The sequence below is a fragment of the Chenopodium quinoa genome, unplaced genomic scaffold, assembly GCF_001683475.1.
Source record: "Chenopodium quinoa cultivar QQ74 unplaced genomic scaffold, ASM168347v1, whole genome shotgun sequence".
Classification (NCBI taxonomy): Eukaryota; Viridiplantae; Streptophyta; class Magnoliopsida; order Caryophyllales; family Amaranthaceae; genus Chenopodium; species Chenopodium quinoa.
In genome coordinates, this window is record NW_018744167.1 from 1,236,704 (window position 1) to 1,297,651 (window position 60,948).

The window sequence follows — 60,948 nt, forward strand, 5'->3', positions numbered from 1 at the left end:
CTTTTCTTGAAAGTAATGTATGCATGATGCATGTCCTTAGGCTAGGAGGCTAAGGACAATTACATCATGTGACACGATAGATGAACGAACTTAGGTCATGGAGCTAAGCATCATATATGGTGTAAAGAAACGATCTTGAACGTCACTTAGGTTTAGAAGCTAAGCACGTATACAGATGAACTGATTATTGCATAATGAACGTTGCCTAGGTCAAGGAGCTAAGCACGATATTCTTTGTATGATTAAAAATCATTGATACATAAATTTTTCTCAGCACACTATGCGATGCATGAAACAATGAATATTGCTCAGGTCAGGAAGCTAAGCAAGTATACAATGTTTCTTCTAATGAATGTTGTCTTTTAATATGATGAAACATGCACAGTGGGGAAACAAGATTTCATGATAAAGGGTTCCTAAAGAGAAGGATGATATGGATATGGATGTGTGAGTGAAGTGTGTGAATGTGATACTAAGGCTGGCTGCAAGGGTTATGGCGATGGAAAGAGATGTGAGAAGAGTCAAAGATGATGACTCTTTAGGCTAGGTAGGCTAAATGATGTAGGTTCAGCCCCCAAGTCTTGCTCTAAATGGGTAGGGGTAAGTGTTGGATATTCTTTGACTCGATCATGCATGGATATGAATATTGAATATGGCCGCACCTCGATGTTAGGTTGCCTACGTATCCGTTAGGAATAAGGCCGAACGTAGCTCTAATCAAACTTTGCACAAGTGTATGTACACCTCAAAGAGGTCTTTCAAGGATTGTAATGTGGTTAATTTGATGAATTAAGGAAGAAAGAGGTAAAAGGCTCAAGACCCGAGAGAAGCCCCCGAGATGTGTAATTGTGAATTTGAAAATTTTGAATTTTGCAATTTTATTTTCAACACATTTTTTTTGCTTTGAACTTTTTTTTTTCTTTTCATTCTTTTGAGTCAATGTAGGCAATCTCTGATTATGCGGTCCATCACTCACTTAGCATTCATGTTTCTCAGGCACGGTACCGAGCACTCGATGAGAGACGCAATTTGAGACGTGTTCGTATCAAAGACATTGGAACACTTGCCTTTAGACATTGTTTTATTGTTGCTTTGCTGCTTTCTTTTTTTTTTAACTTGCTTTTTAAATGTTATACAATTACACATCTTCCAATCCCAGGGTTAAGGGAATGTGGATTGAAGAAATGAAGGCCAAACGTTAGACGAGGCTCAAAATGGTTGATGAAGAAATGGAATGTGATTGAACGGTTAACAGAGAATGACATGGTTGCAAAGGTGCCTCAAGTCATTGGTGTACCTTGGGTTTAGTTGGGTAATTGATTTTTTTTTATTGAGAATGAATGAATGAATGAAAAATTCTATGATCGAGATGTAAAGGAAAATTGCTCATTTTATTAATGGAAAAGGTGAACGAAACACATGAAACATATAAAAAAATTCAAAGGGGAAAACCTATGCTAGACATGAATGGGGGAATGGAGAAGAATGATAAAGAAAGAAATCATGAAATCTTGCACGAAGGATCTGTGTGCCTTGTATTCATTAATTCTTGCCGCCTGGAGGGACAGGAAGTTTGTTTGCATCCATCAAGTCTTGAATGACGTCCTTCAAATTCCAACATTGCTCCGTAGTGTGGCCCCTTCCTTGATGGTACTTGCAATAGGCATTGGGATTCCATTTGGCGCTCCTTTCTTCAGGTTTTGGCTCTGGAAATGGTCCAATAGGTGTGATCAAGCCTTGACCGTAAAAGCGATCAAAGGCCGCATCATAAGTCATTCCTAAATGAGTGTAAGTTCTTTTCTTCTTGGGCAATGGAGCATCAAGAGCTAACACTTCATTGATATCAACCTGGCTTATATTGTTGGTAGTATTTTCGTGCTTAGAAGACGAAGAAGAAGGATGGTCGTTCTTCTTGTTTTTCCAAGTGTTATTATTGTTACTACCAGCAGTCTTTATTAGCTCATCCTCGATATTGATGCCGATGTCGTATATAGCTTCGAAAGTGTTCAGTGGAAGAAATTTGAGATGTTCCCTATATTTATGAGTCAGATTTTGAATAAAGAGGCGAACCATCTCTCTTTCTTTGGGAGGATCTACCAAGAGTGAAGCTGTTTCCCTCCACCTGTTCAGGTAAGCAGTGAAGCCTTCATTCTCTTTCTGTTTGAGAATGGAGAGTTCACGTTCAGAAGTTTTAGTTTGAATGTTACACTTGTAACGATTCATGAAACTGTCGGTGACATCTTGCCAAGTCGCAGTATGCTTCGCATCTAAGAAATAAAACCATTGTTGGCAAGCATGTTCTAAGGAGAGAGGGAACACCGTAGGGAAGAGTGTTACGTCCAATCCCTTAAGAGTCATGGTTGCAGAGAACGCCTTCAAATGGAATATTAGATTGTCAGTAGGCTTGAACTTTGGAATATCAGCAGTGGAGAACTTTTCATGGAGTCTGTCCTTCACATCCAAAGGAGTGGGAGGCCGTTCCACATAAGTGAAATCCTCATAAATCTTACTCATTTGTTCCTTCAGTTTGTCAAGGGTGGAAACAGTGACCTTGTTTTGTTCCATGGTAGTGACACTAGTGGTAAGGGTTTTCATCATGGAAGACAGTGCCTCGATGGATTTGTTGATGTTCTCAATATCTTCTTTAGTGGCCATTGTAAGGTGATGAGTAATGGAGATGGCAAAGTTCTCTTTGAACGCCTATTAGATCTGAGAGATTGTTGCGGTAATGACTCGAACCGTATTAATCTATCCCTGTTCCTTAACAAAGTACTGTGAAATATAATAATTCACTTAATTGTTTGACTCATTGCTCAATATAGGAAAGGAAGGGAAAAAAATAGACATTTGAAAACAGGTGAGAAAACTCCACTCATTTTTTTATTATGACGAAAAAAGGGTGCATGAACCTAATATACGATCATAAACGACCTGGTGCACGACTCGAGTCGAAACATGAAGAAAGTGTGTGGACTATACTTGACTCGTGAGTGACTAAGTGATGTTATAAGACTCGTGGTATGATCGCATGGCTAGTCATGTGAACAATAACCAAAATGACTGACGCGAGGACCAAATTAACACTGAAGACTTGACTGACGCGGTTTTTTTTTTTTTTGGAAAATCCACCGTGTCACGGTGGAAATTTCCGTGACACGGTGAACTTTCCCGTGCCACGGTAAACATTCCCGTGCCACGGTGGACTGTGCCGTGACACGATGGTCAGTCCCGTGTCGTGGCAACCCTTTCCCCTCTTTTTTTTTTTTTTTTAGAAATCCACCGTGTCACGGTGGAAAGTTACCGTGACACGGTAGAGTTTCCCGTGGCGCGGCAGACCCTTCTTTTTTTTTCTGCAGGTCCACCGCACCACGGTGGACTGTGCCGTGACACGGTGGTCAGTCCCGTGTCGCGGCAACCCTTCCCCCTTTTTTTTCTAATTACTAAGTGAGTACGGTCCATTAGCAATCGTTAGTCATAAAATAATCCACCATAGACAAAGATAAATCGTTAAGGTTAGGATCAAAACGACCAAACCTAAAACATGTAGGCACAATGATGCAAAGAATAGTTCGCAACCTAAGGTCAAGTTCTATGTTCGACTATGGTTAAGTTTATTTGGTGTCAATAGGGTACCATGGTTAAGAGTTTGGATGCGTTAGCAAGGCAGCCTCCCTTGAGGGTGTATGCCAAAGGGCGGCTCCGCGAGTTCGTGATGAAATCGAACTCGACTCCATGGTTTGGGTGGATTTAATAACTCGGATGAACCCTTATTGCCATGAGCGTTTTTGGGTTGATAGAGCTTAAATCCCCCGGGGCTAAGGCGTATGTAGAACACATACGTTTTTTCAGAAAAATCGAAGGAAGTTGACTGTGAGAAGAGAAAATAAGCCACCAGACTGATTTTAGGACTGCCGTGACACGACAAAAATTCCCGTGCCATGGTACTGTGCACCGTCAGACGGTGCACTGTACCGTAACACGGCATATTTTGCCGTGGCACGGCAGTCAGAAGATCTGACTTGTGCCCTGTTTTCCTTCGTGCGCAACCAAGTTATTCAATTTTTCCTACGGGACAGACCTAAATGCGACATTAAAACGTCTATGCATATGCAAAAATGCCAAATTAATCACAGGAATATTTTTTCAAGAATCTTTCAAGTCTCATCCACTCGTCTTAATTAAATACCGATCACTCAAATCGATAAATAACCAAGAATCCTCCCCAGTGGAATCTCCAAATTGTAAGCGTCGCTCGAAGTGCGCCTACGTTAAAAGCATGTGTGAATATGCTTGGCACTCATTGGAAGTGGGAATTGACATATACGATAAGGGACACGATTAGGGACAAGGAAAGTAGGGAGCCGCCAACAAGTTTTTAAGGAACCTGTAAACCGTTCACGGATCATAAAAGGCAACCATGAATAAGGGACAACGAAGGCAACAACGACTGACCCGTGAAGGTTACACCCCATTCATAATCCATGAGATTACTAACTCCATATGGTTCGGAACCACAAAAGGAGGATCGGAGATGATGGTACGAAGTGAGTCATGGAGTCACATTCGCCCGTATTAGCCTCTACTCGATTCTTATAGTGAAAAGTGATTCCTGCGATCTCAAAGGCATACAAACAAAATATTCAATTTGCTCCAAACTATTATTAGGCTAAATTGGTTTAATATTAATGCAACATATTATTCTAAAATATTGTGATCACTTGATTAAACAACAAGATTAAAAGGAAGCTAAACCGGTTGTCCAAATTATCATATTAGGCGCGATTTTTAATTACATATTCCCTTTAAAAATGCAATGTGGTGATCATAATAATAATAGAATCAACATTAATATTGGAAGCAATTTGACAATAATAATATTAGTCAAACCAAATATAAAATAACCCTAATCATGATACTAGCAATAAGAAAATAAAATAAGAGTAATTAAATTAATTAATTACTCACATTCTGCACATTCCTTTAAATTACTACATCATGAATAAATTGTTATTAACTTCAATTAAAATATAAATCAAATAGAAATTAAATTAAATTAAATCGAAAATAGAGTTGATTTGGTCCAAACCCTCAGTTAATTCAACCTATTACGTCTTGGTTAAAGTATAGAACTTCAGGTATTGTATGGACTCTTTGGAGTGCTTAAAGGAAGAGATAGTGAAAGAATAGGGAGGCTAGTGTTTAGGCTAAAGAGGGAGAAGAGAATTATTTTGTGATCATCTCGTTGATCCTTGGAAAAGGGGTTATAAGACCTCTATTTATAGGGAAAAAAAGGGTCGAAGAATCAAAATCAAGAAAAGATCGAGTTCGAATCGGATTAAAACTCTTGCGATAGACAACACTTTTTGCGGTTTTTGTTTTTATCATATCTTTTGATCCAGAAATCGGAATACGATGAATAAGATATTTTTGGAAAGATATTGAAGTCTACTTTATAAAACAATTAAAATCAGATTAAAATATTTTGTATAATAAAAGATATGGACGAAATAGTGAGACGGTGTCAGTTTTGGATTGAGTTTGACATTTTATTCATATCTTTTTCGTTATAGCTCGGAATTAATATTATAATATATCATTGGAAAGATAATTTCAAGGGCTATCCAACCATATAAAATTTGGATAAAAACTATAGTACACGAAAATAATATTTTTCTATCTTTGAACGTCTTTTAATTCGGATATAAATAGGATTTTCAAAAAAAAAGGAGTTTTATTCAATTTCAAACTATTTAATCTTATCTTTCCAAAAAGGATAATTAAGATCTTTTAGAAACTTATAGAAGCTTCTAATTAATCCTAATTGGTTTAGGATTGGGATTAAATCATTTGGACCCTCCACATGATCATTGGATCGTAGGTAAGGTGGGCTTAGGTTCGGTTTGGGCTCGGTTTAATATTTTGGCCATAACTTATTCGTTATAACTCGGATTTGGGCTTAAAATATATCGTTGGAAAGCTCTTTTCCAGACCCATCCAACTATTTAATCATTGGACCCATATTATGGACCAAAGTAAAATGGATCAAACGTTTTTATAAAAAGGACACGAAATGAATGATTTTAAAGGACACGAAATGAATTATTTTGGGTTTAAAGGCACGAAAAGAGGAAAATAAGTTATGGTTTGGGGAAATGGGCTAGGAATAGGGTTGGTTTATGAAATGGAAATATGGATTTAAGCACTCCAAAAATTAAATACTCAACCCGACCAATAATGGCAGTGAAAGGTTGTTCATCATCGGGTTTGGTTTTGGGGAGACATTTTTAGGTGTCTACAGTTATCGCAACAAATAAGGATAGCTTCAAGCGAGGATATCTTCGTCAGCGTTCCCTAGCTTACGGAGAGTTGTCACAAACAATTGAGGGTGATTTCAAGCGAAGTTGCCTTCGATCGTGTTCCATGGCTTGCGGAAGAAGGTCACGAAATGTTAGAAGGTCGTTTCAAGCGAAGCGATCTTCGATGGGGTTCTCTAGCTTGCAGAAGTATATCATGGCGGAATTAGAGGCAGTTACAAGCGTAGCAGTCTTCAGGCGGTATTCTCTAGCTTGTAGGAGGTCGTCAAAAATTACAGAAATACAAGAATACAGCAGAAAATCGGTTACCTTCAGAGACGTGTGCTCGACGGTGCCAGATACGCGTTTCTTAACTCTTTTATCTGTTTAACTAACGCTAGTTTGAAGGTATCGGCGTTACAAGAGTGATTTAGGATCGCAGAACGTTCTGAATAATTCTCCGTCCTTATCGATACTTTGACTTTTGTTTTCAAATCTTGCGTTTCATTAAACTCATTCAAAGTGGGGGCTTATGTAGACACCCATTTGTGTCTCCCCATAACCAAACTCGATTATGAGTACCTTTCACGTCGAATCATAATCGAATGAAGTGAAAGTGTGGAAAGTCTAGTGTTGCGGATAGTTTTAATTTCTTTTCTCTTCTCTCTATTTTTGAAAACTTATTTAAGAAAATAGCCAATCCAGTTTGGTTGGTCCATGATATGGGTACAATATTAGTGTAGTTGGATGGGGTTTGAAAATACCTTTCCAACGATATATTATAAGCCCAATTCCGATGAATAATGAGGAAGTTATGGCCAAAATACTGAACTGGGCCCGGTTTGAACGTTATATGCGGCCCAATGATCTAGAGGAGGGCCTAGTATGGATTTATCATTCCTAATTCAATTAGCATTGATAAATTGAATTTTGTTGACTTTTTAGAGTTTTAATCAGAATAATACAATGTTTTTGAGGAAAATACGATTATATCCTCCTGTACGGTTAAATTTCATCAGATTTTAGAAAACACGTCTGTAGACACCCATTTTTGTCTCCCCTAAACCAAACCCGGTGATGAGTACTTTTCACGTCAAATCATAATCGAATGAAGTGAAAGTGTGGAAAGTCTAGTGTTGCGGATAGTTTTAATTTCTTTTCTCTTCTCTCTGTTTTTGAAAACTTATTTTTAAGAAAATAGCCAATCCAGTTTGGTTGGTCCATGATATGGGTCCAATAGTAGTATAGTTGGATGGGGCTTGACAAGACCTTTCCAACGATATATTAAGCCCAATTCCGATGAATATTGAGGAAGTTATGGCCAATTTACTAAACTGGGCCCGGTTTGAGCTTTATATGCGGCCCAATGATCTAGGGGAGGGCCTAATATGATTTATCATTTTTAATGTAATTAGGAACGGTTTTGGTCTTCTAGAATCTTCTAGAAGGTTCTTTTCATTCCTAATTCAATTAGCATTGATAAATTGAATTTTGTTGACTTTTCAGAGTTTTAATCAAAATCAAATAGCATTTTCGAGGAAATTATATGATTTTATCCTCCAGTATGGCAAACTTATCTGATTTTTGAAAACGCGTTAAAATCAGGCTTGGCGCCTAACCCCAGGCCTTGGCGCCTGGAACCAGGCCTGGCGCCTGGCGCTAGTGTTGGTGCCTGGCGCCAGCTAGCCAAGGGTGGCGCCAGCTCTGTTTTCTGTGCGTCAGACTCTGTTTTGTTTAATTTATATTTTTGGCTGATTTCTCTATAAATTACGTATTAAAAACTCCGTTTTGGACAACCAAATTTCATCGATTCTTATTTTTAAAAACCAGTTTTCAATTCTCTCTTATTCTCTTAATTCTCACCAACTCTCATCAAGATTTTCTTGATTATTCTCTCTCTCTCTCTCTCTCTCTCTCTTTTCTAAACTTTGTTTTCACATACAAAATTCCGCATTCACAAGATCTAGATACACCTAGCCATATTCGAAGATGCCTTCGCCCTAGACGTGAAAGGTTTTATTTCTGAGGGTTTGGTCCCAAATCTCTATTTCAATTATTTAATTTAGTTGTTTTTACTAACGTGTGTATTTTGTTATTAGAAAGAGGTACGAGGCATCAAAGTAAGTGCTTTAATGATTTTATTGATATTATGATGTAGAAATCATGTTTATATTGTTATTATGATATTCCTAGTATCATGTTTAGGGTAATTATAATATCAAATATATTAAATATGATTCCTGCGATGCTTCCTATGTTCTTCCTAATATTCATGATTGTTAGTATCATGTTAGAGCTAAAAATTTGATTTTAATTGCTTAGTGACATGCTAGGGTTTGTTATTAATCTTGTTAGTATCATGGCTAGGATCTTGCTATTATTATTATGCTTTAATATTAACATGAACATGATTATGATTATAATTGTTATAATTTATGATGATTATGATTATTATTATTATTATTATTATTATTATTATTATTATTATTATTATTATTATTATCTCAAAAACAAAATCATACAACCTACAATAAATTAGTGGGAAGCCGAGATACAATCTGGGCCCCCACTCCTTTAGCTATAGCAAATCCTACCCTAGTGAAGATATGAACTGCAGCACGAGCCCCAATGTCTTGCGTCGACGAGAACCTCTGAATCCGCTTCAGTAACGCAACAGCCTCCTTCTCTAATTCCCCAAGAGAAGAAAAGGAGAAGGGAATGAAACCATATCCAATCACCTGACATCGAGCTACATACTTAACCCGCTTCCGAAGAGCAGCATCAGGCACAACGCGCCCAGGAATAAAGTCAGATAGCCCCGACTGTGTCAAAGGAGAAGACCCTGTCAAATCAACATAGACATCGCGACCACGATCCCATGAATAAAGTAACACATCCGCAGGTCTGAGGGCCTCGTCGTTCCCTCCAGCCAACCCAATGTCAACCTCCTTTCTCGCCGAAATCCCAGAACGATAGCAAACATCAACAAGGGTATCCCGAACGACATTATGCCGATGTTTAATACCCACAATACCAGCACAAGACACCGCGTGATCACCGAAAATATCTCCAGCAAAAACCCTCGAACAAGCAGAGCACGACGTCGAGACAGAGAATAAAGGAACACCCAACCGATAAGACAACACACATCGATAAGTCTTAGCGTTCATCGTCTGACCCAACCCCGAAATAGGAACCGCCCGAAGCCAAGCTGAGGTATTATTATTATTATTATTATTATTATTATTATTATTATTATTATTATTATTATTTTATTATTATTATTATTATTATTATTATTATTTTGGTGATGATTATTTATGATCATGATTGATTATGTTGCTTGATGCTTATTTATTATTTATTGCTTAATCACACCTTTTATGCATGTTTAAAGGGAATTTGTACTTGTAATCACACTTAATAAGATAATTAATAATCTTGTTAGGGTTAATTATGATTGCATTAAATTCAACCAACATAGATAAACAGGTTTAGGGTTAATCCTATTGATTGCATGTTAATTAAGAAGCGCACATGAATACGATCAGAATAAAGTAGCGGCCTAATATTAGGGCAGGTTCAATCTCTTTCAGGTTGGATTTTTACCTTCATCCCCGAACCCTTCTTTGGTTCAAGACCTTATGGAGTTGACGATCTCTTGGATCGTTAAGGGGTGTAACCTTCACCCTATGAACGGTTTACAAGTTCCTAAAACTTGTTGGCGACTCTTTTACTCTATCTTCTTCCCTTTTGGACGCCACGGTACTTTAGTGTATGATCACAGTGGGGTTCAAGCTAGTGGGATTAAAGCTTGAAATTATTCCCTACAACGTCAAAAACTTGATTAGCGCCTAACTCCAGCATTAGCGCCTGGCGCTAACTCCCTTTTTTCGCGTCAGAACATTGGTTCGATTTTCTATCTTATTGGCTGATTTTCTCTATAAATAGCCTCTTAAAATTCTGTTTTCAATCATCAATTCTCATCAATTCTTATTCTTTCTAATTCTCATCAACTTCCATCAAGAATTTCTTAATTCTCTCTCTTTTACAAAACCAACCATTTTTACAAACACAATTCCTCATACATTAGCACTAGACATACCTAGCATTGTTCGAAGTTGCCTTCGCCCTAGACGTGAAAGGTTTTAATTTCTGAGGGTTTGGTCCCAAATCTCTCTTTCAATTAATTAATTTAATTGTTTTGATTTATTATTTTCCTTGAAGTTACTAACGTGTGTATTTTGTTATTAGAAAGAGGTACGAGGCATCCAAGTAAGTGTTTTAATGGTTTTTATTGTTATTATGATGTAGAAATCATGCTTAGATTGTTATTATGATTCCTAGTGTTATGTTAGGGCGTTTTGATCTTCCTAGTATCATGTCTAGGGTAACTTTAATATCAAGTATGATTAAAAGTATTATGCCTTTTATGTTCTTCCTAATATCATGTTAGTAACATGTTAGGGCTATATATTTGATCTTTGATGTTTAGTGACATGTTAGGGTTTGTTATTAATCTTGTTAGTATCATGCCTAGGATCTTGCTATTATTTTGCTTTAACATTATTATGATTATTTTTATGATTTATAATTATAATTGTTATTATTATTATTATTATTATTATTATTATTATTATTATTATTATTATTATTATTATTATGTTGCTTGATGATATTTATTGTTATTTCTTGATCACACCTTTTATGCATGTTTAAAGGGAATTGGTACTTGTAATCACGCTTAATAAGATAATTAATAATCTTGTTTAAGGTTAATTTTATTATATTTCAAGTGATCGCCAATAATAGATTTATTTGTGCATTAATATTCAACCAACATAGATAAATAGGTTTAGGGTAAACCTAATGATTGTATGTTAGTCAGAAAGCGCACATAAATACGATCAGAATAAAGTAGAGGCCTGTTGTTAGGGCAGGTTTAATCTCTTTTAGGTTGGATTTGTACCTTCATCCCCGAACTACCAGTCATGGTTCAAGACCTATTGGAGTTAACGATCTCTTGGATCGTTAAGGGGTGTAACCTTCACCCTGTGAACGGTTTACAAGTTCCTAAAACTTGTTGGCGACTCTTTTGCTCTATCTTCTTTCCCTTTGGACGCCACCATGCTTAAGTGTATGATCACAGTGGGGTTCAAGCTAGGGTTAATGCTTGAAATATTCCCTATAGTTCCCTACTTCTTTTGCCGTCAGAGAAGACAGTCTCAATGTCCGAATGGTACCAAGAACCATTCGTCCTATATCTCCTTGTCGTCTACTTTGTTCTGGCCATCATGTCCTGTAGAGGCACATACATTTTCGGATTTGGAGATGTACTTAAAGGAAAGTTCTCGAACAAGCATTCGACACTCCTAGTTCTAGAATTAGCCGTCCCCGGTGACCGGCTGATCGCTAATCTAGGCCGTGCCGGTTGCGTTTAGGAAACCATTTTTGATAAAGAAAAATGCAAAGAAATAAGTAAAGAAGGGATCAGGCGGTTACCTTAGAAGAAGGTAACTAGAGTCGTCGGTGTTGGGCGTCTGGTTGAGCAGGCGAACTAAGGGGGCCGACTATCGGATGCTGTGGAAGTCAAAGTCTTTGCAAGTCAAGTTCAAAAATTCTCACAAAGATTCACGCATATGTGAATGCAAGGGAGGTCAACACCTCTATTTATAGAGGGGGTAAAATGTTTAGAGTAAAACCTTAGAACAAGTGAACAGTAAAAAGTAACTTTTAATCCACTCGTAGCCTGACACCTGTCACTTTAAGCCAAGCACGTGACCCCTATGAGGGGAAAATGTTTTGGGTATTTTATACCTGGACAAGTGGCCCAATCGGAACCTGACATGTGTCACTGGAAGGGGTACCGCCTTGGACCTTCTAGTTGGTGACACGTGTCAGGTAAATACAAGCCCTAATCTGAGGTATTTGATTAATCCAAGTGGACCAACGAGAGAGCGATGTGTGTTGCCCTGATAGGCGCCCAAATGGCTTCTGTGGATGAGCGACACGTGTCACTCAGATACCGCCTATGAAATGGCGGCCTTCAAGGCCCAAACTTTGAGGGCGTCGTAAAAACAGCGTGCCCTAATTCCTAGGTCATCAAACCCTAGGGAGGGCACACTTTCCAAGGACCCTATAAATAGGGACATTCCCCTCATTTATGGGGACAAGGTTACATTAATTATTGCATTTATTACTGAGTTTTCGTTCTCAAGAAACAGACAGCACCCGAGCTTGGAATCCGAGCAGATAACTTAATTTCCGCACGTTTTACTCCGAACCCTATACTAACTTAATCTTCGGAGGCGGACCACCGACCATCCGGCGGTCCGTTTGTTTTGCAGGTACAGGTGACCTTGTGAATCCAGTCTTGAGCTGTAACTCTCCCAAGGGACTCAAAAAACCCCAAAACAGCTCCCTTTGTCCATAAATAACAGACACAAACAAACTTTACACATAGGCTGATGCACTAGTTTAAATTTATACAATTATACATAAGTAAATATTAATGCAAATTATATATAAACTTTTCTTTTCAATATATATATATATATATATATATATATATATATATATATATATATATATATTTATAAACTTTATATCAATTAATACCGAACTATCTAACAACATATTTTATGATAATATATGTTGTTAATATATTACTCCCCTTGATTCATAACAATCACAACACTTTGATCAATACATATGCCAATGTTCAACATGCAAATACACACACTTTATCAGTATTTCATGAAAAGTGAACTTAAAATGATATAATACACTTAAAATTGGTCATGAGCTTTAAAAAAAGAATTAGTATAATTTTCACCATAAAAATTTCATTTATAGTGTGATAATGGCACGATAAAGTCGTATCACCTAGTCAAAAATAATTCCTAAGTCCTCTAACTATGCAGATAGGGAATAAGGGTCGAACCACAGGGAAACAAATCAATTTATTCCTAATTAAATTAAATAATCTAAAATATTAAGTAACCAAATTATAAATATGAAAATTATTAAACTACGAAGATTAAAGTTTTAAAAGAAAATCAAATAATAAAAGCCTAGGGTATAGGTTCACCAATAAATAATATTCCATGGTAAAACAAATTAATCAATCATCAATGCATTAATTAATCAGATCATAAAGGGCTTTCTCTACGTATTACAATCACAGAATTAATCTACCAGTTTAAAATCGCATCTTTCGAACCTTGACTTAACCAATTTATAAATTAACATGCTATTGAAACTAAGCCTAAACATCAACTCATACAATTAAACCAGGCCTAATCTAATTGCATAGCATTAAATCAATCAATAGGAAATTAATAAAGTATTGACAATCAACAATAATAAATTACCCCTTCATATTATTTATGGATCCCCACAACCTTAGAAAATAATATACTTGCACATAATTAAATCTAAACTATTCAAAGCAATTAAGCAAAACATGATGAACAAAAGCAAATAAATTACTGAAACAAAAAGGGAAGAAATTGTTACCAAAGTTAACGGAAATGATGAATTGAATTAAACCAAGAGTTATAGAGAGAGAAACAAGAGAGAAGTTTAAGCTTAAGAGAAGATTAAACTAATAATATAGAGAGATAATTGTATTGAAACCACTAAAACGTATTTATACAAAACACGCTCCAAGACACGCGTCCGATCGGGAACCAGCTTGCCCGATCGGGCCCATTTTTTTCGATTCCCAATCAAATAAATCCAATCACTCATCCTCCCTAACAAATACAGCAAACCACAAGAGCATATAGAATTCAAGACTAGTGCTCACGCATTCAACTCTCATTTATATGGCGGATATAAAATGTATCCGATCGCTCTCCATCCCAACCCCATTATGTGAACAAAGCCCTCCTAACTCACAACACTAGTCTGTTTGAATGACATGCACTCAACCTAAATAGTCGACTCGAAATATGTCAAATCATCCTTCGCATTGATAAACAACTAATTTCACATTCACACAACTCTATGCACAAAGGTCGGAAGGTCTTTAAAGCTTGTAATGTAAAGCTAGGGTAGAGGGTAGGATAAATTTGGAAAAATGTGAGAGAAAAGCTATGCTTAAGGGAGCCAAAATCCTAATAAAACCAAGTCCAAAAAACAATAATGACCAACCATCTCCAACAAAACTCAACTCCACCAAAAATTCACCAAACAATAATCTAATAATATCAAACAGTCCCGATACTTACAATTTCACTCATAAAATTATAATAAGGTAAAACTTTAGTGAATAACAAACCTTGAATTTTTTTTGATTTTTTTTAAAATTTTTTATTTTGAAACCTTTTTCTTTTCTTGAGCAACCTTCAGTTAGAACACTTGAACAGTGAAATATTTTTTTTCTTTTCTTGGAAGTTCTTTTTTTTTCTTTAACTTTTTTTTTCGCTATCATGCTTTATTTTTTTCTCCAATAATTTCAACTTCCAAAACCATAAAAAAACACAATCAAGAATTGTAGACACCTAAAAATGTCTCCCCAAAACCAAACCCGATGATAAATAACTTTTCACCGCCTCTATTGGTCAGGTTTAGTATTTAATCCCGAGAGTGCTTAAAAAATCATATTTTATTAAATTCATACCTTTGAAAGGTCCATGGATTAGTCTTGATGTTTGGTAAAAGCATAGTTTTAATTTTAGCCCAAGCTTATTAATTAATTTTAAGCCCAAACCTTTATATTTTACTATTTTATTATTTATTTTTGGCCCAAACATTTTATTTATTTTTATTTTTTTATTTTCTTATTTTAGCCCGAATAATAAAAGTCAGAAAAAAGCCCGAAATTATCAATCGGCACTTAAAAAGCCGAAAGAAATTAGGGTTAAAAATGAATTTAGACGGAAAAATGGACTGGATGTGACCGTGTCACGGTACAGTCTGACCGTGTCACAGGAACCGTTCCCGTCTGACGGTGGGACTTCCCGTGACACGGGACGTTCCGTGTCCTTTTCTGAAAATTTCCTGCGTCACTCCAAAATTGTACAGTGTCACGGGAAAGTGTACCGTCTGACAGTACAGTCTGACACGGTACAGTCTGACCGTGTCACAGGATACTTTTTTAGGGTTTTTATCATTTTAGGGTTCCGTGTGCTCCCTCAGCACATTTTCCCTATAAATACCCCCTCATTTCTGATGAACGAGGCACCGAGTAATTCTATTATTTTATTTTCTCTCTTCTATGTTTTAGCCTAAACACTAGCCTACCCTTTTCACTTCAAAATTCCTTCTTCAAGCACTCAAAGGTGTCCATATTTTACTCGAGGTTTTGTCCTTAAACCAAGGCGTGAAAGGTAGAACTGTTTGAGGGTTTGGCCCCAAAATCATTTTTATTTAATTTAATTTAATTTAGTTATTGTTTTATTATTTCCTTGAAGTTACTAACTCGTTTATTATTTTGTAATTTCAAGCAAACAGATTCAAAGTAAGGATCATGCTCTTTTTATTATTATTATTATTATTATTATTATTATTATTATTATTATTATTATTATTATTTTTTCTAACGATTTTTATGTTGTTGGAATTGTGATTAATTTGGTTTTAATATTAATGTTTATTCTATTATTGATCACCGTATTGCATGTTAAAGGGAATATGTAATTGAAAATCACGCCTAATAAGATAATTTGGACAACCGGTTTAGGATCCTTTTTAATCTTGTTATTAATTGAAGTGATCACAATATTTTAGAATTATGTGTTGCATTAATATTCAACCAATTTAGTTAAATAATAGTTTGGAGCGAATTGAATTATTGTTTGTATGCCTTTGAGATCACAGGAACACTTTTCACTATAAGAATCGAGTAGAGGCCAATACGGGCGAATGTGACTCCATGACTCACTTCGTACCATCATCCCCGATCCTCCTTTCGTGGTTCCGAACCATATGGAGTTAGTAATCTCATGGATTATGAATGAGGTGTAACCTTCACGGGTCAATCGTTGTTTCCTTCGTTGTCCCTTTATCGTGGTTGCCTTTTATGATCCGTGAACGGTTTACAAGTTCCTTAAAAACTTGTTGGCGACTCCCTACTTTCCTTGTCCCTAATCATTGTCCCTAATCGTATATGTCAATTCCCACTTCCTAAGAGTGCCAAGCATATTCACCACATGCTTTTATGTAGGCGCACTTCGAACGACGCCTACAATTTGGCGACTCCACTGGGGAGGATTCTTGATTATTTATCGATTTGAGTGATCGGTATTTAATTAAGATGAGTGGATGAGACTTGAAAGATTCTTGAAAAATATTCCTGTGATTTAATTGGCATTGTCACATATGCATATGCATTTTAGCTTACCTATTTTGCAACAATAGTACGTATTCTACGTATGTGGCTAGCCCGGGGAATTTATGCTCTATCAACCCGAAAATGCTCATGACAATAAGGGTTCATCCGAGTTTTTAAATCCACCCAAACCATGGAGTCGAGTTCGATTTCATCACGAACTCGCGGAGCCGCCCGTTGGCATACACCCTCAAGGGAGGCTGCCTTGCTAACGCGTCCAAACTCTTAACCATGGTACCCTTTGACACCCAAAAGCTTGACCATAGTCGAACATAGAACTTGACTTTAGGTTGCGAACTTCATTGCATCATTCGTGACAATGTGATTATATGTGCATTTTTTGACTTTTTATTTATTTGTTTTTTTATCAAACCCTTTTTTTTATTATTAGAGTCGAGCCATAGATTTTATTTTTTTTAATTTTTGAGTCAACCCGGATTTTTATTCCCGTATACTGCACAAGAGTCAACTTGTTTTGGTCATATCTAGAGTTCTAGAAAGAGTTATGTGTCGTACCACCTATGGATCTGTAGCCCCGAGTTTTATATTTCATTTGAAATTTGTTTCGTCCCAATCAAAGTCACAGATCAAAAGTTATAACCGATATACTACAGCCTGTCCAGTTTAGGTGTCTTTTTAGCGTCAACTTTTATTTATTTTATTTTATTTTATTTTATTTTATTTTATTTTCATGTCAAGATAGTCTTAGCCAAGTCCTTTAATCCGTGTCAAATCGTATAACATAGGATTATAGATTTTTTTTATTTTTTTAATTTTTTTTTATACCCATGAGTCAGAACTCTTCTAGAATTCTAGTCCTCTTCCTAGTTTCTTGTGATCAATTTTTATGCTAACCTTAACATGTGTTCTTCGTCTTTGATTGTGGTTGATCTTATTTATGAATAACGATTGCCAATGGACCATTTTCACCTAGTAAATAGCATAAACATTAAAATTTGACAAAATTAATCAAGTTAGTTTGTCTTTTAGTCTTCCGTGCTATTTGGTCATTGGGTCATTTGTTTTTCACAACGTCTTCATGTCTAGCCATGCGATCATACCACGAGTCTTAATAAAATCATCTAATCACACATGTTGAGTCATTGCACACACTTTGTCTTCGAGTAATGCACTATATTGTTTATGATCGTATATTAGGACCATGCATGCGTCGTTTTCCATCGTAATAGGAATGAGTGGAGTTTTCCCATCAGATTTCAAAATTGTTTCTTACACTCTACCTTTCCAATCTGAGTATTGAGTCTAAAATCACTAGGCAATAGTTGGAAGAATAAGGGGAACGTCACTCCTTCCTTCTTTCCTTCCAATCAAAGCATCAACAACAAGAAACTTTTTTTTTTACCAGACAGCAAGAAGTTACTCATAAACAGCCATGAAGACAATGCACGATGCATGCTTCTCACCAAGATTTCATGTTTTCTTCTTCTTTGGTTTCAAACCCTTCCCCCTAAAAAGTCTAGCATAGGTTCTCCTTATCCATGTGTCTATATGTCACATTTCTTACCTTCTTCATAAATGAGCATCTCTTTCTTACATTCGATCATGTGATAAAAATTAAAAAAAAATCATCAATTGCCGAACTAAACACAAGGTACACCAATGATTTGAGGCACCTTTGCAACCCTGTCATTCCCCATTAACCACTCAATCACATATCCATTTCTTCATCAACCACTTTGAGCCTCGTCTAACGTTTGGCCTTCATTTCTTCAACCCACATTCACTGAACCCTGGGATTTGAAGATGTGTAATTGTATAACATTCAAAAAGCAAGTAAAAAAAAAGTAGCAAAGCAAAAATAAAACAATGTCTAAAGGCAAGTGTTCCAATGTCTTTGATATGAACACGTCTCAAATTGCGTCTCTCATTGAGTGCTCGGTACCATGCCTGAGAAACATGAATGCTAAGTGAGTGATGGACCGCATGATCTGAGATTGCCTACATTGATTCAAAAGAATGAAAAAAAAAAGTTCAAAGCAAAAAAAAATGTGTTGAAAATAAACTTGCAAAATTCAAAATTTTCAAATTCACAATTACACATCTTGGGGGCTTCTCTCGGGTCTTGAGCCTTTTACCTCTTTCTTCTTTAAACCATCAACTTAACCACATTACAACCCTTGAAAGACCTCTTTGAGGTGTACATACACTTGTGCAAAGTTTGGTTAGAGCTACGTTGGCCTGATTCCTAACGGATACGTAGGCAACCTCACATTGAGGTGCAGCCACATTCAATATTCATATCTATGCATGATCGAGTCAAATAATATCAATGCTTACCCATACCCATTTAGAGCTAGACTTGGGGGCTTAAACCCACATCATTTAGCCTACCCAGCCTAAAGAGTCACCATTTTGACTCTTCTCACATAAATTTCCATCACCATAGCCTTTGCAGCCAGCCTTAGTATCACATTCACACACTTCACTCACACATCCATATTCATATCAATCATCCTCCCCTTTAAGAACCTTTTTTCATGAAATCTTGTTTTAACATTGTGCATGCTTCATCATCTTTCAAGACAACATTCATTAGAAGAAACATTGTATACTTGCTTAGCTTCCTGACCTAAGAAAAATTCATTGTTTCATGCATCGCATATCGTGCTTAGATCCTTGACCTAAGAAACATTCATTATGAAATACTCATCAACCACTTCATCTATATACGTGCTTAGCTTCCAGACCTAAGTGACGTTCAAGATCATTTCTTTACGCCATATATGATTCTTAGCTCCATGACCTAAGTTCATTCATCTATCGTGTCACATGATGTAATTGTCCTTAGCCTCCTGGACTAAGAACATGCATCATGCATACATTATTTCCAAGACAATCAATTCAATCCATACGATTCATTTCGTCTTGCTCAAGGAGGAAGTTCAAAACTTCTTCCTTTTTTTCATTGTTTTCTTTTTGGGATGTTTAAGAAAAATTTCAAAATTTTTATCGAGGGAAGTTTGAATATAAAATTTCATTTTTCACGTCTTTCGTTTTCAGGAGAAAATCGGTACCCTCCACTCGTCTCATGACAAAAATTGACGAAATTTTTTTGCTTTTGCATCTTTGTTTAATTTGCTTGTGTCTGCACACACATACACACACACACACACTCACAAGTCATACACATGTCATGTCATGTCACATCAAGTCAAACTTGGTCAAGTCAGTGGTCAAGTCAATCACAATATATACGAGTCCATTGGCAAATTTATTTTTGTAGGTCTCATCTACAGCCCACGTTCGGGGACAAGCGAAACAACTACAACCCACGTCCGGGGACAAGCGGACCATGTACAGCCCACGTCCGGGGATAAGCGGACCATCTACAGCCCACGTCCCGGGACAAGCGGACCATCTACAGCCCACGTCCGGGGACAAGCGGACCATCTATAGCCCACGTTCGGAGACAAGCGAACCATTTACAACCCACGTTCGGGGACAAGCGAACCAACTACAGCCTACGTCCGGGGACAAGGGGACCATCTACAGCCCACGTTCGGGGACAATATGACCATCTACAGCCCACGTTCGGGGACAATCTAACCACCATCATTTCACGGCGCAAGGTTCTCGATACATAGAGACTTGCAATCTCATCATCTGTCGACTTTCCTTAAGCATGGAAAGTATTATTCGGTGGATTTCTTCAAGCATAGAAAATCGCCAAGTCGGCTTTCCTCAAGCATGGAAAGCGTTATCGGTGGATTTTTCTTCAAGTATAGAAAACCGCCAAGTCGGCTTTCCTCAAGCATGGAAAGCGTTATCGGTGGATTTTTCTTCAAGTATAGAAAACCGCCAAGTAGTCGGCTTTCCTCAAGCATGGAAGGCATTATCGGTGGAATTCTTTAAGCATAGAATGACACCAAATTCATACGTCGACTTTCCTCAAGCATGGAAAGTGTCATCCGGTAGGTTTCTTCAGGCTTAGAAAGCTACCAAACTCATATGTCGGCTTTCCTCAAGCATGGAAAGCATTTCAACATACGTCATCCGGTGGATTCCTTCAAGCATAGGAAGCTACCAAACTCATTTGTCACCGATACACTGGTGTCAGATACGCATTCTATCCCTTTACTCTTTTATCTGTATAACTAACATTTTTCTGCAGGTATCGGCGTATACAGAATGATTTAGGATCGCAGAACGTCTTAAATCATTCTCCGTCCCTATCGACTACTTTGACTATTGTTTTCGAAACTAACGTTTCTACAAATTCAGTCAAAGTGGGGGCTTCTGTAGACACCTAAAAATGTCTCCCCAAAACCAAACCCGATGATGAACAACCTTTCACCACCATTATTGGTCGGGTTAAGTATTTAATTTTTGGAGTGCTTAAATCCATATTTCCATTTCATAAACCAACCCAATTCCTAGCCATTTCCCCAAACCATAACATATTTTCCTCTTTTCGTGTCTTTAAACCCAAAATAATTCATTTCGTGTCCTTTAAAATCAATCATTTCGTGTCCTTTAAAATCAATCATTTCGTGTCCTTTTTATAAAAACGTTTATTCCAGTTTATTTTGGTCCATAATCTGGGTCTAATGATTTAATATTTGGATGGGGCTTTAAAAGAGCTTTCCAACGATATATTACAATCCCAAATCCGAGTTATAACGAATAAGTTATGGCCAAAATATTAAACTGAGCCCAAATCGAACCTAAACCCACCTTACCTACGACCCAATGATCATGTAGAGGGTCCAAATTATTTAATCCAATTCTTAAAATAATTAGGATTAATTAGAAGCCTCTATAAGTTTCTAAAAGATCTTAATTATCCTTTTTGAAAAGATAAGATTAAAGAGTTTGAAATTGAATAAAACTTTTCTTTTTGAAAATCCTATTTATATCCGAATTGAAAGACGTTCAAAGATAGACAGATATTATTTTCGTGCCTCATAGTTTTTATCAAAATTTTATATGGTTGGATAGCCCTTGAAATTATCTTTCCAATTATATATTATAATATCAATTCCGAGCTATAACGGAAAATATATGAATAAAATGTCAAACTCTATCCAAAACTGACATCGTCTCACTATTTCGGATATATCTTTTGTTCTACAAAATATTTTAATCTTATTTTAATTGGGTTAAAAAGTAGACTTTAAGAGATTTCCAACCATATCGTATTCATCTTATTCCAATTTCTGGTTCAAAAGATATGATAAAAACAAAAACCAAAAAAACTGCTGTCTATCGCAAGAGTTTTATCCGATTCGAATTCTTATCTTTTCTTGATTCGACCCCTCTTTTCCCCTTATAAATAGAGGTCATATCTCCCCTTTTTGATTCATCAACAAGCTTGATCATCAAATCCTTCTCTCTTTCTCTCTTTTACACCAAAAATCATTCTCTTCTCTCTCTCCCATATTCTAAGCCTTAAACCTATATTTCTAATTCTATCATTTCTTCCTTAAGCACTCCAAGGAGTTCATACAATACCCAAAGTTCTATACTGTAACCAAGGCGTGAAAGGTATAAATATCTGAGGGTTTGGACCAAATCAACTCTACTTTTAATTTAATTTAATTTCTATTTGATTTATATTTTTATTGAAGTTACTAACAGTTTATTCATGATGTAGCAATTCAAGGAAACGCGGAATGTGAGTAATTAAATTAATCACTTAATTACTCTTATTTTTATTCTTATTGCTAGTATCATGATTAGGGTTATTATTATTATTTGATTTGACTAACAATTTATTGTTAAATTGCTTCCAATATTAATGTTTATTCTATTATATTTTTTATGATCACCATATTGCATGTTAAAGGGAATATGTAATTGAAAATCACGCCTAATAAGATAATTTGGACAACCGGCTTAGGTTCCTTTTTAATCTTGTTATTAAATCAAGTGATCACAATATTTTAGAATTATGTGTTGCATTAATATTCAACCAATTTAGCATAATAATAGTTTGGAGCAAATTGAATTTTTGTTTGTATGCCTTTGAGATCGCAGGAATCACTTTTCACTATAAGAATCGAGTAGAGGCCAATACAGGCGAATGTGACTCCATGACTCACTTCGTACCATCATCCCCGATCCTCCTTTCGTGGTTCCGAACCATATGGAGTTAGTAATCTCATGGATTATGAATGGGGTGTAACCTTCACGGGTCAATTGTTGTTGCCTTCGTTGTCCCTTTATCGTGGTTGCCTTTTATGATCCGTGAATGGTTTACAAGTTCCTTAAAAACTTGTTGGCGGCTCCCTACTTTCCTTGTCCCTAATCGTTGTCCCTAATCGTATATGTCAATTCCCACTTCCTAAGAGTGCCAAGCATATTCACCACATGCTTTTAACGTAGGCGCACTTCGAGCGACGCCTACAAGAACAAAACAACTTCTCATAACCACCCAAATTGTGCAAATAATAAGCACACTACAAACTCCTCACCTCACTCACTAATATCTCCCCCAAGCCAAGCTTGGGACTAGTAACCAATGGGGCAAAATATGCTTGTAATGTGGCTAATAAACAACAAAAAGTCAAGGCAACAACATGGGTAGCAAGAAGGGAAATGCCTTCGTCCTCCTCAATGTGCCTAAATTATTCTTAAGGCTACCTAAAAGAACAAATGCCTTCGTCCTCCTCAATGTGCATAATAATGAGTCATACAAACATTACTCAAAGTTGCAAACCAATACTCAAATTCAATAATATACCAGGAACTAACACACAATTCCTAACCAAATCAACTACTCAAGCACTAGTGGAAAAAATGCCATTTGTAACACCTTATTTGTAACGGACAGTAATTTACCCGTTACAATAAACCTATATGTAACGGGTTAAATAATGTTTCGTTACGAAAAAATAGTATTCATAACGGGAAAAATGATGCTCGTTACAAATATTGCATTATTTGAAACGAGCAGCATTTTGCCCGATACAAATAACTTGTTGTTTGTAAAAGGCACATAACTGCCCGATACAAATGAGTTACATGTTAAATAACCCTAAAATTCTAACTTTATTTTTCAGCATCCGTCACTCATATCTCTCTCCTCTTGCTCTCCCCTCTTTTTCTCTCTCCTTAGAGATCTACTTCCTTCAATGGAGATTATCTCTTACTTCACCCTCTCTTCCACCTCTCCTTACCTCCATTTTCGTTCTGCTCCCTCCATTATTGAACCTCTCTTCATTTTCAGCCTCCAATTTCACAGCCTATTTATACCTTATTCTAACCCTAAACTTTTAAAGCCAAATCACCGTTGTACGTTCAGCAATTCGCTTACGATTCCGATGAAGGACATGATGCGTACTGAGTTCATCATTAAGGCTAATCGTACCCAAATGTTCTTGGTGATTTTCCACTTTTTTGGCTTTCTGATTTGATTTGATTCACTGGTTTGTTATTAGTTTTTCTCCTCCATTTCTGCGTTTGGAGCCTCCACTCGTTTCTTCACCACTTACCTTCTGCTTGCCGCTGGCGAGCTGCCATGGTCCACATCGTCTATGTAACTATAATTTCTCCTCTCATCTCTCATCTCTCATCTCCCTTTTCCCTTTTTTTTATTCTTTTTTTGTTTGCTTTTTCCATTTTATCTGATTTTTTTTATCAATCTGCTTTGCATTCTCTCAGTTTTTCTCAGATTAGTTAATTTAAACATTTAAAATCACTTGGGTTGTTTTTTTATTTGATTAGTTTTTTTATTTGATTAATTTCGATCTATTTGTTATGCATTATCTCTATTTTTACTAGGTTAATTAATTTAAATAGTTGAAATCAGCTACAAAATTTTTAATTGATTGATTGATAAACTGAATTTTTAGGGCTTGTGATTTTGTGTTTCGAATCGTTGTTTTTATTGTAAAGTTTGTACATTGATTTGGAATTTTATGGTTTATCATGTTAGGGTAATGATATGTTTATATACATGAAATGTTGCAAATCGGTAGCTTCTGTTGGTTTGTTCTTCTAATTAGCTTAAAAAAAGTAGTGGGTTTTGTTTAATTTTTAAAATTCATGCTAAGTTTGAGATTATAGGGAGGAATTTAGTATATGGTTGAATTATTAGTGATGATTTTGTGAAATGGATGGTGTATAGATGGGAAGACTTTTAATAAGCCACATCGTCCTTACGAGGAATGATTGGATGCTGAATATGTGCTTCATAGCAAGAGAGAGCTCTAGAGGGTTCAATATGTTTTAACTTTATCCGTAATGCTGCAAGGCATCTTCTTACTCTGGATGAGAAGAACCCTCATCATATCTTTGAGGGAGAAGCTCTTTTGAGGAGGATGAACAAGTGTGGGCTATTGGATGAAGGACAGAACAAGCCCGATAACGTGTTGGCTATTACCGTTGAGAACTTCTTGGAGAGGTGTCTTCAGACCCTCATCTTCCAATCTGGTATGGCCAAGTCTATTCACCATGCTAGGGTGCTCATCAGGCAGAGGCATATTAGGTATCATATTTGAATCCCTTGTTACGTTTTAATTGCAATTATTGATTGCTTTCTGATGTGCATTGCTTGATGTTTTCAATTGCTTAGTATTGATGGTGTTTAGTGTTGGATATGTTTTGACATAGCTGACTATATCAATCATGTTATACTAGATTCTCACTCAATGACTTCCAATGATTTAGTTTTTTTTTAACCCATCCATTTCTCGACTAATTCTAGTGTGAGCCAACATCTAGCCAATCTAGGGTGTCTAACTTGTTGTCTACTCTATAACAATATACCCGCTCATTGTGCATGTATTTTCTCCAAGTGCCTTTTATGTAATAAATAACCTACATTGTTGCCTCTTTTATTGAAGATTTTAACAGTTGACTGATTTTGTGGAAGAGGATCCCTTGTTCCCTACCTTATCTCTTCGGTGATGTGCAATAGTCTTTTGATTTGAATCTTTGTTATATATACTGTCATTGAGATTGTTTTTGGCTTGATAAAGCTAGTTTCTGATCGCATGTGATCTTTTGATTTTAGGGTTGGGAGACAAGTGGTGAATGTTCCATCTTTCATGGTGAGGGTTGACTCACAGAAGCACATCGACTTCTTTCTCACTAGTCCCTTCAAAGGAGGCCGTCCAGGTAGAGTAAAGCGAAAGAACTAGAAGGCAGTAGCAAAGAAGGCTGTCGGTGGTGATGGTGACAAGGAAGATGAAGACTGAGCTATACCCATGAACTTTGATGATTGTATAAAATTAGCCACAGGCGTATTTTTTTAGCACGAGAATTTTTTTAGTTTTAATTATTCGGTGATAATGAACTTTAATGATTGTATATGAGATTTTCTACTATACCATACTTTTATAAAACATAATTTATCTCATTAATTGATAAAATGATTGTGCAAGCAAACCTATCCAACATATATGTGCTGGTTTTTTTTTTTGGAAAATTTGTCAAAAATAACACCACCTTTGGGCGGTCTTACCATAATAGCACCACCTTTTGATTATTCTTAAATAACACCACCTTTCACATGTATTTGCCAAAAATGAAACAAAACCGGTTGGTAACCTATAAAACAAGTTACTTGTGCACGTGTCACAATGTCATTAGTCAATTTTATTTATTTAATTTTTTTTTTAAAAACCTAAGTAATTAAAAAACAAAGTTTAAATTTAAAAAAAAAAAAAAAAAGAACCTACCACCTAGCCGGCTAGCCCCCCCTGCCAGCCCTCCCTGCCCAGCCCCCACCCCGTACCCACCCCTCGCCGCCGCCCCTCCTCCTCCCCATCCTCGCCCGTCGATCAACCTCCCCGCCTTACCCCTCCCCTAAACGACACTCCTCCACCCATTCCCCCGCCCTAAACAACCCACCACCCATTCCCCCGCCCTGAACACCCCTCCACCCATTCCCCCATCCCTTATCCATTTCTGGTGCCCCCTTCCCATCCCCATTTTTGATGTCCCTACCCATTCTTCTCCATTTTCGATACCCCCTCCCTTTCCCTTCCTAACTTCCGGCCCTACCACCTATCTCCTTCCCCCGAAACCAGAACCAGTCGAAAATGTTGGTTGTGTAAAGGGAAAAGGCTCGAAATTGGGGACGATGAAGGGAGGGGGGATTGATTTTGGTACGGGGAGGAGAGGTGGGAGCTGAAATAAGGAACGAGAAAGGGAGGAGCCCGAAATCAAGGTGGTGGTTCTCAGTGAAAGGGGGGTTTTAATTTTTTTTGGTTTCAGGTGATTGGTCTAGGTGGGGGTGGTGGATGCCGGTGAAAGGGGGTGGGCAAAGGGGTCGGGAAAATGGAAAGGGGGGTTAAGTTTTTTCAAAATTAAAAATAAAAATAAATAAATTAACCAATCAAATTAGAACACGTGTCCCAAGGTTACCTGAAAAACAAGTTATCGGTTTTTTGTTTCATTTTTGGCAAATACATGTGAAAGGTGATTTTATTTTGGAATAATCAAAAGGTGGTGCTATTATGGGAAGACCTCCCAAATGTGGTGTTATTTTTGGCAAAATTTCCTTTTTTTTTTTTTAAATGTGGAGCACACTATTTGTAACGGGAAGATTCATTCCCGTTACAAATAACAAGTTATTCATAACGGGCAAAACATATGCCCTTTATAAATAACTCCGTTATTTGTAACGGGATTTTGGATGCCTCCTATTACGAATAACGAGGTAATTTGTAATTGGCGTTTGAAATTCCCGTTACGAATTGAATAATCAGTTATTTGTAACGGGCACTTGTGTTGCCTGTTACTAATAACTACTTATTTGTAACGGACAAGTGCCCGTTACAAATAACATTTTTATTCGTAACGGCCACATTTGTAACGCCCACATCCCATTACGGAAAGCCTGTTTTTGCCCGTTTCGAATAGGTTTTTTTCCACTAGTGAAGCACTTTATTCACAAGTAATTGGACAGATTGACTCATGTTAAGGCATCCAAGAAATCAAACATCAAATCATAGCTAGCCTATCCACAATACTCATCATCATATACCAAGAATCAAAACAATTTTCATATGTATGGGGCCCAAGGAAGCATGATTTATCATTCATTGGATCATATTTTTTTTTTTTTTTTGTATTTTCCAATTTTTTTCAAAGCAATAAAATCTATACTAAAAGCAATAAAAACTACACTAAACATACAAAAAAAAAAAAAAAAGAAGAAAGATACCAATATCCAAAAATCTCCCCTAAGCCAAGATCAAACAATGTCCTCATTGGCTCGGGAATTAGCCCAGCCTGGCTAATCCTCATCCATCGGGTCAAATCCTCCACCACTACCACCTGCACCACCACAAGAACTACCACCAAAATAGTTATGGTGAAAAGTCCCCCCCCCCCTCGGGGCTCCCCAAAAGGAATGTCTTGGCCATAACCACGAAAGGCGGAATAATATATGTAAATGCCATGGAAGGGAGGATCAACGTATCCCTTAGGTGGTGCCTGAAACCAATCGAGGTAAAGAGCATCGTCAGGAATAGCACCCCGACAAGCATAGTCATCAAACATAGGATATAAAGCTCTACCCTGGTTTCTCTCAATGTACCCTAACTGTTGGTCTATGAAACAACCATCTGCCTAAGCTCCCCATAAGACCCTTCAATATGGCCTATGGCCTAGTCTATTCTCTGCAAGTCCCAAGCGGTCTCGAGAACGTGCATAGGGGGTGGTGGAGCCATGGAGGTGCATGATGTGGAATGTTAATCGGTGATGGTGGTTCCATATGCTCGGGTTGTGGCGCATGGGGTGGTGGTGGTGCTGCTCGCCCCTAGGCATGGGACACTAAAAGGTCATAGGTATATGTCTCTTGCCTTGGGGAAATTGCGGTCAACTCGGAGCTAGGTAGGGGAAAGATACGCAATGGGTCACACACCAATAGGGGATTCGTTGACAATCTAATTGTATCCAATCTAAACTCTCTAAATACCTAGTGGTCATATAAGTATCCCCCTCACAATTAGTGAAACCCTCATCCCTAGTTTCACTAAACCCGACCTTCTTAACAACTATCATAGCAGTAAGGCCTCCTAATCGGATAGGGGTCCTAGTGGTGGTACTAGCAGTGGCATGTCGACTCAAATGGTGTATAATATACCTACCTATGTTCAATTTACCAAAACCAAACACATACTGACCTATTATAGCTAGTTCATTGGTTTGAGCGTTATGCGGTTCATACCTACCTAAAAACCAAGTGCCCGCAAACATTTGCCAGATTTTAGGGACGGGATCGTGAATAGGTCGGGCACTAGCATGTTGGGCGCTTTGGGGTGGTATTCCGATTCCAATCAAAACAATTTGCAAAATTCAATATAAGTTAAACTAATATTTCTATTATTCAACCTAAATTGCAAATTAAGGCCATTTTTAGTATTTACAACATTCAAAGATGACAAGAATTCACATGTTAGTTCACGATAAGTAGGATAATGCATATCAAAAAATTTTCCCATTCCTATATCATTCATGAATCTTCTAACATGATCATATAATCGTAGTGATTCAAGAGAGGATCGGTGTAGCCACTGAGAAGGAATTACCTCGCACTCATAGAGCTTGATGAGCCGTTCCCGTTGAGTTTGTGTTGTATTTCACATTTTCGGCAACTCCTCGAGTTGTAATTCTGGATCATAAGCTTGGCTTGAACTTGGACCACACCCCCCTTGAGTTCTTGACCTCTTAGATGCCATTTTAGGGAATGGGTTTGAAAAAAACTTGTTCAAAAGTGTACAAAATTGGTATACAATTGTAGAAGATGAAGAGAAGAGAAGGAATATGTAAAAAACTTTTGATTTGGGTGAGAAATGGAGAGGACATCTTAGAGAGAAGGTAGAGATTTTTGAGTTTTTAGAGAGAAAAAAGAAGGAGAAAAGCGGCGGCTGATGTCGCGCCCGGTCGACGGCTGCTTGCTCGGTCGGACGATCTAACTTTGAATATGTTGCCACTCTCGCGTCTGTTTGGGTGAGCCAATCCTTGAAAATTTTCACCTATCACGATCGGGTGAACAAAGTGGTCCGTACTCGTTAACTCTCGCGCCCGGTCGGGCGTGCCTTCGTCCGGTCAGGTGAAATCACTTGAAATTTTTACCTTCTTCTCGCGCCTGGTCGGGCGGTGATTCACCTGGTCGGGTGAGAATTATTTTTTCTTGGCTTCCTCTCGCGCCCGGTCGGGCTCGCTACAACAAAGAGGTTCCGATTTTTTTTTCTTCTTTACTCCAAATTTGGCTAACTCTTTTTCTCCAAACATGTTCAAAAACTCTGAAACTTATTAAATTCCCTCCACTCCTCCTCTCACAAGAAAAAGAAAGAAATAAAACTAAACTAAAAAGGGATAAATACGGGCTGCCTCCCGCAAAGCGCTGGTTGATCTAAGTCCCGCACAACCTTCTTACCAAATGTTTATTAAGATGGGAGAAAATCGATAAGTCTCGCACAACTTTTTACCATATGTTTATCAAGATGGAGAAAATCGATTAGGTGAAGTATTTCAACTAGACCAATCGTAGCCCTCTTGTGGTATAGCTTGAGTCTTTGACCATTTACCTTGTATACACTACCATGATTATCGTATAATTCCACAAAACCGAACTTATTTGCCCTTTTTACTGTAAAAGGGCCCGACCACCTTGACCTCAACTTTCTTAGAAAAAGTTTAAGTCTAGAGTTGAATAACAAAGCCTTATCACCTTCTTTGAACTCTCTTGGAAGGATCATCTTGTAATTCCATCTCTTAGCCTTCTCCTTGTAGACACGTGCACTATCATAGGCCATCAACCTAAACTCATCTAACTAATTAAGTTGTAGGAGCCTCTTTTCTGTTGCTAGCTTAGCATCTAAATTAAGCTCTTTAATAGCCCAATATGCCTTGTATTCAAACTCCACCAGGAGGTGACATGCTTACCATACACAAGCCTAAAGGGAGTAGCACCAATTAGGGTCTTAAATGTGGTTCTATATGCCCAAAGAGTGTCATCCAACTTAGCACTCCAATCTTTCCTAGATTTTGCTACCATCTTCTCTAGAATGGCCTTGATATCACGGTAAGAAACTTCAATTTGGCCACTAGTTTGGGGATGGTAGGCTAAACCTGTCCTATGGTATACACCATACTTCTTCAGAAGGGTATCTAACTTTCGCTCATGAAAGTGATATCCTCCATCACTAATTATCGCTCTAGGTACTCCAAATATGGGAAAGATGGTTTTCTTAAAAAGCCTATGGACCACCTTGGCATCATTGGTAGGTGTGGCAATGGCTTCAACCCACTTGGATACATAATCAACAACGCCAAGTATATATCGATTCCCTCGTGAAGAAGGAAAAGGTCCCATGTAATCAACACCCCAAATATCGAAAATTTCAACTTCTAATATACCTGTCTAAGGCATCTCAGATCATGCCGCCGCGAGATGTTGTCAGTCCTCTGGCAAGAGTCACAAGCCTGTACAAAAAAGTTATCTTCCTTGAAAATAATAGCCCATTAGAATCCCGACTCATTGATTTTAGCCACCATTTTGGTGGCACCATGATGTCCTCCATAAGGTGAGTTGTGGAATCTAGTAAGAACACTGTGAACTTCCCATTTGATAACACACATGCGAAATAATCCATCTACACACTCACGAAAAAAGGATCATCCCAAAAATAATGTTTAACATCAGAAAGGAATTTCTTTTTCTGTTGGTAGGAGAAGTCAGGATGTAGAGTACCGCCCACTAAATAATTTGCGAAATTGGCATACCAAGGATGTTGCTCTACGACTTCATACAAGTGGTCATTAGGGAAATAATCATCTATAGAAAGGGAATCCTTACCCTCATCATACCTGATTCGTGACAAGTGGTCTACCACAACGTTCTCTGCACCTTTCTTATCTTTAATCTCCACATCAAAGTCTTGGAGCAAGAGAACCCAACAGAGGAGCCTAGGCCTTGGCTATCAAATATTTCAAAGCTGCATGAAAAACAATAACTTTAAAACCAACTAGATATGATCTAAATTTTTCTAAAGCATAAATCACAGCAAGAAACTCCTTCTCTGTAGTGGCATAGTTGACTTGGGCTTCATCCAAAATTTTGCTTGCATAGTAGATAGCATGCAAAACCTTTATCTTTCTCTATCCTAGCACGACTCCTAATGTAAAGTCACTGGTATCACACATGATCTCGAAAGGGAGATCCCAATCGGGAGCACATATGATAGGAGCCGATATCAAAGCCTGCTTAATCCTGTTAAAAGCCTAAAGACACTCATCAGTAAAAATAAATGGGGCATCCTTGATTAAAAGCTAAGTTAGTGGTTTAGCAAATTTAGAAAAAATCTTTGATAAAGCGACGATAAAACCCCGCATGATGACCTAAAAAACTTCTAACCCCCTTAACATTAACTGGAAGAGGTAATTGCTCAATCATAGAAACTTTAGATTTATCTACATGTATACCCTTATCAGATACAATATGACCAAGAACTACTCTCTCAGTCACCATAAAGTGACACTTTTCCCAATTTAAAACCAAATTTCATTCTTCACATCTTTTCAAAATTTTAGTGAGATTAATGAGACATGCATCAAATGAAGAACCATACACACTAAAATCATCCATAAATACTTTCATGATAGACTCTATGAAATCATAAAAGATACTCAGCATGCAACGTTGAAAGGTGGAAAGGGAATTACACAAACCAAAGGGCATTCTACGATAAGCAAAAGTACCATAAGGGCATGTAAATGTAGTCTTTTCTTGATCTTCAGGGTGAATTGAAATTTGTAAAAATCTCGAATACCCATCCAAATAGCAAAAGAACTTATGATTAACTAACCTCTCAAGCATTTGATCAATAAAGGGGAGAGAGAAGTGATCCTTTTTAGTGGCGATATTTATTCTACGATAATCTATGCACATACGCCACCCTGTAACAGTTCTAGTGGGAATTAATTCATTTTTATCATTTTTATAACAGTCAACCTACCCTTTTTAGGAACCACGTGAACAGGACTTACCCACTTTGAGTCAGAAATACGATAGATAATACCTGCATCAAGTAATTTCATAACCTCCTTCTTGACTACTTCTTGCATGTTGGGGTTCAACCTCCTTTGGGGTTGAATGCATGGCTTATAGTTGTCCTCTAAATGTATCATGTGCATACAAAAATTAGGGCTAAAACCCTTGAGATCATCAATATTGTACCCCTATTGCCCTTTTGTGGATTCGAAGAACCTCTAGAAGTTGGGAAGTTTATGGGTCATTAAGTGCAGTACTAAAGATCACAGGGTATAGTTCCTGCTCATCAAGAAAAACATATTTTAAATGAGAAGGGAGAGGTTTTAGTTCAGGTTTCTTGACCTCTGCAAGTTTTGATTCCTGAACTAATTTTACCAGTGGCGTATCCAGGAATTCCGAACTGGGGGTTCGAAATCTTAAAAATAAACGATGATCATATATAAATTAAATATTCAATACATAATTTCAAATTTTTTATAACAAATGGATGGAAACAATAAAAAAAAAAACAAGTAGAGGACTTTTGTGACTTCCCGGCACGTTTCCAAAAAGACACTAAACTCATGGTAAGTTGGTAACAAAAGCTCTACAATCTACAATAATACACAAAATAAATAATTAATTATCAATTAAAATCCCAAGTCCCCAATAAACACAAATTTGACAATATAAACTTCTTCTAATTATCAATTAAAAGACCATGTAAAAATTTATAATTCTAACTTCTAAGTTTCTACAATTCAATTTGTCAACAATTCAAATATTCAAGTATTTTGTATTCAACAATATATCAAAACCAATTAAAAAAATAAAACAAACAAATAAAGATTAAGAATTAAGAGGAGTAGAGAAATAAGACTATAAGAGTATAGAGGACTCACAATTCTCAAAGAACTCAGAACTGTCGTTCGTCGGTTGCCGGTCGATGTCTCGGTGGCTAACAGTCGATAGGTGCGGCACCGCGGCGGCCGTGGCTAGGGTGTGAAGGTTAGGTTTTTGGTTGAACGTTGAAGCCACAAGGTTAGAGTTTGGGAATTTGGGGGGAAATAAGAATGTCGATGTTTTTAATTTTTGAAATTTGAATGTAAGGTGTTAAAAAAAACAAAAAAAAAAATTACAAAAAAAGAAGGAAGTAGAAGTCGAACCTAAGACTCTAAGGGGGGGCGCGCTGCTCTATCATTCACTTCTTAACCAGTGCACCAAACTTACACATTTGATTATCTTCCACACCAGAATTTCTTTTAACCCTTTAAAAAAAAAAAAAAAAAAAACTTAAACTTATAATTTTTTTCCAAAAAATATGTGGGTTCAATGAACCCCCCCTTAGATCCGCCCCTGAATTTTACTACCTTCTTGCTCTATATAGGATCAAGTTCTTCAATTGCGAGAGATTTTTCTATGGCGTCCACCTCTGTACTCCAAATACTCGCATTACCTGTAGTTAATTCTCCACACAGAATTTCCTCCAAGGGATCTCTTGTAAGTACATGTGGTAAGCTTTCTTCACAAATATCATCCATTATATCAATCACATCAATAAAGCAACAGTTTTCCTCTAGCATAGGTCCTTTCAAAACCTTCCCTAAATTAAAAGTGATATTATCATCTCTAACAGAAAGGGTTAGTTTTCCATTTTTCACATCAATTATGGCTCCTGCAGTGTGGAGGAAAGGCCTACCTAATATAATGAGAATTTGTGTATCCTTGGCTAGGTATTTAATAGAACGGTCTTCCATATGTAAAGTAATGTTAGTAACTTTCAAATCACCCATATTAAGTTTAGAACACACAGACGATGGCATAATACTAACACTAGCACCCAAATCACATAATGCTTTATATATGAAGACATTACCAATATGACAATGGATAGAAAAACTACCAGGATCCTTTAATTTATGAAGGATTTATTTTGCAATAAAGCACTACATTCCTCTGTAAAAGCTACAATTTCTACCTTATCAAAGGCCCTTTTTCTAGTCAAAATATATTTCATAAATTTATCATATGCAGGAGCCTGAGTGATTAAATCATTGAAAGGAACTGTTACCTGCAAATTTTTCACAACCTCCAAGAACTTACCAAATTACTTATCAAACTTACTCTTCAAATGTCTATTTGGGAACGGAAGTTTGATGATTGGGCCCTGCACATCTCCACCTTTGTCTTGAGATTTACCCTGCAAAGAAACATTAGAAGAATTAGTTTTATCTTGTAGCCCTGCAGGGTAACAACATTAGCACTTGGTACAAAGGAATCAAGATTAGCAACAGGTTCATCCGGCCTCTTTGGGCATAGGAAACCCATCATCGTGTGAACCACTCTTTAGAGTAATTGCATTAGCATGATCCGTAGAGTGGATTGGTTGCGATGGTAGGGCTCCCTACTGACAAGTTTATAGGGTAGATGAAATCTGCGTAATTTGATTATCCATAATTTTTTTATGATCTAGAATCGAATCAATTTGTGCATCCCTACTCTCCATGTGCTTTTGCATACTTGATAATATCGCTCTAATTTCTGACAAAGCAGGGTCAGAAGATGAGGAGGTTTGTGATTGGGTTTTCTGGCGAGAGTTAGGATGGTAACTTTTTTTATGTGGTGGTGGTTGTTGTTGTGGTTGTTGTGGAGGTGGAGGATTTTGAACATTGGTACTCCGGTAGGAAAGATATAGGTGGTTCCGGAGGCCAGGATTATAAGTGTTGGAGTATGGGTTATTTTGCCTATAGGTTTGGAAGGCATTAACTTTCTACATGGAACTCCTATAATCTTTCTCCCAATGTCCTACAATTCCGCAATTTTCACAAAAAGCTTCATTAGTATTATTGACAGCAGTTTCATTAGCTACAGAATTAGGAATAGTGTACTAAGATTATCTAATTTTTGGCAAACAGATGTTAATTGAGCTTGCACAAAGGATACAGAATCAACATTATGTTTTCCTTTGTTAGTAAACCCCCTACGATTCGCATATTGGGAATTATGAATTGTCATATCTTCGATAACTTGACCTGCATTATCAACATTAAGATTCATAAACCTCCCACTAGCCGCAGAATCTAGAATTGTTCTAGATGTATTTCCAAGCCCATTGTAAAAGGCTTGAATCAACTGCCATTATGCTAAATTATGGTGGGGGCATTCTCTCTACAAATCCTTGAACCTTTCCCAAGCCTCATATAGAGTTTCATCTGGCTCTTGGAAAAAATTATGAATTACTCTCCTTAGTAAAGTTGTTCTTTATGCAGGGTCATATTTATTATAAAAATTTAAAGTAAGAGTTTCCTAGTCAGTAATACCAAGTGGAGTTATATTCAAACCATTAAACCACAATTTAGCTTTTCTACATAAATAAAAAGGGAAAAAGAATCTCCCTAATTTGGTCTTGTGTGACCCCATCTTTCCTAATGGTATTGCAATACTGACATAAATCTACAATGTGAAGATTAGGATCTTTACCCTTAGCTCCACTAAATTGATTTCTTTCAATTATCGTGATAAATTGGGGCTTGATCTTGAATTGTACTCCATCAAGAGCCGAAGTAGGAGTAAGATGTGGAAAATTCGTCATGGGCGACTACGAATAATCGCTAAGCTTGCGAGCTGGAGGAGGTGGTGGTAGTGTCGTCATCTCTGAAACTTTTGAATTGCTGGAATTAAATGGAGGTTCCAAAGGTGGATTACCTTCGGAAGTGTCTAATACCTATCTATAAAGGTTCTTCCGTCTATGAAAAGATTGTTCGATTTTAGGATCGAATGGAATGTAACCTGATCTAGAACTCCTGGGCATGAACACATACTAAACAAACAAATATGAGAAATTTGTCTCAAAGAACTTTAGTTCTCTAAAACTGGAGAGAATAATCTCGACTACAAAATTAATCAGAAATAAAAATACACCCGTTTCCCTGACAACGGCGCCACATTTTGACAGGATAAAGTCGTATCACCCACTCAAAAATAATTGTTAAGTCCTCTAACTATGCAGATAAGGAAGAAGGGTCGAACCACAGGGAAACAAATCAATGTATTCCTAACTAAATTAAATAATCTAAATTATTAAGTAACCAAATTATTAATATGAAAAGTACTAAACTACGGAGATTAAAGTTTTAGGAGAAAATCAAATAATAAAAGCCTAGGGTATAGGTTAACCAATAAATAATATTTCAGGGTAAAACACAATAATCAATGCATTAATTAATCAGACCATAAAGGGCTTTCGCTACGTATTACAATCACAAAATTAATCTACTGGCATTAAATCACATATTTCGAATCTTGACTTAACCAATTTATAAATTAACCTGTCTATTGAAACTAAGCCTAAATATCAATTCTCATATGTCGAATCTCGAATCAATATTACAAAACTCATACAATTAAACAAGGTCTAATCTAGTTGCATAACATTAAATCAATCAATAGGAAATTAATCAAGCAATGACAATAAACAATAATAAATTACCCCTTCATATTATTTATGAATCCCCACAACCCTAGAAAATAATCTACTCACTCATAATTAAATCTAAATTAATCAAAGCAATTAAGCAAAACATGATAAACAAAAGCAAATAAATTATTGAAACAAAAAGAGAAGAAATTATTACCAAAGTTAATAGAAATGATTAGTTGAATTAAACTAAGAGTTGTAGAGAGAGAAACAAGAGAGAAGTTTAAGCTTAAGAGAAGATTAAACTAATAGTAGAGAGAGATAATTGTATCAAAGCCACTAAAACGTATTTATACAAAACATAAAGTTCCTAATTAAAATCTAAGTAAAAATTCGCCGAAAATACGCTCCAAGACACGCGTCCGGTCGGGCCCGTTTTTTCGATTCTCAATGCATCTCTCGCGCCCGATTAGGCGCGAGACAGGGCGAGAGGCAGCTTCTTTGGTCATATGCCCCGCCCGGTCGGGCGTGCCTCAGGGGGAGGGCTTATCCGATCGGGCGAGGCTACTTGGGCAAACTTGGACTAATGATTGGGCTTCAACTCTTTAGCCCAATCCGGATTTCCTTTTTGGGGCTTGATAACTCGGTCCAATGCCTCGACTTCTCCTATGTCGAGCCCTTAATCACTGGTTTGATGACTCCAACTGATCTTGCTCTACGAAAAGGTGGTCGTACTCCTCCAATGCTCGTAGTTGCTCCAAATAATCCCGTGAAAAATGCTCTAAAAGTGCAATTTCCTACAAAATGCTACCAAAACTACGAAAACAATAGAAAGCACACATTAGCAATAAAAGTGGCTCTAAAGAGCCAAAAAACTCCTAATTATGACCAAGGGACGGGGGTAAATCACTACAGTATATAAAATAGACATATAAGATAACTATTGTGACATTTTCGTTTTATAAAGTGTTGTAACTACAAATTAAACAGAGTAAGTATGATGAGCAAGTATGATACATGTCATATAATGAATCAAAAGATGGTCTAACCTATTAAAATCATGATAATTTTGAAAACGATAGTAAAATAGTAAAAAAAAAAAAAAAAAATTTTGTTTACCGTTTTTAATTCTTTTTTTGTTTTCAAAATATTAGAAAATTGAAAATAAAAAGGAATGCGAAGAATAATACAATCTTTCAGTGGTCTTCAAAAAATGGAACAACCTTTGGATTATTTCAAAATGGAACGACCTTTGATACACAGAAAAATGGAACAAAAAATCTGTAACCTGTTTTACAGGTTACACTTGACACGTGTTACATGGTGATTGGTTAAAACATTTTATTTTATTTTAACATTTTTCTTAAATAATAATAATTTAAAAAACAAACCTTAAATAAAAAAAAGCTTTGAAAAAAATAGAAACAAAAAAAAAAAAAAAAAAAAACTGAAGAAAACCCCTCCCTTGGCTTGCCGGGAGCCACCAGACCACCACCCGATCTCCCCCTTCCCAAACCCGTCGGAGGCCAAAGATCCTTGCCGACGCCGGCAACAACGCCCTAACCCTGACCACCTATCCCTTCCCCATGAAGGCTTGAACCACCACCCAAAAATTCAAAAACCCTAAAACCACCACTCGACTTTAGGGTTTTAGGATTTTTGGGTGGTGGTTTGATGGGGGAATGGAGTAGAGTCGGCTGTAAAAGGGGCGAAATGGGTTCGTCGGCACGGGGGAAAGGGATTTGGCGTCGGCCGGTGATGAGAGGAGGTTTTACGAGGGGAGGGAGAGGGTTTTTCGGGTGGGGAGAGGTGGTTCAGGGGAAGGGTATGGGCTGCGTGGTCGGGGTTTGGGTCAGCAGGTGTTCCGCCGGCGCCGGATAGGGATTCTTGCCGTCGGTTGAGGGTGGGGAGGAGGAGACTGATTGGCGGTCGAGTGGTTGCCGACAAAGGGGATTTTTTTTTTAGTTTTATGTATTTTTTTATTTGTTTTTGTAAACAAAGTACTGTAATTTTTTATTTTAATTTTTTTTTTCAAAAAAATTATAAAAAAATTACCAATGATATTGTGACACGTGTCACAAATAACCCATTAAACAGATTACCAATAGATCACGTTCCATTTTTGGCAAATGTGTGTGAAAAGTTGTTCTATTTAAAAATAATCTAAAGATCGTTCCATTTATGTTAGATCCATAAAAGGTACGGAGTACTAAACAACGATGCTAAATTTTTTTCCAAATATGCTAAATTTATTATTCTTGACAAATTTTGGAAATAAAAAAATAATGTCAAACAAGCTCTAACATGGACCAATAAAGTTTCCTACAAAGCTCATCGCAATCTCAGCATTTGAAAACAAATAACCAAAACATCCTCCCCTGTCTTCCATTTCCATCCTTTGTCCAAATAACCGACCTCAAAAATGGACCTTCGACAAGCAATCACCGACCAAACGGACGTCTCCCTATCCCTCACATCACACGTGTCATCAATCGAGGCAGCAAACACAAACCTTGTTCTCTCACCATTATCACTCCATGTCGTACTAAGCCTCATCGCAGCCGGGTCATCCGGGTCAACCCGTGAGCAGGTTCTATCCTACCTTAAGTCCAAATCCTCCGACGATCTCAACAAGCTTTCTTCTGAACTTGTGTCGCTTGTTTTCGCTGATGGTAGCGCTTCTGGTGGCCCCAAATTGAGTTTCGCAAATGGGGTTTGGGTTGATCAAACTCTTCCTCTTAAACCCACTTTTAAGCAGATTGTTGATGATGTTTATAAAGCTGCTTCTAATCAAGTCGATTTTCTGAACAAAGTATGTTTTCCCTTCTTTTTGTTTGTTTGATTTGTTTTTTTTATTAAATGTTTTTCGTGTTTTGAGTTTTATTTGTGATTTAATTACGTTTAAATGGGAACAACTTTTACAGACAGGGAATATTAGATTTTGCGGGAATTTTAGGAAATTGCTTGATTTGTGTGTTCCGTTATATTTTGCAGAAATTAATTATATTTTTACTCTGTTGTTTATTTGCTTGGAATTTGATAAACTTAAAAGCCCATTACTGTATATGCAGATATTATTTATCGATTCTGCAAGGATTTTAGATATATCTGTGTTTAAGTTTTGAATTTTTGTTTGTTACATTGAAATTGTGGTGCAAATTATATACAGTATAATTCTTTACTATGTACTAACTCTAATATATGGTTGTTCTTTCTAATTAAACTTGATTTGAGTTCAACAAAATAGGTAGGTTTTTTTTTTTTTTTTTTTTTTTTTTTTTTTGAAAGAAACAAATTAGGTAGTTGATTTCAGTTCATTTTGCAGTTTTTCTAGATGCTTGATTTTGATTTTGTGTGTGTATTTGTTTTTTTTATTATTTTTTGAAAGGGTGTTTGTGTTTATTTAATTGTTTATAGCTGTTAAGAGGCTTTGGGGTTTTCAAATTGTTATCAATTCTTTCCTCAATCCTTAAGCATATAGATCTTGGCAAGTTGGCGTGAGAGGTGTGAGTGAAGGATATGCTTTTTGCAGGTTAATAGGAATTAAATAAACCCTTCCATTGATGTTAAACATATAACTTGATCAATATCTCTGTATTATGAATGAAAATTTCAGAAATTTAGTTGTTATGCCTAGTTTATGTTTTGGTATGTCATCTGATTTATAAGTGCTGAAAACTAAAAAGCAATTGTACTTTGCATTAGTCTACCTTGATAAGACTTATAATTGCTGAACACCGGCTATTATGGTTGTTTTCATTTCCAATTAGAAGGTTTAGTTAGGATTGTTGTTCAGCATGCAAAGTTTTTGCTGTTTTATGTGATAGAATTGATTTATTGACATTAGCAAATTATATGTGCTTATGCTTGATCGTGTTATCATGCAATAGAAGTCTAAAAGCATTGTTTATCCATTTGAGAATAATTACAACTCAAGAATAAAGCCCATGGACGGTACATTTGGCATTCGGCATTCATTGATTCCTTTCTTTGATGCTCTTCTGACAGATGCTCCTCTATTCTGGTAAGAATTGATGGGCGAATCAAACTTTTCAGATGTGATAATTCGATTCTTACACTGAATTTGGGAAACTTTGTTATCTCTTCCCCTTCTATCTTTTCTCAAAGAACACCTTTTTTGTGACCATCACTTTTTTTTTTTCCTTTGAAGCCAAGTCCAAAACTAAATGTTATTGCTTGTTATCATCAAGTTCAGTTATGATAGGAAGAGAACACATAGACAATGATGCTTTATTATATTAATTAGTACGGAGTATGTTATCCACAATATATGGCAAGTTAGTTATACAAGTGTACAACAAAATTATTTTACCATTTGGAATTATAATAAGGGAGTTTTGAGGGAGAGGGATATGGTACAAATTATGATAATTTTTTAAACTAAGATTGGAGCTGGAAAGTGTTTTATCTTTTAGTATATATTTTATAGCAAACATTATTCTTTTGCGTACATGAATCAATTATTACTACGGTAAAATTCACATTGACATGCTATTTATGATATGAGAAAAATAAATAAAAAAAAAATAATAAATAAATAAAAACCCTTAAGAATCAAAACTGCTGGACCCAAAGGTCTTTTTTTCTTTTTGGGCTTATAAAACAGCTTCCACCTAGCAGGGATATGTTCTAGTGTTGGAAGACCAGTTGTCCTCTGCCTCTTGTAACTTTACAGGTTAATAAGATTTATAGGTTGTGTGCTCGCAGCGCGTAACTCCTATCTTTATAATTATTTTTTTTCGGTTTGGTTGTCTAACGTACTCAGTGACAATCATTGACTGTCATGTCAAAAGAATTTACATTGGAATGTTCTGTTTTCTCAAGTATTGTGGCTTATTTAGAGGCTAGAAATACTTGAGAAAACAGAACATTCCAATGTAAATCTTATCTGCTTTCCTCATCTACAAGTATGTTTTGTTCCATTAACCATTTATTTATTACTTGTATGTAGTTGGCATTCTTAATTTTGCTCCATAAACTCAGACACCTACTATGATTAAGTCATGACAAAAGGCATGCTGTAGTTTTGCGCATGGCCATTTTTTTTTTATTTTTTATTTTTTTTTTTGACACTGCCCTAATGAACACACTATTCACACGGTCATGCCACTCACACTTGGTTCTTTTTATGTAGGCAGTTGAAGTGGCCTCTGATGTGAATTCGTGGGCTGAGAAGCAAACTAGTGGACTTATCAAAGAGTTGCTGCCTCCTGGGTCTGTTGATAACACAACCAGGCTCATCTTTGCAAATGCGGTTTACTTCAAGGGAGCATGGAATGAGAAGTTTGATGTTTCGAAAACAAAGGAAGACGACTTCCATCTACTAAGTGGTAGCTCAGTTAAAGTGCCTTTTATGACCAGCAAGAAGAAACAGTTCATCAGAGCTTTTGATGGATTTAAAGTCCTTAGTCTTCCTTACAAACAAGGAGAAGACAAGCGACAGTTTTCCATGTATATCTTCCTTCCAGATGCTAAAGATGGGCTTCCAGCTTTGATACAGAAAGTAAGCTCTCAATCTGGTTTCTTAAATGAACACCTTCCATTTGAAAAGGTTGAAGTGGGGGATTTTAGGCTTCCAAGATTCAAGATTTCATTTGGATTTGAAGCGTCCAAAGTTTTAAAGGGCTTAGGAGTCGAATTGCCCTTTACAGGGGGTGGCCTCACTGAAATGGTAGACTCTCCCGTGGCCAAAAATCTCTATGTATCGAGCATTTTCCAAAAATCCTTTATCGAAGTCAATGAGGAAGGTACTGAAGCGGCAGCTGCTTCTGCTGCTGTAGTAGCTTTAAGGAGCATAATGATTCAATCTAAGCTGGACTTTGTGGCTGATCATCCATTTATGTTCCTTATAAGAGAAGACATGACTGGAGTTGTGCTATTTAGTGGGCATATTAAGAATCCTCTTGAGAGTTAGAAAGTTCGAGTTCTGAAGCAATGCGATAAAAATATCAGAGAATAATACCACAGCCATACATCAGTTAACTTTTTCACGCTTTAGTTTGATTAAATAGTGCCTAGTTATCTTTGTATTTTTATTGTGTGATGTTTTGCATAATTTTTCTATTTACTGTAGGAGATACTGTCTGTATTGTGCATGAGATCTTGGTGTTTGGCAGCTAATAATATAACTGTGTTTGATGATAATACAGCTACTCTGATAGAGTACAACTAGCCATGAATTGTGCATTTGTGCTTCCTCTTTAGTTTTTTGAATAGTTTCTCTGATCTCATAATAAGAGGCTTTACCAGATGCCTAAGAAAAGGTACCAGAATCCAAGAGTTTGCAGTGAAATTTATATTGTTGAAATGAAATGATGATCTATAGGCCATGGCTTCAGTTTGCAAGGCTGAATTGGCCGGCGGCATGTATTGTTTTACCCTGTGTGTATCGTTTTAACTTGTCCCGTAAAGTAACCTTAATGGTCACTGCAGTTCTATCTGTATATTCTCATGCACCATCAATATGAATAATGTCGATCTGGTATGGTTTGTCAAAGGATTCTCCAAGTGAACATTAAGGAAACCTGTTGGGATCTGGGCTTGAGTTGCTGATTTCCTGCTTTAGAACAGCAATTATAAATATTCTTTTTCTGATCGTCACAAGTTTTCTCAATTCCTCCATTATACATTATACTTGACTACTTGAGAGCACGCAAAAACAAAAAAGATTTCTTATTGTCATCTACTATTACTATCTCTACAAAACACACTGGCATATAATGGAAATATTCCTCTATTGCTAGTCTAAGAACAAGGATCAAACCTTCACAATAAAGTGAAGATAAACATTTGTAATTTGGCTTGGAGGTCACTAGAATGGAATTTTTGAAGATCTTTTTTTAAGGCCCGTGATCGCTTCAATAAGCGCAATTTTATTTTAGAATACCTGTATCCAATCAACAAAAGGTGTCTAAAAAAAAAGTTTTAAGTAGTGGTGTGAATATCACATGATGAGTTAACACTTGAAAATAAAAGCAACTAGGTTAGAACCCGTGCTATGCACGGTTTATATAATGTCTACTTTTAGTTTGTACATTTTTAAAATAAATCGCTTATACATGAATATAAATAAGAATAACGTGTATTTTGTAAATTTAAATTTTTTTATTTTAATCAAAATTACGATATAGTATATGTTCAACGTTATCTAATTCATAGTTCAATGTAGGGGTCATTTGTTAGTGTGCTATTTAAAATTGTTTCAATTTCCTACGATAAATTGATAGATTTTAGTTGTAATGCAGAAGCTTCTAATATTTAAATATAAAAAATGTTAAATATGATAGCTTTTTAAAAAAAAGAAAAAAAATGATATCTTGCATTTAGGCTTGAAATTTTTTATTGAAAAAGCGACACGTGGACAATGGTAATGCCAACAACTTCTGTTTAATAATAGTTAATATATTATTTAAACGGAAAAGCAAAGCTAGTGTCTCACAAAAACAATATTTAAATAAGATATGTTCTCATAACTTATATGCCTTTCCATAATACATGTGTTTAAAATGTAATTTCTGATTAATTTTCCTAAATTGAATAGATTTTATGATGGATTAAATTGGGATTGGTTTATGTCATCTCCCTATTATTTGTTATTATTAATTGTTTAGTTAAATTTCATCTAGGATTAACTGAATAATTTTGTGAACACCAACTTAAGTGCCAAGATAGAAACATTGCGCTTTACTCACAAAAAGGTGGAAACATTTTAATTGTGAGAGCCTATTAAAGAGCTGAATTTCTAAGGGGAAAATTGATTTAAAAGAAATTCGAGCCTAGATAGTGCAATGAAATGCTTGTTATGTGATTCTTGATTTTTCTTTTATTTTTAGGCCTTATTCATTTCACCTTATTTTTGAAGAACTAAAATTATTTTTGCTGAACTTAAATTGGTTTAAATGAACTGAAATTAATTTTATTATTTCTCTATCACTTCTTGTGTCCTAGATTACATGACATAATCAACATTGTATACATGTCAATGCACTAGTTTAACTTTATTTTTATATAATTAATAATTGATGAAAATTATTTTAAAAGTTATATTATGATACATTATATGAATTCCTGTCTATTTTTGTAAGGTGAAGAGATTATTCACATTAAACTTACAAGCTTAGAGGCGCACGCAATGCGTACACACTTTCTTTTGCTTACTTTCTATTTACTTGACACATTTTTTTCTTACGAAAATGTCTGCAAAAGAAATAAATTATCTCACTACCCACATGACCACACTATATATATGGAAGAAATTACCTCTAACCCATTCACTATATAACAAAGAAATATATTCATCTTCCCCTTTCATACAATTAATTAAATTAAATTGCCTAAAACTAAAATAATTTTGTTTGGGCCAAGTCCATTTTCCTAAGCCCATTGACATGGAATTAGGAAAATACCTCTCCATGATCCAGCCCATCATTAGTCAGAGCAAAGTATAAATTTACCCCTAATCTGTCGAATTAAGTATAACTTCTACAACCTGAAAGTACAACTATAAAATAGCTCTCCAATCATCAATAATGGTAACTTTTTCCTGATTCTCTTATCTTCTCTCTCTACATTCTCTCTCTAAAATACACACACTCTCTCTCTAGAAAGTACACTCGCTAACTTAAGCATCAGAGGGGCTATCTCTAGTCACACCCCCGGGGTAGTTAACCTTCTCTCTTTTGCAGGCCAAGCTCTCGGACAGCAAGGCGGAGCCGAATGACACTTGGACATTCATTGGACTTAGCCTGTAGGACATCTTGATATTATTACCCTAATCCCGAGGAGTATCCTATTTCCAGAAACATGTGGCTTCTAATTGGGTTGGAAAGTAGACTTCAATATCTTTTCAACGACATATTATATGACTTATTTGGACTTCTTAATCAAAAGAAATTATAAACACAAAATCTGTAAAAAAGTTGTCCCAGCGCCAAATGACGGGTCTGTCGACTGGCGACAATACCTGTCGCCCGGTGCTGCTCCTATCGTCTGGCGCTAACTCCTGTCGTTGGCGACAGGAGGTCTTATATTCTGAATAGGACTCGAACTCTTTTCTATCGTTTTCGTGTTATTTTTTCTATAAATAGGGGTCGTATCTCCCTGTTTTTAATCATTCACAATCATCATCGATCTCTCTCTCTAAAAGCTAGAAGCTTATTCTTTCTCTCTCTCTATTATTTTTCTAAACCTTCCCTCTCTCAAAATTCCTCATACATTAGTTCTAGACACACCTAACCAAGTTCGAAGTTGTCTTCGCCCTAGACGTCAAAGGTTGAATATTTCTGAGGATTTGGTCCCAAATCTCTATTTTAATTATTTAATTTAATTGTTTTTTTTATTATTTTCCTTGAAGTTACTAACGTGTGTATTCTGTTATTAGAAAGAGGTATGAGGCATCGAAGTAAGTACTTTAATTGTTTTATTGATCTTTTGATATAGAAATCATGCTTAGATTATTTTGTCAATTCCTAGGATCATGTTAGGATGTTTTATTGCTTCCTAGTATCATGGTTAGGGTAATAACTAAAATTTCTAATATCAAGTATGTTTATTATGATGATTCCTATTTCTTTCCTAATATCATGTTAGTATCATGTTAGGGTTGAAGATTTGATCTTTAATGCTTAGTGGCATGCTAGGGTTTGTTATTAATCATGTTAGTATCATGCCTAGGATCTTGCTATTATTATTAAGCTTTAATATTATTATGATTATGATTATGATGATGGTTAATATCATGTTGCTTGATTTTATTTATTTTTATTGCTTGATCACGCCTTTTATGCATGTTTAAAGGGAATTTGTACTTGTAGTCATGCTTAATAAGATAATTAATAATCTTGTTTAGGCTAACGTGATTATAATTCAAGTGATTGTCAATAATAGTTTTGTTTGTGCATTAATATTCAACCAACATAGATTAAACAAGTTTAGGTTTAACCTATTGATTGTATGTTAGTCAGAAAGCGCACATGAATACGAGAAGAATAAAGTAGAGGCCTATTTTTAGGGCAAGTTCAATCTCTTTTGGGTTGGATTTGTACCTTCATCCCCGAACTTCCAGACAGGGTTCCAGACCTATTGGAGTTGACGATCTCCTGGATCGTTAATGGGTGTAACTTTCACCCTGTGAACGGTTTACAAGTTCCTAAAACTTGTTGGCGACTCTTTTGCTCTAGCTTCCTTCCCTTTGGACGCCACCATGCTTAAGTTATGATTACAGTGGGGCTCAAGTGTGGGATGGCTTGAAATATTCCCTACAGTACTGCAAATGAAATTTATCATGTTTTGAAAAGTTTTTCGGGGTAAAACTTCTCTGCAAGCTCACAAATGTTTTCCACATTAAAGTGTTTATAGCTGATTAAGGGATTTTGCTCCCACCAATCGGAATGCGCCACGTGGGCCAATCAGGTCCTGCCAAGTGTCTCCCAGATGGAACTGTCAGGGCATGCCACGTGGCACACGCTTATTCGTCCACCTTGGACCTGTTATGTCATGACACGTGGCATACTCCATGCCTAATGGAGAAACCGGCCACCCAGGCCCAGCTTCCGAGGGAAGCCCAATCAGCCCTAGGTTAACCTAAACCTAGGATTGGCACGTTTCCCAAGGTTATAAATACCTCCCTTAATCCTCATTAAGGGGGGATTACAGAAAAAACACATTGATTACACACAGAGTTACAGGCTGATTACGCTAAAAACTCACATTAAACACTCTCACCTAGAGAGACCTAATCACTTTAATTTCCGCATTAATTACTCCTTAATCAAGTACTAACTTGACCGTTGGAGGCGGAGCTCCCACCACCAGGAGTCTCCGTTGTTTTGCAGGTACAGGCGTCCGGTTCAAGTCTCGGAATTGTAACTCTCCCGCAGGACATCAGAAAACCCCGAAACATTTGGCGCCGTCTGTGGGGAGAGTACTTCTGAGATGGCATCCAAGTCTGTACCGACTCCTGAAGAGAGGCGTCCCCTAGACGACCCTCAAGTTCAGTCGGACCACGATAATGAGAGTGAATTTGAAGTTGAAGCTCACACAGCTTCAGACGGGACCCTAAGGGCCCGACGTACCCGTCATACCGAAAGGAGGGAACGGGAACATCTTCAAACTGGAAGTGAGCCAGCAGGCGCACCGCCTGTTCGGCAACAGCCGACTGATGGGTCTGCTCCCATCACAAGGAACGAACTCATGACCTTCATGAGGGACTTCAAGGGAGAGATTCAAGAGTTGATCAACAAGAAGCCGCCTGCTCCAGTCAAGGAGCAGTCGGCTAAGAAACCCTCCACTTCACTGAAGAGGAAGCCAGTTCAAGGGCGAGAGGCGACTCCTCATCCTAAATCTAGGAAGCGGGAGCCACCTGCCCTTGATTTCACAAAATTCCGTTTTCCTACAGGAAATAGGAAACATGTTCGTCATATTCAGGCGGACGGGTCGAAGCAAACATTCACAGACGCTCGGCTACTGCTAGAGTAGAAGAAGAGTGACCGATTGTCAGAGTCGGCCTCTACTTCAAACTTCCAAGACAGTCTGCGAAATACCTCAATGAGGCATACGCAGTCGTATCATGAGAGTCAGTCAGGCGGCACCTCCCGTCAGTCCGGCTTTCATAGCGACCAGGCGGTACCAAACTTACCGTTTGTGCCGCAACAACAGTATTTTTTGCAGCCACCTCCGTTTGGTGGACATGCAGCAAAAAATGTCCAACCTATGGACTGGCAGCTACGGTTGCTTAGACTTGGTGAACAGCCGTCGGCTTTCTCCAAGGAAATTACTGAAGCCGCTCAGCCGGCCAAAGTGAAAAATGTATTAGTAGGCGCCTATGACGGCACTACTAACCCAGAAGACCATCTTATGGCCTTCACCAACCTGATGTACCTTCAAGGGTTGGATGATCCCACCTGGTGCAAGTGTTTCCCAGCGACTCTCAAAGGAATCGCACAACAATGGTTCGGCAACCTGCCGACTGGTTGTGTAAATAGCTTCAGGACGCTTGCTTACTTATTCACCTCCAACTTCGCCATGAACATCCCTGCAAAGAAGACGACCCTTGATTTAGGAACAATTCAGCAGGGTGAGAAGGAGGGGCTTCGTTCTTACATCAGGCGTTTTAACCTGATGAGAATACCGGATGAGGTAGCCTATACTGACTTTTTCAGAGGTCTCAGGGACGGGTCGACCTTCAAATTTGACTTGGTCCGAAAGAGGGTGGCGACTCTTCAAGAGGCCTTGATTGAAGCGGAAGCCTATATACAGGCGACTGATCTTTGTACGGTAAAACAGTCGGACGGGAAAAGGTTCGACAAAAGAGAAGGACGACAGAAACAGTCGTCAAACACAAATGAGAAGAGAAAAGAGGTCTGGGCGGCTGATTCCTCTAAACAGCCGGCCCAGAAAAAGAAAAAAGAATTCAAACCATACTCCCCAAAGTATGCATTTAATAAGGATAACCAGTTTATCCTAAAAGAAATCAAGGGACGGATCTCAATTGAGAAGCCGGTCCGCATGAAGGGTTCTGCAAACAACCGGAACCAAGATAAATTATGTGCTTATCATGATGATGTTGGTCATCACACTAATGACTGCATCAGTCTCATGCGGTATCTGGACCGCCTAGCTGAGCAAGGTGATCTTGAAACTTATGTCAAGAAATCTACGGGGAACACTTCTTCAAAAAAGCAGTCGGCCAAAAAGAATCAACAGGCTGACAGCTCCGACACAGATGATGCAGTCGTCTACACCATTGCAGGCGGCTTTCGAAGTCCATGAAATGCCAGGAATTAGTCCTGATCTGGCGGTACATAAACTGGCCGTGGATCCGAAAAAGAAGCCAGTACGGCAGAAGAAGCGGAACCATGGTGAAGAAAGAAGTCAGGCGGCAGCCGCCGAAGTTAAAAAATTACTTGATGCAGGGTTCATTCGGCAATGTTACTTCCCAGACTGGGTTGCAAATGTGGTGCTTGTTAAAAAGCCGAATGGCACCTGGCGAATGTGTGTAGATTACACAGACTTAGACAAGGCGTGCCCCAAAGACAGTTACCCTCTGCCTAAAATTGATAATCTGGTCGACTCAACAGCCGGCCATGCTTTGATGAGCTTTATGGACGCCTACTCTGGTTTCCATCAAATTCCTTTGTGGAAGAAAGATCAGGAGAAGACGGCTTTCGTCACTGATCAGGGGTTATACTGTTACACGGTCATGCCGTTTGGTCTTAAGAATGCCCCGGTTACCTTCCAGCGAATGATAAACACTGTGTTCTTTGATCAGATTGGGAGAAATGTCGAGGCATACATTGATGATATGATTGTCAAGACTAAACTTCAGAAAGATCATCTGTCGGACCTCCGAGAAACTTTCGCCACACTCAGGCGGCACCATGTCATGCTCAATCCCAAGAAATGTGTATTTGGGGTTGAGTCTGGGAAATTTCTCGGATTCCTTATCAATCAAAGAGGAATAGAGGCGAACCCTGAGAAGGTGCAGGCGGTTATTGACATGCAGTCACCTCGTACCATCCGAGAGGTTCAGAAGTTAACAGGTTGTCTGGCGGCCTTGGGAAGATTTCTAAGCCGATCAGGCGACAAATGCCTATACTTTTTCCAGGCAATTAAGAAAAAGGCAAGGTTTGAATGGGGGCCGGATGCTGAGGCCGCCTTCTAGAAATTGAAAGTTCACTTGCATTCCTTGCCGAGGCTGGTCAGCCCTTTGCCCAAAGAAGTACTATACATGTACCTGGTCGTCTCTGATCATGCGTTAAGCGCTGTTCTCCTTGCTGAAAGACATGGCTGTCAGCTCCCGGTCTACTTTGTCAGTCATGTACTGAAAAATGTCGAGTTGAGGTATCCCCTAGTGGAGAAATTTGGTCTTGCACTCTTCATGGCTGTTAAAAAATTGAAGCCCTACTTTTTGGCACATGCAGTCGTCGTGTATACAGACCAACCTATCAAGCGGCCACTGACCATCATTGAGTCGTCAGGCCGAATGATCAAATGGGCCATAGAAATACAGAGTCTCGAAGTTACTTTCGAGCCTAGAAAAGCAGTGAAGGGGCAAGCCTTTGCTGACTTTATTGTTGAGATGACTCGTCCTCCTGAATCTCAAGTTCCAGACCAAGTCTGGAAGGTATATGTGGACGGAAGCTCTACTTCAAATGGTTGTGGAGCAGGCGTCATATGTCAGTCGCCAGAGGGCGACAGGTACGAGTATGCTTTACGCTTCAGTTTTCAGGCCTCAAACAATGAGGCAGAATATGAAGCTTTACTAGCCGGGATCCGCATGTGCAAGGCGGCAGGGGCAAGAAAAATAGACGCCTGTTCCGATTCATAGTTGATAGTGAGTCAGTACAATGGCGAATACGTAGCAACCCATCCGGCCATGATCAAGTATTTACAGGCGGTCCGACAAGCAGTCGGCTCCCTTGAGGATTTCCATCTGATCCAAGTGCCGAGATCAGAAAACAACCAGGCGGATGCACTGTCAAAATTAGCATCATCCGCCTCCTCTGATACTCCTCGAACTATTTTTTGGGAAGTAATGGAGAAGAGAAGCATCGAGGAAGACCCTATTGGAATCCTAGACAGAAGCTCAACGTGGATGGATCCAATCAGGGCATATCTGACAAACGGTACACTGCCGGATGATCATCAACAGGCCGCAGCACTAAAAAAACGAGCCACCTGTTTTGAAATAATAAAGGGAGAACTTCACAAAAAGGGGTACCTTCAACCCTTCTTAAAGTGTGTTACTCCAGAAAAGGGACGAGAGATACTAGACGATCTTCACTCTGGTTACTGTGCTTCTCATATAGGCGGTAGGACGCTTGCTCAACGGGCAAGGCGGCAGGGCTACTTTTGGCCTACTTTAGAAGCAGATGCAATGGAGATGGTGAAAAAATGTGACAAGTGCCAAAGGTTTGGAAAGCTAATTCACCGTCCGGCTACTGACCTCACTACCATTCATAGCCCACTACCGTTTGCTAAGTGGGGCATGGATATTTTGGGTCCATATACGCCTGCTACAGGCGGAAGGAGGTACATACTTGTTGCCGTCGAATACTTCACTAAATGGGTAGAGGCGGAGGCTGTAAAGGGAATCAAGACGAAGGATGTAATTTCATTCATTTGGAAAAATGTCATCACTCGTTTCGGGGTTCCCATGTCTATGGTTTTTGATAATGGTCCCCAATTTGAGACGCCTATTCTCAAAAGCTGGTTGGGTGACCAAGGAATTGCACACTACTTTGCATCTGTCGGCCGTCCACAAGCAAACGACCAGGTAGAAGCCTTAAATAAAATCATCTCAGACGGTCTCAAGAAAAAGATTGAACGAGCAGGCGGCCTATGGGCGGATGAATTACCACATGTTCTCTGCGCCATTAGGACGACTGAAAAAGGGGCGACTGGAGAAACTCCATTCCTCCTAACTTATGGTGCGGAAGCTGTTATTCCAATAGAACACTACGAGCCGACTCTTCGAGTAATGCTATATGACGAAGAGGCAAACTGGGAAGCCATGCGCCTGGCATTAGACTCACTTCCTGAAAGGAGGGGCAATGCTGTCTTGCGCCATGAAATTTACCGCCTGAGAATGACTAGATCATACAACAAAAAAGTACACAGGCGTCCACTCAAAGTGGGGGACTTTGTACTTAGAAAAATGGAAGCAGTTGGTAGGGCTAATGAGTCTGGCAAACTAACTCCCAACTGGGAAGGACCCTACCGAATCTGTGAAGAGGTCAGGGACGGTACCTACCGTCTGGAAACACTAGACGGACGACCGTTGCCTCGAACTTGGAATGTAGACAATCTTAAGAAATATTTCTTTTGAATGATGTAAATAGTCAAGGGCTACTTAATAAAAGTTTGCACTTAATGATCAATTTTGTACTAAGAGGGGCATTCCTGCTGAAAAACAGTCGGCTACTCTCCATGTTTAATTTTTATTTAAGAGGGGCATGTCGTTTGTACCTTTACAGTCGGCTACTCTCCATTGAATATTTCACTCTATCTTCAGAGGGGCATGCCGTCTGTACCTTTACAGTCGGCTACTCTCCATTGAGTATTTTACTATCTTCAGAGGGGCATGCCGTCTGTACCTTTACAGTCGGCTACTCTCCATTGAGTATTTTACTCACAATAGGGGCTTGTCGTCTGGACATATAGTCGGCTACTCTCCATAAGAAGATGGCCGACTGGTTCCAAACACATAACCACCCCCCTAATACTTCGCTAAAAAGATTAGGGTCTGGCCGACCCTGTGCCTAACAGGCGGCTACCCTCCTTTTACTTAGCACCTACGTTCACCAAGAACTTACCAAGGCCATAGGCCGAATGATCAGACCAGGCGCCAAGCCAACTGATCAAATCTTCAAAACTAATACGACCTGTCCCAACATCATAGCAGGCGTCCGGCGGCATCCCTCCGGATGAAATTCGTCGCAGAGAGCAGCTCCCTTCTGGGTGGAACATTGCTCTATAAACTAATTACACGGCACCTATACGACTGTCCCCAAGGGCAACCACGTAGCCGTTTTTGAGACAAGGATAACTCTATCACTAACCAAACCAGTGGTAGCAGTTGACATCTGAGTCAGATGACCGCCTGTATTACTTGGGATAAATGCAGGGGGTACCTCTTGAGTTAATAGCCAACAAACATTGGCGAATCAAGGGGTCTAGCCGGCCTCCGCCGCCTGGTACCTCTACTACTCAAACAAGAGTGACGGCGACTGAGTAACACCAACGTTAACTCATAGTCACTCCCTCAAACTTGGTATGGAACTTAAAAGGTTTGAGTTGACCGCCTGTTTTTTGGCAAACAGTGGCACTCAACCACTACTCCTGCTAGGTTAACAACTTATGAGTTAAAAGCCAACAAACATTGGCGAATAAAGGGGAACAACCGGTACCCACCGCTTGATACCTCTACTAAGTTCCTTGGCAACTAAGTAACAATCATGTTCACTTGGTTAGACCACTTTCCTACTTGGTTAAATTTACAAATGACAGGACCGCCTGCCTAAAAAGGATCCAGTCTTTAAAATAGTTCGAATACTGATTGGATAAATGGCCGACTGATCGTCTATCCTGGAAACAGACAACCAGTCGTCCAGGGGCATAGGCGGCATGACTAACTATCCGTACCTGTCTGCAACTATCGGCCATGTAAAACAGTCGGTCTAGTGAACAATTGGATATTAGAATATTCAATACTTAGACAAATTTGAAGCAAAACAAAAATACATTAAAAAGAAGCCGATCATTAAAGACCGGCAAAATATTCAAAGCCCCGGCCCCCTGGCCGGGTAAATACAAAACAAACGGCACGCAGGCCGTGGAAAGAATACATAAAGCTTAAGAAGGGGGCAGATCTTCAATATTAGCAGCTGTCGCCTGGTCAGCACTCTTCTTGCTGGACTCGGCTTCAGCTGCATCCTTTTTTGATGCATTACCCCCAAGCGGCACAAGCGCTACTACCGGCTCCTCCTCCTCCAACGCTTCCTCCAACGCCTCTTCCTCAGCAGCCGCCAGGATCTCTTGATTATATGTATCAGAACACTGGCGGTACGTTTTTTCCCAAGAGGCAAAGTCGGCATTGGGGAAGAGGCGGCCCCAAGTCATGCGCTAGATTTGAGCGGAGTCTTCCATCATCTCCCGGACCAACTCTTTCTTGTCTTGCTCGGCCTTTTCCAAGAGCTCCTGAGTAAGACTCCTCTCCTGGGTCACCAGGCGTTCCTTTACGTTGGCCAAGGATTTCTCCAAGGCTTCGTATGAGTACATCTTTAGGCGAAGAGGTTTCAGCTCGGCCTTGAGATAGGTGATGGTCGCCTCCAGCTCGCCATTCCTCTTCTGGGCCGCCTCTAACTGAGCCCGAACAGCGGCGGTAGCCTGCGCCTGATAATAAAGAATATCAATGGTCAGAACTTCATTTTGGGCAATTTGAAACATTGCCTTATCACAGTCAGAAGCGGCCATAGCTTTTGCATCCTTTACCTCTTTGTTCTTCCGGTTAAGCGGCTTGCGAAGGCCGTTCACTCGGAGCAGGGCCTAAGTACAAAGGAACAGGCGTCAGTTTCCAAACAAAAAGAAAACAGGCGTCCTGGAATTCAAATACTCAAAAATATGCTAAGTATACCTCATCAAGGACCCCTGCAATCCCGTCTAGGTCAAGGGTGCCGACACCCCTGACCGCCTCCCTTTCAGCTGGAGGAACGGCCCTGATCATAGACTTGGCCACCTCTACCAAGTCAGGCTCCTGAGGGCCGGATGCATCAAGCATAAACAAACGGATTAGACCTAGTAAAAAAGGGAGCAAGTCTAAAATTTACAAGGACAACTTCATACTTCTAGGCGGCCCAGTTGGAGTTTTAGAAGAAGTGGCCGGCTGTTTCTCAGCCGCCACATGTTTCCTGGCATATCCAGGAGAGCTCGCAATAGCCGTCCTCCGGGCCTTGGGGTCCGGCTATTGGGAAGAAGAAGCCCTTGGAGCACCCGTCTAAAAAAAAAAAAAAAAAAAAAAAAAAAAAAAAAGTCAGTATATGCATAAACACAACTCCAAAAAAAGGGTGAAAGGTTCGAAGCCCACCAAGGGTGCCCCCTTCTTGGGGGAGTCGGTTGAAGCTTGTTGCATGATGGAGGCCCGCAACATGGCCGCCGCAGTCTTGGAGGCGGTAATTTTGCTCATGGCGTCAGCTTTAAAAACAAACATCAAAGTTAACAAAAGTCATAACACGAAATGTATGGAACAACAGAGTATTCGTCAGGCCGACTACCTCTTAAGCACCGACTGCTGAGGCCACAGGCGGCCAAAAAGTACTCGTCATAGAGCCATTTGAAGCTCGGGACGCAGTGCAGGGGTACTTGCTCTCGTACCTTTGACTCTACTTTAAAGAGTCCTTTATCAAGGATCTCTTTCTTAGCCTTGGGGGGAACAGGCGGCATGCTACGGCCGCCTGCAAGAAGGGGCGGATTCCTGTTCCACCTATTGAAGCGCTTGTTCAGCTCAGTGTCTGAACTCTCAATGATGAGGAAGGTGCTCCGCCAGTCCTTCCACTTGTTTGCTTTACCTCTCGTCATGAGGTAGCCCCTGTGGCTTGTCAATTGATACCAGCCGGTACCGCCTGCCTTAGGGGTCCGACTGAGATAGTTCATATGGGCGAAAGCCTCAAAGCTCGGCTCCACCCCGTGCAGTTCGCACCCGGCCACATAGCCGAGTACGTTGACCCAGGAGTTTGGGGCTAACTGCCATAACCCCAACTCATACCCATCCAAGATCCACTGAACAGCCGGATGTAATGGGAAGCGCAGCCCTGCCTTGATGGCCGCCTCGTAGCAGCCAAAGCAGGCGCTATCATAACTGGTACCAGCCGGTCAGACGACTGTGTCTTCTGGATCCAGCACAAACACTAAAAAGTCGGGGCCCATTGTGTGGTTTGCGATAAAGCTCTCCATTTTCTCTTGCATGACTGTGATCCGGCCCCGAGGTACCGTGCAGTAGTAGGGGGTATTTTGCTCTCGGTAAGAGGCGGATGGCTCCGCCCAATTGTCCCCCTTCTCAACTGCGTGAGAAAGCCTCGCCTATTGCAGGCGACTGTTTTTCTCTTCTGTGTCCAGAGAAGCATGGCCAGAAGAGCTAGACTCGGAATCGCCCTCTGACGAGTCCGAAGAGGACGACTCCTTCCTCTCCCGGAGGGGCCCGCCTCCTCTCTTTGAAAAGGAGCAGAATTGTTAACTGTTAAATGGGAAGGGGTCACTATGACTCCTCCCTCAGAATTGCCGGCTTTCAGGCCGCCTTGTTTCATTTCCACATCTGGCGCCTGGTCAGATGTTTCACTAATCGGCACCCTGTGGGAGGAGCCGTCTGAATTTGAGATCCTAGTAGTCTTTTTCGTTCTGGCCATCCTGCTCTACATAGACACAGATACAGTCGGACTTTGTATAAAGGGCAAAGATAGGTCCGGAAAAGGGCAAGCGGCACTCCTAGTCCTAGATTCAGCCGTCCCCGGTGACCGGCTGATCACTAACCTAGGTCGTGTCGTGTGCTTCCGTGGTGCCATTTCAAAAAAGTAAAAAAGAAAATTAAGAGTAAGAGAACCGACAGTTACCTGAACGAGTGACGATTGATGAAGTTCTGAAAATCCTGTGCAGTCGGCTTGTCAGAACAGGCGGTAGGCAGAAAAGGTCCAAAATGTCAGAGCAAGTTAAGGGGTCCGAATGTTCTCTCACAAAGTTCTCAAGTGTGAAAATGACTCAAGACAACTTTCCCTTATATAGGCGAAGTGAGAAGGCGAAGGGTCACTTTCAGAATTCAAAATTTGGGTGGGAAAATCTCTCGGCCTTTCGCCGGCTGACACTTGTAGCAGGCCGTCGCCTGTTACAGTGCGGCACCTGTCACAGGTAACACGTGACCAGTCACGTGCCACCTGTGAGGGGCAAATGATTAAGGGATTTTGCTCCCACCAATCGGAATGCGCCACGTGGGCCAATCAGGTCCTGCCAAGTGTCTCCCAGATGGAACTGTCAGGGCATGCCACGTGGCACACGCTTATTCGTCCACCTTGGACCTGTTATGTCATGACACGTGGCATACTCCATGCCTAATGGAGAAACCGGCCACCCAGGCCCAGCTTCCGAGGGAAGCCCAATCAGCCCTAGGTTAACCTAAACCTAGGATTGGCACGTTTCCCAAGGTTATAAATACCTCCCTTAATCCTCATTAAGGGGGGATTACAGAAAAACACATTGATTACACACAGAGTTACAGGCTGATTACGCTAAAAATTCACATTAAACACTCTCACCTAGAGAGACCTAATCACTTTAATTTCCGCATTAATTACTCCTTAATCAAGTACTAACTTGACCGTTGCAGGCGGAGCTCCCACCACCAGGAGTCTCCGTTGTTTTGCAGGTACAGGCGTCCGGTTCCAGTCTCGGAATTGTAACTCTCCCGCAGGATATCAGAAAACCCCGAAACAATAGCCATCATTAGGATTCATATATGTACTTAAAATAAGTAACTTCGTTGCTTTTTCATTAAATCGACTGTTTAGTTCTTGCAGCTGTTGATCCATAGTAGCTGTAAACACAACAATTCTATAATGATGTTCCACTGTAATGATATCATTGTTACGCCGAGAGTGAATTATATCAGAATAGGAAGCAGCTATATTAGGGATAGAAATGTCACGACTAGAACAGAATTCTTGTAACTTTAATAACAAATTATTCCAACCATTGTCTCGAAAGTCCTGAATTGAGTCTTTTGTGCTAGCAACTAAATCCATGGCATTTAAAATGTCTTGTGATTTAAATTGCAAAGCATGATAAAGTACATCCGTGAAACCCATAAGTTCTTGCACCATATGTATGGTCAATATAAAATCGAAGGCTAACAACCTTTTTAGAGCATACATAGCATCCCCATGTTGAGAATATGAGGCTCTACGATCAATGACAATTTTTTTCTAAAACCGTCCGAGTGGCATTAAAACATCCTTAGTAAACTACAAATTTACTTTAAATGTGAACTCCACCTCGTATCCCCCAGTGCCTATTTTATTCAATACTTTCTCGGTTTCAACGGCCTCAATTTCAATTAGATGCTCCAATTCAGATATTTGTCTATCTTGTAATTCATCATGACGCTTAGAAGAGGAACTAACAACATTCACAATAAAAACTAAATCTTTAAAAAAATCATGAACTTCGGATACTTCTCTTGCCGCAACAATAAGAGCCAGTTGTAATTGATGCTAAACAATGCACATAATATAAATAAGGACAATCATTCATAAACAAAGCTTGTAAGCCATTCCATTCCCCACGCATATTACTAGCTCCATCATATCCTTGTCCTCTAATATATTTGATATCCAATTCATGATTAGATAAAACGCTACAAATTTTTTCTGCAAGTGTTTTGGAGGTTGTATCTTTGACATGTACTAACTCCAAAAAACGTTCTCGTAGAATTCCATTCCTATCAACAAATCTTATAACAATAGCCATTTGTTCCCTTTTATATATGTCACGAGATTCATCAACAATAATGCAATACTTAGAATCACCAATCTCTTCACGAATTTCTTTTTGTACTTTTTGAGCAAAGATGTGAAAAATTTATTTCTGAATGGTCGGATCTATGTAAATGGCATTTTGTGGGGCATTACCTAGCACAACCTTTTGTACCTCCTCATTGTATAAAGTAATAAGTGTTAGAAGCTGTAAAAAGTTTCCCTGATTTTTTGAATCTACTCCCTCATCACGTCCTCTAAAAGCACATTTTTGAAAGGTAAGCCATCGTACAACTTTTATTGAAGCAGTTAGCCTTAAACGATTATCAGCAATCTGTTTTGGAGTAAGCTTTTCAAAAAGTGTGTCAACGTGACTGTAGACGCCCAAATGTGTCTCCCCAAAACCAAACCTAGTGATGAGTACCTTTCATGTCGAGTCATAATCGAATGAAGCGAAAGTGTGGAAAGTCTAGTGTTGCGGATAGTTTAAATTTCTTTTCTCTTCTCTCTGTTTTTGAAAACTTATTTTAAGAAAACAGCCAATCCAGTTTGGTTGGTCCATGATATGGATCCAATAGTAGTGTAGTTGGATAGGGCTTGACAAGAGCTTTCCAACGATATATTATAAGCCCAATTCCGATAAATATTGAGGAAGTTATGACCAATTTACCAAACTGGGCCCGATTTGAGATTTATATGCGGCCCAATGATCTAGGGGAGGGCCTAATATGATTTATCATTCCTAATGCAATTAGGAATGTTTTAGTCTTCTAAATTATTCTAGAAGGTTCTTTTCATTCCTAATTCAATTAGCATTGATAAATTGACTTTTGTTGACTTTTTCAGAGTTTTAAATAAAATCAAAAAGCATTTTCGAGGAAAAGATACGATTTTATCCTCCAGTACGGTAAATTTATTTGATTTTCAAAAACGCGTCAAAAACAGGACTAGCGCCTGACGCCAGGCATTGGCACCTGGCACTAGGACCTGGCGCCTAGCGCCTGGCGCCAATTAGCTGGTGCTGGCGCCAGCTCTGTTTAAGGTGCGCCAGCTCTGTTTCACGTGCGCCAATGCTCTGTTTTGTAAATTTATCTTTTTGGCTGATTTTCTCTATAAATAACACATTAAAAACTCCATTTTCATTCATCAACAACCAGTTCTCAATTATATTCACCTACAACCAGTTTTCATTCGCATTCATCAATTCTCTCATTCTCTTTTAATCATTCACCATCCATCTCTCCATCTCTATCTTTTTCTAAACTTGCTTTTTACATACAAAATTCCGCATTCGCAAGATCTAGAAACACCTAGCCATATTCGAAGTTGCCTTCGTCCTAGACGTGAAAGGTTTAATTTCTTAGGGTTTGGTCCCAAATCTCTCTTTCAATTATTTAATTTGATTGTTTGTTTATTATTTTCCTTGAAGTTACTAACGTGTGTATTTTGTTATTAGAAAGAGGTACGATGCATCAAAGTAAGTACTTTAATGGTTTTTATTGATGTTATGATGTAGAAATCATGTTTATGTTGTTATTATGATATTCCTAGTATCATGTCTAGGGTAAATTTAATATTAAATATGATTGTTACGATGCTTCCTATGTTCTTCCTAATATTTATGATTGTTAGTATCATGTTAGGGTTCAAGCTTTGATTTTTATTGCTTAGTGACATGCTAGGGTTTGTTATTAATCTTGTTAGTATCATGCCTAGGATCTTGCTATTTTTATTATGCTTTAATATTAACATGAACATGAACATGAACATGATTATGATTATAATTGTTATAATTTATGATGATTATGAATGTTATTATTATTATTATTTTGATGATTATTATTTTGATTATGACGATTATTATTATGATTATTATTTTTATGATTATTATTATCTTAATGATGATTATAATTTTGTTG

At 38.4% G+C, this 60,948-nt stretch overlaps 2 protein-coding genes across 3 annotated transcripts; both read left to right on the forward strand.

Moving 5' to 3' along the window:
- The first annotated feature begins 23,622 nt into the window (after positions 1-23,622).
- Positions 23,623-25,964, forward strand: LOC110693819 (40S ribosomal protein S9-2-like). 2 transcript variants are annotated; one of them, XR_002505673.1, is made up of 3 exons: positions 23,623-24,127; positions 24,719-25,078; positions 25,607-25,964. XR_002505673.1 is itself a non-coding variant. In XM_021870970.1 (3 exons), coding segments are annotated over exons 1-3 (363 nt in total). In that variant the 5' UTR covers positions 23,627-24,125; the 3' UTR covers positions 25,734-25,964. The 2 variants fall into 2 exon arrangements, 1 of the variants encoding a protein (XP_021726662.1); XM_021870970.1 differs by having other exon boundaries at positions 23,627-24,127; positions 24,845-25,078.
- Positions 25,965-39,312: 13,348 nt separating this feature from the next.
- Positions 39,313-43,202, forward strand: LOC110693820 (serpin-ZX-like). The gene is made up of 2 exons (XM_021870971.1): positions 39,313-39,807; positions 42,151-43,202. The coding sequence occupies exons 1-2, from the start codon at positions 39,418-39,420 to the stop codon at positions 42,928-42,930; spliced, it is 1,170 nt and encodes a 389-aa protein (XP_021726663.1). The 5' UTR covers positions 39,313-39,417; the 3' UTR covers positions 42,931-43,202.
- The last annotated feature ends 17,746 nt before the right edge of the window (positions 43,203-60,948 follow it).

What these genes read in the sequence shown, in the direction of transcription:
- LOC110693819 (XM_021870970.1), top strand. An exon ending in ATCAGGCAGAGGCATATTAG is followed by an intron (nt 25,079 to 25,606) that starts GTATCATATTTG and finishes TTTTGATTTTAG; the next exon opens with GGTTGGGAGACAAGTGGTGA.
- LOC110693820 (XM_021870971.1), top strand. Translation starts at nt 39,418, where the DNA reads ATGGACCTTCGACAAGCAATCACCGACCAAACGGACGTCTCCCTATCC. An exon ending in AAGTCGATTTTCTGAACAAA is followed by an intron (nt 39,808 to 42,150) that starts GTATGTTTTCCC and finishes CTTTTTATGTAG; the next exon opens with GCAGTTGAAGTGGCCTCTGA.